Here is a 72089-nt window from a genome sequence, read left to right on the forward strand (position 1 = left end):
GGATAGTACCACAGGACAGTACCACACGACTTGTCCTGTGGTATTTTGGGACGTACCACATGGCAGCACACAGGATAGTACCACAGGACAGTACCACAGGACAATACCACAGGGCAGTACCACAGGAAAGTACCACAGGATAGTACCACAAGACAGTACCACAGGAATTGTCCTGTGGTATTTTGGGACGTACCACAGGACAGTACCACAGGAAAGTACCACAGGATAGTATCACATTTGGGACGTACCACAGGGTAGTACCACAGGACAGTACCACACGACTAGTCCTGTGGTATTTTGGGACATACCACAGGACAGTACCACAGGACAGTACCACAGGACAGTAGCACAGGAATTATCCTGTGGTATTTTGGGACGTACCACAGGACAGTACCACAGGGCAGTACCACAGGACAGTACCACAGGATAGTACCACAGGACAGTACCACACGACTTGTCCTGTGGTATTTTGGGACGTACCACAGGACAGTACCACAGGGCAGTACCACAGGAAAGTACCACAGGATAGTACCACAGGACAGTACCACACGACTTGTCCTGTGGTATTTTGGGACGTTCCACAGGACAGTACCACACGAATTGTCCTGTGGAATTTTGGGACGTACCACAGGACAGTACGACAGGAATTCCTGTGGTAATTTTCGATGTTTACCACAGGAGAGTACCACAGGAACTGTCCAAAATCCCACAGGAAGATCATAATATGGTGCTATTCCACACAGAAGTACCACACAGCAAATTAAATGCGTAAGTACCACAGAAAAATGCTACAGGATATTCTTTTTTCTTTCTTAACTTTTTATACCAGAGGACTATCACATCAGGAGAACATCAAACAGCAGTACCACACAGGAGTACCACACAGGAAAATTGTAAGGCAGAATCAACTGAAATTTATAACAAAAATATAAACAATTAATATAACACGTATTAATATTCCTCAATTAATTGATAGATGAGTTATGCTGTGAATTGTAGCAATTGATTTGCCCTTACTCACATTGTCCTATACTCCTACAGTACTACCTATTTAGTGAAAGTGCTGATGTAAAGCATGAGAAATTTCATAAGGACTTCTGTGGTACTCCTGTGGTACTCCTGTGGTACTCCTGTGGTACAAATTTTTACATAGCTCATGAATATTCATAAAAAGCACTCTAGATTTTAGAAAATATATATATGACTTAAAAAGTCAAAGGATTAATGATGGGACTTACTTTGAACTTTATGAAAGATTGTCTAATTATGTTATGTTATTCCCAATATCATAGATATTGTTATGAAAGTGTAATTTCATAACTTGATAATAAAGTATAATCGAGTTAGTAACCATGCCTTAATGCTTTACGGATAGACGGCCATATATATATGTACTGATACGGTTGATGGCTACCTAGGAATAGAATATGACTAGGAAGTCTATTTAGATCTATTATAGGACTAGAATGGCACTTGGCCATTAGACTCTCGTTTGAGGTTATATGTTAGGAGTAGGACAGGGTATTAAGCAGGGCCATGTTTGTCCTGAAATCCATGACTAACCTATCAGGAATATTCCTTGATATGAGGCTAAAATTCTCCCAGATTTTTTTTTCAATCTATCCTGTGTGGTACTCTCCTGTGGTACCATGGAAATGCTGTGTGGTACTGCCCTGTGGTAATGCTGTGTGGTAATGATCGACCTGTGGTACTGTCGTGTGGTACTGTCCCAAAATACCACAGGACAGTTCCTGTGGTACTGTTCTGTGGTACTGGTCCTGTGGTACTGCCCTGTGGTACGTCCCAAAATACCACAGGAATTCCTGTGGTACTGTCCTGTGGTACTGCTCTGTGGTACCGGTCCTGTGGTACTTTCCTGTGGTACTGCCCTGTGGTACGTCCCAAAATACCACAGGAATTCCTGTGGTACTGTCCTGTGGTATGTCCCAAAATACCACAGGACAATTCCTGTGGTACTGTCCTGTGGTACTTTCCTGTGGTACTGTCCTGTGGTACTGTCCTGTGGTACCGTCCTGTGGTAATTACCACAGGAGTACCACAGGACTTTTTCGTAAGGGTAATTGATCGAGTTGATCTGATCGGCAGTGGGAACGGGGTATAAGGGAGTTCGGTTGGCCAAATTCCTAGCATTCCCACGATATTAAACATGCATTGTACCGACTCATAATTTTTTTTATTTCATCGTGGTATATATACCTTTAAAAATCGTTCTGAGCTCTGTTTTATGAAGAATTTACCGATGATATAGCTGATTTGTATGGTAAGTCTATGGCAGCCTGTGTGGTAAGGAAATTCATAATCATTCATTCGTTTCATTTATTTCCAAATTCTCAACAAAAAAACAAAGAACAAAGTGAGCAATAGATATGGATTTCTTCACTCTTCTTGCTATGGTCTGAAGACTTTTGGGCTTGTGCATTCCAGTTTTGTTCTCCCCGGTTTTGGTTCTTGAATAAACTTGCCTATAACAGATTACACTTTAAATGATTTTACAAAATCATAAACATATTTGGGCAGGCAAACTGTATACTCAACACCATTGGTCTTACTGGATACATACATGCCCGAATTCACAGGGAATTTCAGCGCAAAACTAACGCTCGAAATCCCTGTGTATTTCTGCGCTCAACTAACGCTCGAATTCACAGGGATTTATTACTGCACTGAACTAACGCTCGAATTCCCTGTGTATTTCTGCGCTCAACTAACGCTCGAATTCACAGTTGAATTTCAGCGCATAACTAATTTCCTGTGAATTCGAATTTGTGGTATCAATAATTCAAGTTGTGATATCACAAAATGAAATTTGTGATATCACAAATTCGCATTTTTGATATCAATACATTTTGTGGTTGTTGTGGTACGGGGCATTCGATGCTTGTTTACATGTTTCAATCTACACGTCGGTATCAAAATGACCTGCCCGTGCCCGTCACTCGTGAGTCTACGTAAATACTGTTTACATGTATGAGAAGAGTATAGCCACTAAATAAGCACCATCTTCATAGATCTAAACTTTACATCTACTTTACATCCAAACTTTTAGCATCATCTTCATAGATCTTTACTGAACTACATGCTTGTTGCATCACAGTCAGCACTCGCAGTGTTGTTAACACAGAACTTCTTGTACGGTTTCCAATATGTTCCGGCCAGCCAAATAGACTGGGTCATCGCTGGGAACTTGGGAATTGGTTGTCCACATATTGTGTACTCGACTCAGTGTTCACACAGGGAACAATACGCGCTTATTTGATTAGGTGTATAAGAATTATTTTGTCGCACCGCACAAAGTCATACTGGCTTGACTAAATTACGGTTTATACCATAGGCAGAAACTTTCGTCTATTTGGACCAGTGTTCGCCATTATGATTATAATTATAGTTAGGTTGTATCAAGTGGCGTTCCATACTCTGATCGGTTTCCACGTGTTGTGCACGCAACGTGTTACACCCGACGTGTGTACCTGTACCGTACCGCTGACTCGGTCACGGCCAATAAACTCTTGAACTTCGTATACCAAGATCGTCTGATGTTTCTCCTTATTTACTGGCGTGGTGACAGCGCTGATTCGAATCCATGAATTCATCAATAGACGCTACCAGGATCCTAGATTAAGGTGAATCAAGCCCAATCAATAGGGGTCAGACGCTCACCAAATAATTTGGTGTGACAATCGAGGTTAAAGACACTAGAGTTCGAGTTTATTGAGTTGCCGCAGCTTTACGCACTGCAATGCCCGCAGCATCGTCGACGCAGCGATGCGCGGCTGTGGCCGAGCCCACTCGTAGCGGCACGGCATTCGAGCGCGAGCGGCGTTGCGCTGCTGCCTCCGCGAAGCTGGAGGTGGAGAAAGCCCAACCCTGGCGCCCGGTTGGCAATGCCGCTTCGGACTTTGAAGCGACACGCAAGCCTGACGATAAGGTCCCTCATTTCCCTGCTATCCTTTGGGGAGGTTATGAAGAGATTTTACAGGTTGAATTGCACTCTGGTTCTCCCATTAATTTGGTGAGTGAATCGACTGCTGAAGCGTGTGGTTTGGATATCGTCGTTGACGATTTTGGCTATGACGATTACAGTGATTGTGATAAATCGTTTACCCTCCCATCATGCATTGTAGGTCCCCTCACTTCTTTCCGACTGGTCCACAGTGCTAGTGGTTATGAGATGCGGTTTGACGGCTTTGTCGTTGAGGATGGGTATAGATGCTGCAGTCGCAGCAGGTGCTCCATTCATGGAACACAACGATTTGTCTATTAGGCCCTTCAAACACAAGATCATGTTTGGTGACGAGGTTGTGTTCACTTACACTGATTCGACGGTTACCGCAGGCTGTGTCGATATGCCTGTGCACACAGTGATGAGTGATGCTGTCCGTGTAGTGAAGATGGAGACAGTGTGAGTGTGTGTGTGAGCCTACACCTGAACATACAGTTTATGGGCAGTGTGATGTCCCTGTGCAGATGACTAAGACTGCAACAAGTACTAGTGCATGTGGGTATGAGCGTTCACATGAGCCTGAATCAATCGAGTCTGAACATGACAATGCTCAGATTAGTACTATGTCTGCCCAGAAGTGCAAAGAGAGTGTGACACATGAGCAATGTGTTGGGGATCAGCTCGATTGTAGTCGTGAGTGGTTTCTCGAGAGTATGGAGAAAGAAAGTGACACTGGTGGTCAGTCTGAAGTATGTCAGTCTGTTACATGTGAATGCTTTCCTGAGAATGAGAGGGAAGATGAATGTGGCATTAGTACCCAGTCTGAAGGTGACAATCCTGGCGTTGACCTTGTTGATAAGGGTGATGGGTTGGACAATTTTCCAGTTACACATAGACATAGGAGTAAGTCCTCTGGTACTCTGACCATTCCATGTAGTGGATCTGAGGTTGACCATCCCACTGCTACTCCTGTCACTGAGCCCAGCTCTGCTTTTCCCTCTACGGAGGTCAGTAGTGTTACCATGGTTACTGAGCGTAGCTCTGAGTGTGACTCTCATGGGACTGGTGCTGCTCCCTCTTCTAGTAAACATAGCATCCGCTCCTTAGTTTCCATGGATAATTCTGGGTCCTCCCTAAATGAATGTACACACACTAAATCCCCAGTCGTTGATATCACGTGTGATACTTCCATCCCTGAGCCTAGCTCTGATCCCCCTGCATGTACATCTGAGTGTAGTCCTGATATGCTTGTGTTCATCACTGAGCCTCGCTCTGGGAGTCCCATAGGTCATACACTGATGGGACTCCACCCATCTCCTGAGAGTGTTGGTCTTCCCAGTGCTGGCGAGACATTTCCCTCCTTGTATCCCAAGTACACCATCCCTCCTGATGATCATCAGAAGTGGCCCATCATCAGCTCTGATGGAGAGACGCCAGGTGTTCCCCACAACAGTGATGGTGTGGCTATTTCGCCTCCGCTACATCACAACGCCAATCGTGACATGGCAGCATTTAGCTACCAGTGTCGGTCTGCCCTTGACCGGAGTGACCAGCAGTCAGCCCTGGTTGTTGCTGGAGAGCCTCGTGATCCTGTCCATCAGCTGGATTGCCGTACTCCATCACCAAACGTGTGCCCATCAACCAGTCAGACTGCGGTTTCTGTCCTCGCTGCTGACCAGTCACGAACCCCCAATGCCGATGATGACACCCTGGGCCTCCACCTGTCCGTGGATAGTGCTGACCCTGCCTGCTTTGACGCTAGCCCAAAACTGCACTAAGTTAATACCATGTAGTTGTTTTGTTTATACATTGCTACATTGTTCAGAGTTGGGCCCTATGTGATGTGAAGGATAGTGTGTATGATTGTCGTTTTGCTCATGCATATAGCCTGACACCATGTTGTTGATCAAGGCTATTTCAGAAACAGCAGTTTCGAGTAGATGCGTACAGTATGTTGTTGATCAAGGTTATTTCAGAAAGAGTAGTCTTGAGTAGATTGTATGTACAGGGTAGTACCATCATTTTAATAACAAAAGGAATGAAGAAAGGGATCACGCCATTATGATTATAATTATAGTTAGGTTGTATCAAGTGGCGTTCCATACTCTGATCGGTTTCCACGTGTTGTGCGCGCAACGTGTTACACTGTACCGCTGACTCGGTCACGGCCAATAAACTCTTGAACATCATATACCAAGATCGTCTGATGTTTCTCCTTATTTACTGGCGGTTGCTTGTTACAATTTGTGTTTTTAACTTTGACGATTCTTGGGGTCCTAAATTATAGGACAGAGATTCCATAAAGCCAGACGTAGTCCCCACAGAGCAATATCCCCAAGGATACTGATTTTTCGCCGTAAGTAATAATCACACTTTCCTCTTTCACCAAATTCTGAGGAGCCTATCAAACAATCAATTGTGTGTCTATTCCGTTAGCAGCTGTTGTGTATTTTTTCTTATCAAATATGCAAAAAAACCCCTCTTAGTTTCCATCTACATGTTGTTAACAACGTTGTTTGTAATGTGTCATATCTCAATTCGGTGACTGTCTTGCAAAAAATTACAGTTGTACCTTTGATAGTAATTTTCATTCTCAACACCAATTGATGTAGATATCAGTCGGTTTGAACCTCTAGAACTAAAGTCATATTTTAGGTTTTTTTTTCATATGTTGTACTCAGACAACACATCCAAGTCAGTTCATTACTTTTCGTCTAGGACCCATTGCAAGACATCTTAGTCATGCCAAGGCATAAAGTAGCAGTGGTAGGAGCCGGCATCATTGGCGTTGCCACGGCAGTCAACATCCAGACTCTCTGCCCAGATACTGATGTTACAGTCCTTGCTGAGAAGTTCTCGCCGGACACAACGTCTGATGGGGCAGCAGGTTTCTTACAGCCTTACCAGGTTGTTGGTACACCAGATGAAGACGTGATGTGAGTATGGAAATGGAAATCTCTGTCTTGAAAGAAGTATTTCTGTTTTCTTCTTCTGCTTAAGGTAGGTAGTCAGCCTTCTTTGATCCTATATAGACTATTGCAAACATCATTTTTTTAAATATATTTTATTTGTGTGTGAGGGTGTGTTTGACAATTTCAATGGGATTTAACTCTGCTCTTTACTAGAGAAGTAAATTTGCTCTGTTATGTGCATAGATGACTCTCCAACACATAGGCCTGATGGCTTTTTAAAGGTAGGCCTATCGTTGAACAGTGGGAGCAGTGATTAAAAAATGTTCAAGATATCACGTTTGATACATGATTATGTGTAGGTCGGTTTTATCACAAAAAAATCCTACCATATATTTTGTATTATACAAATTTTGTAATTAGTTCTACAATATGATGAGATACGGTGACCACTATTTTTCTCAATAAACCATAACTGTAGACAGTTTATTTTAGAAACGATTTTATTTTAACTATTGTTCTCATTTTGTATCATTAAACAATACTTGACATTGATTATACGGATTAACAATTTTACATTGGTTATTTCTATCCCGAACTCACATTTCAAAACTATGTTAAAGCAGGAAAGCTGGGTTTTTGTTTCATCTGCAAATAGTTCAAAGAAAAAAAAATGGCCTTTACATGTAAGTCGCTTCAACTGCCACTCTAAAGGGCACTATAATTGCCATTCTTGGACACCGAGATTACCGTCACTAGCCCGGATATTGTCCTTTCCACAGGAGTATCAGACAAACAACTGACTGCCAGTAGCATGTGACCTATATACCAGTATGTTGTTTTGAGGACACTGATTCATAGAGAGGAGTTAAAGAGAATATAGAGCATGAAGGTTTCTGTTAATATTTACTTTACAATCAAAGCTTTTAAAGGCCAAATTTACCATTTTCAGATGAAATCCAGCTTCAAGGTTTAGTGCTTCAAAATAGTTCTAAAACGCGAGATTGGGGATGGAAACAACCAATGTAAGAATTTGCACCAGTGTAATCGATGTTAAGTATTGTTCACTATACAAAACGTGAACAATAGTTATTTTGAAAATGTTTCCCGACTAAACCTTCTACATTTATGGTTTAATTAGAACAATAGTGATATCTCCTTATATTTTAGGTTTTATTGCAAACTCTTCATATTGTAGAATGTTTTGTGTTTCAACTGATCTACACATATTATGCATCAAAAGTGATATCTTGAACATTTTTAAATCACTGCTCCCAAAAGTAAACAGTAACACTCTGCTTTCCATATTCGACTCTGGGAATATTCTGAGGAAACTTTTATTACCTATTCCTTATTCCTTTTCACACAAAAGCTAAATTTTATAACAGGGCCTACAGGCATGCTTTATATATTTTCAAATGTCTTGGCTATCTCAAGGGTACTTAGACAACAAGAAGAGTGGGTGAGATGTTATGCAAATACACCAAAGACAGGAAAAATACTGTTGCTCACGTTTTGTATAATGTACTGACTGTATCTAAGCATGTTAACATGTTCCCGCAGGAGATGGTTTTCTTCCACCTTCGAACATCTGCGGAGAATTGTTCTCTCCACAAATGCTGGGAATTCTGGTGTACACTTCACTTCCGGTTACAACATCTACAAGCACAAAAGGGTGAGCTAAATACATTTAGTTGCTTTCTGGAGACTACCACACAATACATGCTTCCTTTATTTGCATGCCATGCTCACAGACTGTAACCCATTGATTGCATTTTCTTTGTGTTTTACCTAGTGTTATACTTATTATGAAATGCAAAGTGAAAACATTTTGGGAGAACATAATGGTGTGTAGTGAATTTACAAGGCATACTCCATCGAACTGAAATATCACATTGATATTTCTTATGCTGCATTTACACCAAGCACGGTATGATTAGCAATGGGCCGGGTTTTTGCTATGATACGCCAAATGGAACGATGTCTGGTTCTGTTACAAAAGAAGCAGTAACTCGATACAAAATCACCCAGAATGTTATTCATATATCAAAATCAAGAGCAACAAAATCAACTGGTTATACAGTAGAGGAACAATTTTGTAGCGAAATTATTAGCTGGTAAGTGGTATTGTAACAGAACCAGCCATGGCTCCTTTTTGCGCACCTACATTTATAGCAAAAACTCTGTTCCTTGACTTGTGCCGGACTTGGTGTAAAAACGACCATAAAGTTCCGTGTATACAGCAAGACACACTTTTTTTCGTCAGAAAATATGAAAAATCGGGGGTGCGTCTTATACAGGGGTACAGTCGAATCACGGAAAAAAATCTGTCAGTTACACCCAATTTTATAAGGTCAACTTGAGGCCATGTATGCTCATTGATGTCCGGATGGTAAGCAATCATTAAAACTTACCGATAAACGAGCAGTGTACATGTATCAACCTGGACACACACAACAGCTGTAAATACGGGATAAACTTACATCAGCCTAGTGTAGTAACGATGTATCAATCTGGCCATAGACAACAGCTGTAAATACGCGATGTACCTACAGATGTAGAACCTATATCAGTTTACCAAGCTACCAACAGCCAGCCTAGTAGCAGTAGATACGCAATGTACAGGTACTCTGTATCATTACTAAATTACCGATACCGTAAAACTTTTCGGGGATGTCTACATTGTGATTACACCACTGCTTCAGACAATGCACTTCAAACCTCAGTATCTCTTAGGTGGTTTGAAACCATAGGGAAAACCCTGAAAATTGTAGAACACACCCCAAGAGAACTGCAAAGAAGAAAACAACAACAACAAAGAAACTAAACAGCCTTTATGGATGGTGTTTTAAAATCCATATGTGGTGTCATCCCAGGTGTGTATCAAAATCATGCAGCCCAGAAATAAGTCATAAAGCAAATGGCAGAGTGAGAATAACAATTATTAGAGTGATGACGATAACAATAATAATGATTAGTTTGATTGGGACTGACAATAATGTAGTTCAGGTATTCATGTTTGTTTGGTGTTGTTTTTTTTTTTACTATTTACACTATATATAGCCTGAGCCGTACTGGAAGAATGACGTGATTGGCTTCCACATTGTTCCCAGGAAAGAGCTGCAACTTCTGTTTCCATCCTTCAAGTGAGATTTTTTTTTTCAAAGTCTGTCTTTCCTTTGCTCTCTATCCTTAACCAGTTGAAGACTAGTCCTGAGTAAACTCAGACAAGGGCAGAGACTCCAACCCCAAGCACCTTCTGATCTGGAGATTCTCCCGCCCGAAACCCCTAGCAAACGGGAGACTCTAAGTTGATGTGTGCGAAGCGCGAAGTTCCTAGGGTTCTAGATGTTCTCTGGTGCTATCTAAGGCTTATTTTTTCAACATACGATAGCAATAAGTAAGAAATCCTTTCCACCGGGAGACACAGAGCCAGGGCGGGAGAAATCAAATCTCCAAGGGGAGAACGAGAGATTTTGCAAAAATTGGCTTTCGACGGGAGATCTCCCGTCGAAAACGGGAGAGTTAGAGTCTCTGCAAGGGTCTAAGATTGGAAATGCATATTTCAACAAGATAAGCTGTCCTTATTCGGTAATATATACACTCACTTATATTTCTTTTTTTATATGATGGAGATTCGTGTGTTTTGCTGACAGCGTTACTTTTATACTTATATCAAAATTTATAGGTTGCAAGGATAATTCTATATTCAAGATGTGTTTAAGTTTTGTTCATTGGGATAACATTTTTTTTTTTTTTTTGTCTAGAGTTGAGTTTCTTTGTTTGCCATGTACAGGTGTATAAAGAAACTTTTAAAGCAGTCTACAGTACATTATATATCAAAGTATTCAATAATACATTAAGGTACCGTATAATAAATGTAGATGAGGTATTGTTTCAGAGTGTACCACGTGCAAAAGGTATATGTGAATCCTTCAATTCTATTTCACTTCCCCAGATTTGGCTGGTTCTACACCACCCTCATGTGCGAGAGCCACAGATATATTCCATTCCTGACAGAGAGGTATTCAAACTGAAGTGCATCACACATGACTGATCATATGCTATTTGTAGCAGAACGTACAGCTCAATGGAGTCATTTTTAGGCCTACGGGAATAATACCATTTCACAGGGTGTTTGTGGGAAATGGCTGCCCAATAGTAACTTTGGCACAATTGGAAACAGACAAAGCAAGACTGCGTGTGCTCTCAACTGCTTCAAATTTACATTGGTTGGTAACTCTACTATTTATTGCCCTGCAAAGTAATGCGCATTGTGATTTAAAGTCTGTGTCAACCATTTTTGCAAGTTCCCCAGGCCAGCAAAGATACATGTAACTGAATTGAGCACCCAAACAAGTGCAACGTGTTTGTAATACAAAGCCCATGCAGCCGGGTGCAGAAAAGGAGTTACTGATACTCTTCATGACTAGGGCCTTTTGAAAAGAAAAGTTTGTCTTTTTAATATGCAAATTAAAAGACTTTTCATGTGATATCTCTCAGCCAATCATTTGATTACAATCCATGTCGCTATTTCATGATATGATTTTGAAGGAATGCACTGTTGTTATCAATTCTGTTCATGTCTCCAGTCAGATAATATTATTGTATTGCAAAGATTGAATGGAAGTGGTTACAATAATAAAATCTCCATGTCATAGAAACATACAGAAATCTACAAGAATTGGCCCATTGGCACATTGGAGAATTAGGAACCAAACTTTCTTTAAATTTATTGGTAAATTTAGAATTAATCACAAAGCTTTGCAATGAAGAGGCTTTTGAAATTCTGCAAGCAAAATTTACAATGATGCATGGAAAATGACAGTCTTAAATGGCAGAAAAGATATTTACTCTGCTGTACGTATGGCTTCTGCCTCTGCATCTATGTTGAATTTGGATGGATTATTTGATGCCGACGAAATATAAGCTACAAGTGTACATGTCTGGGTACCAAAAGGTTTAATAAATCACTTCTTATTAAATTATTTTCCTTTCATAAATACTGCAATGAACTATGACTATAAGCTGAATGATACCAGAATAATCCATGCAGCTGGCATTTAAAAAAGTGCATGTCCTTGACACTATTGTTGTTTTCTCGACAGATTCCAGAAGAATGGCGGTATTTTGATGCAGCGGAGAATATCCAGTTTTGCTGAGGTACACTGAGTAGAGTATACATTTGTGAAGCTTAGCAACAGAAACATAATTTCTACACCTTAGAACAATGTTTCAAGATGCTGAACATTGGAGGCAATACAATGTATGGATTGGTTTTAAGAAGTGTATGATAATGTCTACACACTGTACATGTATATTATATTGTATATCATTATTTTTGTCTATTCTTGTTGGTTCTCTTGTCTAGACTCTTTTGTATGAGCTATTGAAGCCGAGGCAGAAAATGAAGAAATTATTTTGTTCTACAGTGCAAATATAACTCCTTTGTTGTTTTGTATTTTTTTAGAGACAAGACCAAAATTCAATCTCAAATTTGCTCCACGAGAAATATTACATAAATGTGATAAAACCTAAAGTGGCATTAAACGTTTTATCACATTAAAAAATGTAATCTTTCTCGTGGAATAGTGCGATGATGCTGATAGTCGTACCGTACGCCTCTGTCATCTTAGGAAGAATTATAGTCGAGACAATGTAATGATGACAAAAGATGTTGCAGGAAGCCGGCTGGTGGGAAGCTTTCATTGCTCCATTATGATCTGTCATGCTCAAAACATCTACTCTTAGTGTTTCATTTCATAAACAGACAATAAAGCTGAAGAAGACCGAAGATCGAAAACTTCCCACCAGCCGGCTTCCTGCAAATCTTTTGTCATCATTACATTGTCTCCACTGTGACTATATATATATATATATATATATATATATATATATATATATATATATATATATATATATATATCAGGAGGCGCTAGACGTTGCTTAATTGAATCCTCACAAGTGATTTTACATCAAGCTTTCGGGCATTCTGCCCTTTGTCAACAGGTGTGAGATACACTTCATATTTGGCCCGGTTACAAGCCGGCAGTCAATTGAGCTCAGTGAGGTTGTCAGCTGCCCTCCTAGCCCACACACAACACCTCACCTTAGCAGGCATAACTCCAACCACGACCACAAATGTTTCGGTTCCCCACAACCGGCTGCCAATTGACTGCCGGCTTGTAACCAGGCCAAATGTAAAGTGTATCTCACACCTCTTGACAAAGGGCAGAAGGCCCGAAAGCTTGAAATAAAATCACTTGTGAGGATTCAATTAAGCAACGTCTACCGCCTCCCTACTCTTGTTATACACACTCCAAGAATATGCGACGGCCCAGGGGTTCAGTAGCTGAAGACACACGACTCACACTTTATACCTATATATATCCCTAGTTGGCACCTTAGGGAGACATATTGGGGGGAAGTGTCTTCATTAGGGAGACAACTGGTTATTAAAGAGACAATTTTCGTGTCTCCATTGCGTAAATTGCCATTGAACATGTATTTTAAAATTTGCATATAAAACAAATGGAAATGTCTTCCAAATGACCCATCTAGGAGTATATTATATATATATATATGAAAGAAGGCAGACTTAATCAGAAGAAGAAGAAGAAAGTGAAGCTTTACACAATTTGACCTAATATACACTAACAACATCATCAACTAGTTGTCAACTAACTAAGAAAACTAATAAAGAAAAATCAGACAAGTCTTCTTGTCTTCTCCATGTTCTTTGTTTGAAATTAATTTCTGCTCTTTTGTCCAATGTCCATTTAGCCCTCGATTTTTGTTTTTCTTTTGTCCATTTTCCCTCTGTGCAGTTTTCTTCTTGTCTAGTTTGTTACATTCGCTCTTCTTGGGTGTTGCTTTGTCGGCTTCCTCTCTGTTTGTGGAGTGCTGTGGATGTGTCCTTTTCACTCTTTCATGTAGTTTAACATGTAGCGGTGGTAGAGGAGGAGCCATGGCAGATTCATCAACAAACTGAACAAAAGGTGTAAAGAGAAATAGAATAAAAAAAAATAAAAGAAAATTTTTGTCGGGGTTGACTATATATTCCTGTTGATGTATCTGTGTGTTTATGAATGGAATTAAGTAATTTTAACAATTTTGCTTACATTTCTACCTCTTGGCATACCCATTAGCTAGAGTTCCATGTGTACCTCCCACCAAAATTGAAAAAAAAATGGGTTATGCTTAAAATGATGTAAATATTAATAATAATAATATAGCATGTAAAACATAGGAAAATATCATTTTCATACTCTATGCTAAAAACTTGTTTTCAGATGCAAGCTACACTGTAGGAAGGGCAGGTCGCTGCCCCCAGTGTCCTACCTAAGGTTAGGGCTAGGGTCAGGGTTACGGTTACGGTTATGGTCCTTAATAGACTCCTAAAATAATACTAGGCCCTATTTTATATTCATCCCCCATCGAAATTGTCGCCCTCTTTTTGAATGATAGTGTAGAGCAATAATAGTCCAATTTTGATTGGGGTTCATAATTTTATTGAAGCCTTTCCTACCCACTACCCACCCAAACTGATTTAGGACACTGGCATTTTAGCTTTGAGACTTCACACTTGGGTGAACATGGTGAATGGAAATGGTGAATCTTTGTGTGAAATGTTAACAACTTCATCAGAGCATCTAACAGGTCAGTGAAATCTTGGAAGGAAAACATTGACATTTTCGAAGTAAATCTGTTAAAGAGAAAGAATTTCACAGCTCCTAGTTCCCTCAATATCACCAGCAAAATAGGGCAAACTCTATTTCTCTAGTTCAGATGCAGTCTGGACATCTACGTTTTCCAACTAGTATATAGTGATTAATACTAACTCTATCACGTCTACCTTGGTAGATACCTAATGACAAAAGGGTCCAAAAATTCACAATAATCGGGAGGTAAAACAATTTTATATTGCAGTGAAGATACACTGATATACTTTTGTATGGTTTTCTAAGAGAGGAATATATGCTCCTTTTGCAGAGACCGGCATGGACGGAAAATTTGGCAATCAAAATTATGAACATGAACGTGTAACAAATATCTCAGTAGGTGGGACTACAGTATCATCGTCCACAGTATTTTTGGCCAGTTCAGAGGTTTAGATGTCGTTTTTTTCCTCTAATAGACTTACAGAATATGACAAATGTTATTATTTTCATAAAATAGCGTAAAAGCTTACCAATTGACATCAGAAACATTAAAACTCCTGTACCTACGTTACATGGACAACGGCAGAAAAACAGATCTTGCGCTGTCCAGGTAGGTGTATATTGGCTGTGAGTAGTTTTTCTGCCATTGGGGGAGGACTGCCAGTGACATGAATACGATTGCTGAAGTTAGTAGCTCTTCTTTTTATCGCGAGAGCATCTTTCCTTACCTACGTTACACGCAGAGGCCGGACGTCGCGCTGAAGTACAGTGATATGTTTCGTATTTTCTCGTTTATTTGGAGGATTTTGATGCTAATTTTTGGATAAGAATACTCCTGAAATATAAATCTCATTATAGAAATAAAGTTTCTAATCATATTATGATTGGAAGTGTATGTAAAACCATGCTATACCTATGTTACAACAAAAATTGCCATGGACATCGTTTGTAACATAGGTATGAGGTTGCTTGAAGATGCTCTGGTGTTCTTATTTTGTTACAAATGTTTATGTGCCTTATAGTCTTTGTAGAAGTCACCTTGCCTCTCTTAATTATGATAGGCATAATGCTGAAAGGTTGTATATTCCTGTTTTACATTGCCATGAAAATGGCATATTTTTATGTCACAACATAAACCACAAAAAACCATGGGACATCATTAGTGAAACAGTCATAGACAAAATACATTTGTACACAGGCTTGTTTTTTTTTTCATCAAATAATTCTTCACACATTTCTCTCCAAGAATAACTGCAAACCACGGACAATTATTTGATAAATTTTTCAGAATATGACTTTTATTCCCTACACAACATGAAAATCTAGAGAAGACCCAACCCCATGGAATGACCCATCAGAGTTACAAAGAATTGAAGTCTGTGTAACATAGGCATTGTTCCACAGGTGTGCAGTAGATATAATTCCAAAGAACTGTTACAATAGTGTTATTTGTGGGAACATACAATGTACATAAAGTCTATATGTGTAGGTTTTAACATCTCACACCACAATAAAGGAAATCAGTTGATATGTCGTAGTGTACCTATGTTACAAAGACATACAACATGTACTGTCTGTGTAACATAGGTAGTACACCGTGGGCGAGGTTGTTGTCTGAAAACCCCTGATTATAACAATAAAATCATGTTTTCACTTGAATACCCATACAAATCACTTGCTTCAATTGTGGTGCTTTTAAGAATATTGTCATTGTGTCACTCTTGATGAAAAAGTTAAACCTTTGATTGAAATTGTTAATGGTTTGTAGAAAAAAACATGTTAATAAAAGTGGCTTGCAGTTGACATCAGAACATACAATCTTATTAATAATGATCTCATGCGCCTGTTAAATAACTTGTTGATGTGCTATGGACGAAAAAAACGTGGATGTGTTCATTGTTATCATTTCAGAACACAAAATGATGAAGGATATCAACAAATGAAGTCCGTGTAACATAGGTATTTTGCCATACCTGTTTACCCATGCTGACTGAAAGTGTGCGAAGTAATAAACAGATTTCTAGTGGAATATGTTGAAGAATGGGAGTAACAAATCAGGGGGAAAAAGGAAATTTCAATTTACCCAACTTGAATTTTCAACTTGTATGTCACAATTTCAGTCCCAACCCCATGGAATTACCCATATATATATATATATATATTTATATATATATTGCCCTTTCGAAAACAAAAATTCACCTGCAGATACATGTAGGTCGTTTCAAGACGTATAGGCCCTGTATATTCTCTCTAACTCCAGTCTTATACACGACTCATAGTTTTAAAAGCGTGGTATACAACAAACGGATGTAACAAACTCGATCACGAATTCATAAATATTATAATATTATACATGTACCTGGTGCACAGTATTATTACTGGATATGGTGGATAGTTCTTCATGTAGTTTCGAAAGCCTGCAGCAGAAATGAAAAAAAAAAAACCAACAACAACAACAGACCAACGAACTTGATCTTAAATTTTGAAAATCATTGTGTGCAGAAGGTTGATGCTTAGTGTCATTCAGTCACTATTTAATGAAGTCAGTCCCCTATCCCAGGCATTTCATAGCTTGATGTTCTCTCCTCGGTATCCATGGTAACCCCTCCAGCTCTCTGGCCAGTATGATGTAGTGGTGAATTGCACTGGGTTGTGGTCGAGGTTTCTGGCCAACGATGACTCTGTGAGACCGGTCCGTGGCCAAGTCATGATGGTAAGTTGCGAATCACAGCAGGAATTGTCACATATTCCTGTAAAATTTATTTAAAATGGCTATAACAATGAAAGCATATAGTGCAGATAGAATGAATGAAAGTTCATGATTTTTGTTTAAAAATCATTATCTTCTCTCTCTTTCTGTATATGTTTCCACCACTAAGTGTCGCTGCCATGGCTGAAGGCATTCATATTTGATGTTTTCGGGCTGTCCGTCCTTCTGCCCCTCCCGAATCAATTTTGTAGATGACGTATTCAGGAACAGCCCTATGTAGCCAAATGAAACTGTGCACATGTACAATGTAGAAAATATAATATGAGTGGGCGAAGCTACACCTTACCTGTGAGTGTACAGTGCGCTCCTGTTATACAACGAGCAAGGTAATGCCGGAATTCTGAATGCAACTAAGCAAAAAGTCAGCTCCTAAAGTTATCACCTGCACACCTTTACACACTCTATTATTACACCATAACAAAATTTCGATATTACAAATTTAAGGGAATTTGTAGGTTTCACTAGATTAATGAAAAAGGAGGAATCTACAATGTTTAAAGACTATTAAACCCGATTGTACTTTGGGTGAGTGTATTTGAGTGTAGGTGTGTGCTTGGAGGTGAGACGTCTCACCTCCCTGGTGTGTGTGTGTGTGCATGAGCGTTTGTCTGACCAGGGAGATGGGGTCTGACTATGTGAGGATATAAGTGATATGATAGTGTGTGAGTGTCAGTTATTATATGTGTGTTTATCCTCAATACAGTGAAAATGAATTTTCTATACCATTCTGCTTTTCCAACTATGCTAAAGTCACACATGGTGAGTAACATATTCATAAGGCTCTGCAGAGTGCTAGGACTTGGACAAAATTTTTCTTGACGTTATCCATCACAAATGTAAATTATCTGTCAACTAAAGTTGGAAATGCCTCTCGCCGGGCACATTGTGTGTCTTGCAGGGGGAGGCTGTTAACAAACCACATTGTGTTTTTGATTACTCACTGATGAATAAAAAGTCATGTGCCCTCAAGTGTCACTATTCCTATCACAACATTCAATATCAAAATCTTCTCTAAGGCAGAGAAAAGTCATGTGTGAATGTACAGTGCAATTATTGCTCATTTGCATGTTTTGACATGCTCTTCATTGCATTACATACAGTTTTAGCCACACTTTACACCAGATTTGTATGCATGTTATAGTTATAAATGCTATATCATCTCTTGCTGTGCATCTCATGACATTGTTGCCAATTTTGTATTTCATTTTGGTGTACATTTGTATTCCATCGGAGAGTCCACTCAATCCTTTGATATCACAATACACACTCTGTCACGCTATCCTGTATTACCTACAACTGTACAATGTACACATGTATGCATGTACTTTGAAAAAAAAATCACACAACAAGGCAAATCAAAAACTTGCAGTCTTAGAAGCAAAAACTCATCGCATATTGCAGTGAGAGAAAATAAGGTATTCCTGATTTGAAAATTTAGATCACTTTAATAGAATTAATGGTCGTTGCCCCCCCCCCCCCAAAAAAAAAAAAAACACTCAAAAACCTCCCTCTGCGCCAGACTCTGATACATGTATCAGTGTTGGGAATCGTAGAATTGCGACAAATTCATCTCTACCTGTTAGGACGAAGAAATATCAATAAAAGTAAACAAAGTGCCAGGGGGATCATCCTCAATTTGAATAAATAATGTACCTTTGAAGTCTCAAATATTGATTTCTGTCTAAGCAAATAGTGGTTCCTTTGTGTTAATGTGATGGTGAAATATATCTTTGCAGAACGACAGTAAGAGAACAGATATACGTCTATCTATCCTTGACATAAGTGACAGTCTAAATGCTGAATGACCTCATTGCCTGTTCTCTTTCCCATCTGTTTACAAATAAATGTTTCCTGTCCAGTTGTCCAAACAATCCACAAATGACTTTGTAGGTCATTCCTCAAAGAGCGAGGGAGCATTTTACTATATACCAAGGTGAGATGTTGTAGGGAACAGTCCCCCCCCCCCCTCTCTCTCTCTCTCTCTCTTGTGCGCATGATGGTTGCCATAGTGACTTTGCCTTTTGCTCTTCGTTCCACACATACCCATAATTGAGAACATCATGGTACATGAAGTTTCTTTTTCTTCTTTGTATTGAACTGCCATCTATGCACAGCGATGCCGCTCCAATCTAACAATTTATTCACATGTGAGGTTGACATGGGGTGGTTCCGAATTTTTCAAATACTCTCACGCTGTTAGCTGCTGCAGTTGTGAACAGAAAAAGTTAAAGGGGAAATCCATTCCAAAATACATGTAATATAAGTTAGTCTGATAAAAAAGAGTAAAATCTTAGTAGTTATCTTACCAGACTAACTTACTAGTATATTTGGACTGGATTCCCCCTTCAAAGCATGTAGAACTGGTGTGCATGATGTCCTCTTGAAATCTGTGAATGCATATCTGTATACATGTAGGGGTTGGTTTCATGAAGTCATCAAATAAACGTGTTTTTATCTATGTAGCTGTGAGAGAATTTCAAAGAGAAGTAAAATCCATTTTATGCAGTCTCTCACAGGCATGTTCGCCTGAGCACTGCACTCTTTGATGCATTTACTTTGAACACCTGATTCGACGAGTGACAGTGTATAAACATTAACCAACTGACAGATGTATTAAGTTAAAGGTCCCCTGAAACACAAATGCATGCTGATTTGTGTTGATTTATGATACCCTCAACATCACTTTTGCGGTGAAAAGAATATCTAGAAACATTTCATATATTTTATCTTATTCTTCCTCTATTTTTCTTTAGATTACTTGGATACGCCCATGAAAAAAAATAAATTCAAAACCTATATTCTGTTGACTGTGATCTCACCTGTCAATCATTGCTAAAGTACTAATATGATTAACAAAAGACATTGGAATGCATCCTCCCCGAGACCAAGCATAACCTGCATGTTCCCTCGCCATGTCTTTTGTTTAATAGTCACATTAATATCACAGAAGGAGCTTACTGGATGGAGAAGGTATGAGAAACAAAATGATTAAAACTCGGCAATGCATCATTTTGATCAAACGAAATTTAGAAAATAGCATTTGTAATTTGTAGGTATCTATTCACATCAACAGAAGTAACATGTAATGGATGTCATGAACCTGTTACTGTAGGGGACATCATTAGGTGGCTCAAACAGGTGGCAAGAAGAGAAAGGAAAAGAGACAGAGAGAAGTAATGTGTGAAAGAGAGGGAGGGGGATCAAGAGAAAAGTGTACCAACAAGAAAATGAGAGCGCACTAATGTAAATCATAAACTTATATACAATAATTTGTTACTGCTTTTATTTGATATGTGATGACGAGCGAAACTGGTGACTACTGAAATAACGAAGTCCTCGGGACCAGCATTTTTTTTTTTTTTTTTGGGGGGGGGGGGGTTACAATGTACAAATATATCAATATATCAATACTCCATTATAGCTGATCAGTAAAGCATGATGTAAAGATATAGAGATGATAATTTTCTGACCTGAACTTTTACTTGGTTTCAATGAGAATTTTGTTATAACCGTGTTAGTTATGATGGGAGTGCGTTGTGTCTGTAACAAATTTAATGTTGCTAATATTGCAGTACTAATCAGTAGTTTGAAACAGCACACTCTCTTGTAATAACAACGCATCACGATGCTGTGGCTATTCAGCAAGTTTGTTTTGTCCCATTTATGTTTAGGCTATAGCGCAATCTTTATACATGAGAACATGGAAAAACTGCGTGCCTACCCAGCAAACGCAAAATATTTTTAAAACATTTTCTAACCTTTTCACCCCTTCTTGTTAAGGTTCCATACGTCTTCGTTTAAAATGGACATTTTTTCAAGCGTACATACAACGTCAAGGTTGGGACTTCGAATTTATTGCAAAGTACAAGTTTTGTGGAAAAGGTTTTAAAAACGTGAATGGATGTTTTTATCATGTCTGCTACGTCTTCGTCATTTATAAACGTCCACAAAACGTTTTCATTAGGTCTCCTATTAAAGTCAACTTCGTCTTGTAATGAGCGTTTAAAATACGTTTTCATTTGGTCCATTTCGTTTTAATCATTGATTTCTTTATCATGAATATCTAAATTTAAATGTAAAATGTGAGAACTAGTGGAAATAGATAAAAGATATTGAAATCTAAAATGTTTATGCTTGGTTCAAACTTTCTGTGTTAAAAATTGTACCTACGCTACTGTTCAGTTATTCACAATGTCAAATTGTGTAATTTTTCATAATTAAGATGTGTGATTTGATTCTAGTAACCATGGCTTCATGCATTACAACATTTCTGCAGGTACATCAAGGCTGTGATACAAGTACTTGAGTACATCAACTGGGAAAAGGATGTCGTAGGCATAGGTGTTAGGACATTAGGATCAGATAAGGATAGGATTGTTTAGGATTAGGGTACATTAATCCCATATTGTGCCTGTATAATCTCATAACTATACTTTTTTAAGTCAAGTAGAAAATAAACATTAGATGTTCTTAAAAGGGTTTCTGGACGTAGGCATAATAGACGGATATAAAAGGTTCTCTAAACGTCCTGGAAAGGGTCATAAGACTGTTTTTAGACTTTCTTAAAACGTCTTTTATACGTTGTAGACAGTTTTCAAAGGTTTCCTGGACATGTGAAGAATGTGCACATAACTTATTGAATATTAGTAAAAGGTTTTCTGATGTCTGTAACGTCCAAAAGTATTTTCTGCAGGTCCTTAAAAATTCAAAAAGGTTTTTTTTTTTTAGTTGGTCTTTAAACGTTTTTATAGCTTCCATTTGAAACTTTTCAAATACAATGTACGTTGAAAACCTGAAAATGTTTTGACAAAACGTCCAAATAACAAAACTTGGAACGTTTCAGAAACGTCCTAATATTAGCTGGGTAATATTCCGAAAGACAGGTTGGACCAACAGAAAAAAAAAAATGATAATGGGATAGTGGGCAGCCCTGATTCATGTATGTTTGTCATCTGCATATAAATATATATATATATATATATTTTTTTTTTGAATACCGTTACTTTGCTATGCTTGAATGTGTCAATGTTGAACTAGAGCATACCATGTATGATAATGCTATCATGCGCAATGATGGAGGGGTTTCCCAGGGTGTTTGATGGTAGGGAGCTTTGGATTTGCGGCGCGGACTTTCGAGACAATGATGCCGTTTCACGTTCTCCCTCCCTGCGTCGTGCTGAAAAGCGCTTTAGATTATGTGGAGACGCAACCCATAGTTATATAAAATGATGCCCCCATAAGATTGCTGCATGAAGTAGCTCTCTACATCGTGAGCTGAACAGACATAAAGAATGTCCAGAACACGTAGTGAAAACTCAGACAACACGAGCGATAAATAGATCAACTTTGATATGCGACCTTGCGCGTGCTCAAAACAGGGTTTTTCTCACTCTCTATGAACGTTCCAGTCGCAAAAATCTGAAGCTCCTAATCATCATGTTCACGGGCTTTCTGACTTGTAAAGCCTGGGGTTATTCTTCCCATTTTGAATGGGCTTTTACCATTCAATTCCATCAACAGCTTTCCAATGAATCTGGTGAATACAAATTTATCCTCAAAATCAATCCTTTGGGAACATCAGATTTTCACTCTCTAAAGTAAACTAACTCTAAGTAAACTATACATCTGTGTTGAAAATGCAGATAACTCTGGAATGTGGTCACATAAATTCCACAAATCAGCTTTTAAGTCTTTGATTTTATGTCTTTTTTCCTTAGAGCAAACACCCACAAACAAATAATGATCCCCCCCCCCCCCCATAAACTGACATCTCATTGAATAATGATAATGGTGATAAAGGGATTATCTAAAAAACAACTCACAATTAGCTACATGAAACTTACTCCCCGGCCCCGGTCGCTTCATATGTCTCCAGATGTGTGTGTGTGTGTGTGTGTGTGTGTTTGTATATGTTTGTGTTAATGTATATGTTAAATATAATATGTCTACATCTATGTACATAATTATATAGATATGTTATATAAATTTAATATATATGTATATATATACTATGTATTATATATATGATGTATATATATATGATACACTGAGGGGCCCACATCCACAAGCTTAGTCGGTCCCTCCATTTTTAGAATTTTGCGACTGTTTGCTTCCCTCTTATCACTTCAGTTTCCATGACAATTATCAAAAGGTTCCACAATTATTAGACACTCTTTTATCCCATATAGTTTTATGCACCTTATTTTCTGTTACAAAAAAAAAAGTGATGTCTATATATGTTTTTGGCAAAAAATGAAATAAAGAATTGAATTTAGTTATATGTATGCATACATATATATAGTGTGTGTGTGTTGTCCTATGACAAAGTCCTGTAAAATGTCCTTTCTTTAAAATGATTTTACTCATTAGGATTGAATATTACCCACCTAACAATAATAGGAAATGGAAAATCAGTTAATAACAATGTTGTGTATGTGAGGAAATGAGGTTTTTAACTTGAAAGAAAAATTAAATGAGTCTTTATACAAACTTTTCAAAATACTACTTAATTCTAGATGCTTTTAGAACTTCATTGAAATAGGGTAGCACTGTGAAAAGAAAAAAACTCCCCTGAACTCATAGTTGATATAGGTAGAGTTATCGAAAAAAAAGTAAAGTTTTTAAGCCTTTTGTTCAAATTTTTATTGTAGTTAATTATTTAGAGTTTGATATTTTATCATCTATCAATTTGTGAAGAAATGCTGTGATATAAAAATGTGTTTGACTTCACAAAGACAGTGTATGTTCCATTTACATGATGGTTTGAATTGAATCATTATGCATTGAGGAAAAAAAAAAACTATTTTTTCAAACCAGTGTGATTTTGCCTATCAACTTTTGGGTGCACATGCTCAAGGTCAAAGGTCAAAAGGTCAAGGTCAAATACATAAAATTTCACTATTTCCACCATATCTATTGAATGCCTGAAGATATTTTCTTGAAACTTAGTGTATACATGTATTACCCAATTAAAATTCTCTGGTGAAAGTTTGGGTCATGAGGTCAAAGGTCAAAGGTCAAAAGGTCAATTAAAAATATTAAAACTTTTTTTTTTCTCCGTACCTTGGAAAATTGTTCAAGGTATCTTCATGGAACATAGTATATACATGTACTGACTGGAATTGATTATCTAGAGAATGTAGGGTTCATGGGGTCAAAGGTCAGGGGTCAAAGGTCAAGTGCAACACTTCAAAATTTTACTATTTCCCTCATATTTATGTAATGCCAGCAGGGTTATTTTTTTTAACACTTGGTGTATGCATGTGTAACCTAATAGAAATTCTCTGGAAAGATTTTTTTTTTCTTCTTTCTTTGCCTCAAAGGTTCGTATCTTGAAACGCTTTCTGTCGAGTGTCAGGAGAATTTAAAATTTGAATTCAGAAACTAAATGTTTGCAAGGTGTATCATGTTTTTGTTTGGATTGGTTGATTTGTTTCATTATAATTTGTAAGTTTTGGTGTCTGCCAAAGACGAGAAAGCAAAGCAAAGCAAAACAAAACAAAACAAATCCCCCTTAGAAAGTGAGCAAAAAAAAAAAAAACCCCAAAACAAAAGAAAAACAATAAGTCAATAAAACAGGCAAACCAAAATACAAAAACAAAACCACCAGCGCCGTGTAATCACTTTGTGTGGCATCAATATGTTCAACCATATTAGTTCACTGCAATGACTGTTCATCCAGCTCCGACGTCCTCTGCGGGTTTAGAAGTAAAGCAAAAATTTCATGTGTTTACACTACAGCTTAGGATCAGTTTGTGAAATATTCTATGCTACGGTGTAGTACAAGCAAATGGATATACAAATTTCAGCCAGCAAGTATAACCAAATCATCAGATTGCATGATCTGTAATACACTTTCCTGACATACTTCGTCTTTTGTTTCTTTAATACTTTCTGTGATTCCCGGACCTCGGATGGAACGAGAACTTGCTTCTTGAGGCGTTTCTTTTACATCAATATCATGTTGGATTGTTGTTTTTTAAGATATTTTTTCCACCACATAGCTGTATATTATTTATCTTGGCTCCATTAAGTCTAAAGAGCTACAATTTTGCATTATTGCTTGATTTACAAATTTTGGTCTATCCACGGCACTTGGTACAATGCTTTCAGGGATTTTATGTAGTAAGGAGTGGAATAAAGTGTTTATGATACTATGAAAAGCTCTTTCTTTCTTGTAGCTGTTCTGTTTTCATATTTTTTCCATTTGTTTTAGATCTTTAAAAGCATCAAATAATGATATGTGTTTCTACACTTAAAACATGAGTCATACGATATAATCATTTACCTTGGGTGGATGGAGACCACACTTTGCACTCCCATACAACTTGTATATGTTGTTGTTGTTGTTTTTGTTCATTTTTCAAATTGTATATGGTGTAGTGGTGTAATTTAACCAAGCATTACCTATTAAAGATAATTCCTGATATAATTGTGCTCTACTTTGTATATACCATATGATTACACTGTATGTAGCATGTAAGGTTTTAAACAACATATCAAATTCGGATTTGTGCACTACAAAGTAGAGCACAATTATATCAGGAATTATCTTTAATAGGTAATGCTTGGTTAAATTACACCACTACACCATATACAATTTGAAAAATGAATTAAGCCATTGTGGCAAATTCATAACCATAATATGAATTGTGTTTCATAGCTTTAACGTTGTAGTTGACTGCTAAGACAGTGCATCGCTTCATTATTGGGAATATAAGAAAGAAAATCAAACATTGAATGTTTTATTCTTCTTTGTCAGCATGTAGCATGCTTGTGGATGCAGATGACGATACATTACACCATTACACTGGTGTTGGGAGAGTGCAGTCTTTCTTTTCGCTTTAATCGCGGGTGTACGAAGTGCTGAATCTTTCCTTTTTGCTTTATTTTACCATGCAACCATATCCATTATGTTTATTCAGCTTCTGACTCAAATCTTTATTTATTCATTTGCTTCTTATCGCCATCACTATTGCCACCTGTATGGTATATGGTAGATTTTGCAAGTTGTTTATAAATTAGCATTTAAAAGCTGGTGTAACTGAAAGTCTGCAATAGCTTGGTGTTAAATCAACTGGTACAACTGGATGGAGGCGATACACAATGTACTCACATCTCTTTGCTGAGGCCTGAATATATCTTACTTTGCATTTACTTTGCTCTCACACGCATTTGCGCTTGCTTTCTGTTTGTTTGTCTGTCTGTCTGTCTCTCTCTCTCTCTCTCTCTCTTTTAAAGTACTAGCATATTGTGGTATATAGTGGGCTGTGACTGATGCAAAGCAGTGTATTACTGGTTATCATGAAAATGAAATTACCAATGATAATGTAGAGGTACAGTGTAAGCACATGGTTATACTTTCTTTTTCCATACCTATGTGGTATTTATAAAATTTCCAGTTATGTCAGAGCTACCAAGTCTCAAGCATTGTGAGTGAGACTCAAGCATTTAGGAGTCGTCTCACGATCTCACGCATGGCACCCATTTTTCTCACACATCGGGCAAAGTCTGCAATTTGGGCCCACTATAAGGAACATAGCTCAAAGAATTAAAGTGATAGTTACAATTGAAGGTATATTTTCCTTTTGTCTTTCAAAATACAATTGTAAGTAAAAAATAGTCACTTAAGTATGCACCTGATCGCAACATTAAGAGCTAAAAATTGAAAAAGCTCCCTACCGTGGGGGGGGGGGGGTGACCCCTCCCACACCCTCGCTTGCGAGTCATGAAAATCTCACTCATAAGAATTTTTTGAACTTGGCATCCCTGTTATGTTGTAGTCAGAATTACAAATTTATCACTCATGATGATACTCCTATTTCATAATTGAGAGTGGTATAATGCACTGAAAACCTGTATGTGATGTCAGTCATTTTCAGTCCACTTTGTGCATCTTAGTGTAGGCTAATTGATTGCTGGTAGTCAACATTTCATTGATTCTTTTTCATGCGAATACAAACGTGAAGTAAACTTTGAGTTAAAATCTAATAATTATAACTATCTAAAGTCAGGAAAGACATCATAATATTTATGGAAACTTCAAATCATTTATAATTTCATTATCTTCCTCAAAATCTTTGTGTTGCACGTGTTAATACGGAGTAATTTGTATTGTTTCCCCAAACACTGATGATTGGTTTGTGACCTGTTCAGGTTGGTTTCTATGTAAGACACTTTTCCTATATCACCTTGATCATGACACACATAATGCTTCATATTACAAAACATCGTAAGCATCCTGAAAGTTTGCCTACAAGTTCTGAAGTGTGCACGTGTGCCAGTGAAAACATGGGCAATACACCCAAGCAAGAACAAATTGCGGTCACTACAGGCTACAACTGTCATCCCTTTCACTGCTTTCAGTGCATTTTGCAATTGATTGCAGCATGTTTGTCGATTATCTAAAAGTTTACAGTTTAACATGATCATTATAAATATTCCTGCTGGAAACTATTTTGTGTGTGTGCCACACGAATATGTTTTGATCAAGTCGAAGACATCAGCGTAGAGAATTCATTAAATCAAAGAATAGTTTGATTAAAAACCATTGATAAGAAATCAGGTGATTGTTGGAATATTATAGGAAGTGTGACATATGGACTCTTTGAATTCTTTCTTTTCTTTTCTTATGTACTGAAATGCATTCTTTATTTAAAGATGATTGTATTTTGTAAAGCACGCTGATGCATGGTGATACCCAGTACCACACGAATCCCCTACATTTTCATCAGCATCTGCTTGAATCTTGAGATGCTTGCCCCAAAAGTTTGTTTATCAGGCGACAGAATTTTGTGCATATATTGCTGGTTTTGAAAAATGGTAGATTTGACGAGACGTGTAGCATTCTAATCCAAGGTTTGAGAATTTGAAAATAAGAAGAATGAAAAGGAAATCCATAATGGTGGGCCACACTAAAGACTCAGAAAAGAGAAAAGAGAATGGCAAAGCGTTTCAGTAACAGTTTATCTCCAACTTTTACTTCATTCAGATTAAAATCATATATTAATTCATATTTTGAAATTATTGAATATATTAAAATTATGAAAAAACAGTTTGAAATTAATATATTCAAATGCACAAACACAATTTATTTTCATTTCAACAGTTTGAATGACAATGTGATACATATGTATTACAAGTTGATTTTCAAAAATCTGTGTCTGAGCTGATGTGATCTGTTTTTGCAATGATATTATCCTGTGACAGGCAAGATGACGTAACACTAGGTGGGACAGCCCAGGTTGACCGATGGGACACAGAAGTTGACCCGAAAGACTCCAAAGAGATTTGGGAAAGAGCTGTCGGCATTCTACCAAGTCTGAAGGTTTGACTTGCGACTGCTCTCCATAGCTATCCATAATTCGTAACCCACATTGTTCCAGTCCTTGTGGGATTCATTTAAGAGTACATTATATATCTGTTGTTGTGTGAAAATTATTTGCTTCAGAATGGTCTCATATTCAAGTAATGTGCAATTTAATGTTTACGATTGCCCCGTCACTGTACAGGCATGCTAACCTGGAAACATTAAACTGCACATTACTTCAATATGAGTCCATTCTGAAGCAAATAATTTTCACACAATAGACATAACCAATGTACTCTTTAAATGAATCCCACAAGGACAATCATCTTCCAGCATTCCCACTAATTCCCACTGATTAGTTACTAGCCATCCCCTTTAAGTCATTTTCTGTAGATGACTTTAAAGGGGATGGCTAGTAACTAATCAGTGGGAATCAGTGGGAATGCTGGAAGATGATTGTTCCAATCCTTGTGGGATTCATTTAAGAGTACATTATATGTCTATTGTTGTGTGAAAAATATTTGCTTCAGAATGGTCTCATATTGAAGTAATGTGCAGTTTAATGTTTCCAGGTTAGCATGCCTGTACAGTGACGTGGCTATCGTAAACATTAAATTGCACCTTACTTGAATATGAGACCATTCTGAAGCAAATAATTTTCACACAACAATAGATATATAATGTACTCTTAAATGAATCCCACAAGGATTGGAACAATCATCCCCCAGCATTCGCACTGATTCCCACTGATCAGTTACTAGCCATCCCCTTTAAACTTGGAAGTGGACTTTGAAAGTTCTTTATACCAAAGGTTTGTTATTCTATTGTTTCATTATTCCAAGGTTTCATGATACTGAATAGGATAATCAAATGAAAATGAGCTGGTGTACCATTATCTGAAAGCTTCTAGTCAGAAAATAAGATGTGGTCCAATATTCCAAAGGTTCATTTCTATGCGTTTTTTTTTTTCTGTTTCTTTTTCGGATTCCTGAACCTTATTTCATTATCAGATTAACAAACCTTTGGAATAACATACTTTATTGAATATCAGGAAATGTAGATCTTCGGAGTAATGAACCTCCTGAATAATTCCACTATTGTTTGCATTAATGAACCCTGTTTCATTCATTTCTGATGAACGAACATCTAGCTTAGTATATGGAATTTATGTGTTTCGGAATAATGAAACTTCGGTATACACGTATACAACCTGATTTCATTTTCAGATTAATGTACCTGTTGCACTGAATAACGATCCTTACCTCAGAGGCCTCGTTGTAGAATATCCCATGGGTAAAAAGCAGCAACGCAACCTCTCAGAACTTTGTTGAATGCTATAGTCGGTTAAAAAATTGAATGCCAGCTATTTCATGTAAAGTAAATAAAGATAAGTTTCCCCTTTTTGAATTTACGAAACTAGGCATGTTGTATTTTTGTTGGCCAATTGAGAATGCCACTAGTAAGATGTACAACTGATGGAAATGTTTTTTGAGAGCTGTTACATTCTAAGAACGAAATGGTAAATTTGTAACATTTTGAATGTTTTCACTCCTTCAACTTTTTTGTATGTTAAAGATTTAACACTCAAAATGTTGGATTCACAATTTCCCAAAAGGTAATTCAACATTTTGAGAGTTAATCTAACATTTTGAATGTTGAAATGAACATTTATACAAAGTTGGAGGAGTGACAACATGTAAACTGTTGATTTTCCATTTATTCATTTTTTTTTTAGAGTGTAATTTGAATGGGATGCGCTCACCTGAAAAAGTGGCTGGCTCCCTTAGGTGTTTGTGCGCATGTTTGCACTGTCCTTAAAGAAGGTTTTTACATGATTACATTTGCCGTGGGCACATGCTATGAATCTGACAATTCTTTTCCACACACTGTTTTTAGGGCATCAATGTATTATGAGCAGAGAACAGACCATTTTCTAACTCTTTCCAAGCATTATGTAATTTCTTGTACTGGCTTTGGGGGGGGGGGGGGGGGGAGGGGGAGGAAGGAAGGTTACATCTGACAGAAGCTGCGCAGAAATTGTTCAAAATTCGCAATCTCAACCTCATTTCCAGACAAAAATTGATCTGTTTACGTTACACACGTTCCCCCACTTTAAAGTCTAGAAATTGTATAATTGTTCAATAGAGTTTTAGTTCCTTTATTGTCAAAGTACTCATCTTTTTTCAACACAGTAATCAGGCCATCAGTTGAAAACAAACACATTTTTAATGGTCATTTATCATTTTGACCTTCAAAATATATGAAGGCATAGATTTCTGTCCATGCATAACATACACCCAACCCAACCCCCCCCCCCCCCCAAAAAAAAAAAAAAGATAGATAAATAAATAAATAAATGAAAATAGAGGATTGCTTGTTTGAATTACTGGGCAAAATTTATAAGTTCATTCTACTCATTTCAGTGTCAAGTGAAATATTGTGTTGTATATAGGGGGAGAGGTATGCACATGGGAAACATGAAATTTCCCCGGATCCCTGAAAAGTAGGCCCGTATGCTTTTTGTGGAAGTATTCATATCTTTCCAGACTACATAAGAAGGTGATACATTAATGTCATGAGGTATAGGGCACCAATGGAAGGCTCAAAAAATTATAGTAATATGTATGCTTAAGATAAACATTTGACTCTTTGAGTACATGCTTGAAAATTGTAATAGGGCAGTTGCTGTATTTCATCCTTAACAGGAAGCCAAGATCTTGAAAGAGTGGGTTGGACTGAGACCCCAGCGCAGTAAGGGCATTCGAGTTGAGGCAGAGACTATGACCTTTGGAACAGAAAAAGTTACGGTAAGAAGTTATTCTTGTATAGTTGTCTGTGTGTACGTCTTTTTCCTCCCCCCCCCCCCCCCCCCCCTCCCCTCCCTCAAAGGGGATCTAGGCATTCCTTCATTGTTTACCACTGTATACAACTTGAGTATAGGATGCCCAAAATTGCCCACCCAAATTTTCCCAGCATTTGATGTAGAATACAGTTAGTATGCAGGCCTATGTACTGGACTTAGAGGGAGATTGTGTGCGTCTTTGTCCCCCCCCCCCCCCCCTCAAAAAAGAAAGAAAAGAAATAAATAGATAAGATGAAATGAAATGAAATGAAATAAGATAAAGTTGTTTCTCATCATTTTAGATATCTGATTGGCATGAACATTACAGTGTTTGCGCTAATCAGCAAGCAAAACTCAGTGAAGGCTTATACATCTAAATATACAATTTGTATGGGTTTCAATAATGAAACAACCTTTTCTGAGTATAGTTGCCTTGGAATTATAAATCCCTTTTGAATCCCCCACACAATAAATAGTCACTATTTGCATTTAAACATCTTCACTCAATGTTCTGGAAAGAAACGTTCTTAACTTCATGTTCATGTATTTCACGGTGGGGAAGGAGCGTCCACTTATGATTTATAGTTTAGCATGCGGTAAATCGTAAGGCTGAGAATCTCCTTGTACCAGATTTAACAGTTTGGTCAAGAATCTGTACATGGAAACTTCATTGCGGCTTCATGATGCAAGATCACGTATTTATCGTCCGTTATATCAGGTCTCTTCATATCACATTTGCTCTAAAAGTTTCTGAAAGGTGTTGTTAATGTACCTCTGTTTCTGTCTTGTTTGTGGCAGGTGGTGCACAACTACGGTCATGGTGGAGCTGGTATCACCCTCCACTGGGGCTGTGCAGAGGATGCTGCAAAGCTGGTGCAGAAAGAACTCTCCACCCCACCACAAGCAAAGCTCTAATCCAATTGGAAAATTCATTTGGGCTTTCGTTCTCTTGCTCTCTCTATCTCTCTCTCTCTCTCTCTGTAATAAATATATTTTCATCGTATATTTTTCCGATAATCAAGATATTTTAGTATGTTGGGCATTTTTAATATGGTAAGTGGCTTTACAGATAACATCAATGAATAATTGCTGTACTTCATCACCGAGGAATATAAGCATTGAATTGTGGAGTCTAGATCTGTGCTTGCATTTTCCTCTTCCTCTTGAAACTCTTTCTCAGGGAGTTATAATTCTTTTATTTGACATCGCACAAATATATCAGGGCTTATATAAATGGTATGATAAATGTTTTGATCAATGACAGAACAGATATTTTGCATTTATTGATGTGCGTAATTTGAAGCGTTAAATTTACATACTGAAAATGTGCTTCATATATTACAAAAGCAATGTGATACAGTGCACTCCCGTTATAGCAAACACAGTTATAACGAAAATCCGGCTACAGCAAAGTAAAATTCGGGCCGCAATTGTTGTCTGCTCTCTGTTTTTTATTGTTTATTTGTTGGGTTATAACGAAATATCGATATAACGAAAGAAAACTGCCGGTCCCGAGGACTGCATCATGAGGGAATTCCACTGTATAAGCAGTGTCTGCCAACTATTCTCATTTAAATAATTTTTATAGTATCTCCATTCAACCTTGTACATGGTATTACTGTTTTTGTGAGCACCGGCTAATAGTGATGTATGGAAGATGGGTGAAAAGTTGTAGATTTGTGCTGTTTCTCCCATATTTTGCATTTTTATTGAGTATCATGGTGGCAATGATACTAATGTGATTTTACAGCAACAAGGAAATAAAAAAATATGTGTTGATTTTGTCGAAGAAATATTGAATACATTTGAATGGCAAGAAAAACATGACGAACAAGAACAACATTTCTGCCACAAGCACTGAATTTCGTTATAGAGAACAAACAGTGGAGAGTTTGTCTGAAGTGAGAAGAAAATATTATGTTTTTGTTGGTGTATGATCCATACTCTACAAGCCATAATAAGAGATTATAACATAAATAAACCTCAACATTCACTTGGATTGAAAGAAAAAGGAATTTCCGTTACTATAATGAATGCGACATTCTTGCCTCTGGCAATTGATTCATAAGCACGGAAGGAAAGATGATGAGGTTTGAAAAGAATAGCAGTTAACTTGTGTTTTTGTTGATAAAGAATTTATTCCAACATTACAGAAAAATTCTTTTGTAATCTCTATCTCTTTCTCTCTCTCTCTCTCTCAAAAAAAGGACCAAAATAGACCAACTCCGAAACTTGATTTCGGTTTGGAAAAAAAAGTGTATTTTTCATAGATTTAATATTCCTGCTATCTTCGACGGAATTTATATAAGCAAATATTCTAAGAATAGAAAATACATGTATATGTGCAATTATATATATATATATATATATATATATATATATATATATACATATATATATATATATATATATATATATATGCAATTATATATATATATATATACATATATATATATATATATATATATATATATATATATATATATATGTATATATATGTATATATATATATCCCTAGTTGGCACCTTAGGGAGACATATTGGGGGGAAGTGTCTTCATTAGGGAGACAACTGGTCATTAAGGAGACAATTTTCGTGTCTCCATTGCGTAAATTGCCATTGAACATGTATTTTAAAATTTGCATATAAAACAAATGGAAATGTCTTCCAAATGACCCATCTAGGAGTATATATATATATATATATATATATATATATTTGTATTTACCCTACTTAGAATATCAAATGGCCGGGCAAACAGGCAAAGGTCCACTTCTTTTACTGGCAAATGCCACTAGTATTGCTTGTCTGATTGAATTTTACTTTTCTTTGGCAAGTGGGCACATGGGTTTGCATCACACGGTCATGTACTGCAGTATTCTATCTTCAGAGTCTGCAGTCACTTCTATCTTATTTGTAAACACAGTGTATCAACCTAGTTATGAAGAGGTCAATTATGTGTATCAAAATCTTGTTGATACAGCAAGGTGATTCTGCAGGTCAACAAAGGGGGGGTTTCGGGGCTGGCCCTCTATATAATGAGGATCCCCTCTGTTCCCGCACTCCTCTATGGAGGAGCGATTCATATACATAATTCATTATTCAGAAAATGTCTTCACTATATGAATCCTGAAGAGAATATCGCCATTTTCCCAGCAATGATCACGTGACGGTATTTGTATTTGCTGTGTATCTTGTTCACATTATTACTGTAGTGTGTAAATGCAATAAAATTGGCACAGTGTGTTTCCTTAAAAATAGTCACACAACACCTGACTAAAAACAAAACTTGTCTGAGGTGGAAAAAAAAAGATGACTTTGATACTTGGTATTTCTTGAAATATTCAACCCGTTGAGATCTGAAATCTGAAACGTATATAATGAAATAAAGATTTTTGTTGTTTTGTCTTGCTATGTTTTGTTGTTTCATGCTCGTGTTGCACAACGTTCCTGCATGTGCAGAGTCTTAGATACAGGTTCTCCATTTTCCAGTACAACGCACATGAAAGGGTGAAAAGGCGTGTGAAAATCTTATGAAGGCTTTTGAGAGTAGTCTCCTGAGGTAGTAATGATTAAAATCACATGTAAAATGTCCTTAAGAAGCATAATGTACAATTTCAGTTAACGTGATAATGCGATGGTCTCTTCCTAGACGGTTACTTAAAGGCCATTGTTGTGTTTCATTTCATTTTATTTACTTTGTGTGATACTATCGATAGAAATTACAGAGGAAGTTAGGCCTACTCAGACCCTGGGCTCAGACTTTTTGTTTGCAAAGTGAAATTACTATTGATTGGAGATTTTATCACGTATATCAAGCTTTGGTGGAATGTCACGTTCTGATGAAATGTAACAATTTGATGACTTATTATAAAAGCCAAACTGTCTTTTATATTCGTCTTGACATTTTAATTGGGATTTTTCTTTCTTTGTTCAGTTTGTGATGCATTTGTTATAATATAGCATTGTACATGATTGTATTGAATGTATAAATGAAGCAGTGAAAAAAAAAAGAAGAGAATGATATCAAAGATATAAAGATATACAATGAAATAAATGTCACTGACACTATTGTGATTATTCATATGAATATAATACAGATTATCTTAAAAATGCATTAGTTTCCACAACCCCATCCCCCTTCGGTCTACCTGCCATAAACACATGCAGATCAAGAGGTGACAAGATACCACAATTTAGCTACTTCACATTGTCCCTATATACAGTTGTACTCATTTTCCCTATATCTTTCATGGAGAATTGCAAATATTTCATCAATGTGTGTACTTAATATTTCGCCAAAGTGTGTACCAAATCGCCTATGCCGATTGTAATCTTAATTGTTATATCTTATTAAAGATTATATTTTGTACACGTATCAGGATTATAGAATATGCTTGTATCTTAATGTAATTATACCTTATATCAAGATAAGGTAATAAATGATATCTGTTACATAATATGATAATATATAATTTATATATCATTAAGATTATGTAACAGATATCATTGACGTGCCCTTTGTGTCCCCCCCCCCTTTCCCCGTAAACGTACTGAGAATCGTCGCCACTGCCATACATTCGAATACCATTATTCAATAATGTTCAATTGTACCGTCAATGTACTTTGGAGTCGTCTACTATATGATTTAGTGGATATTTGAAGGAAAAGGAATCCGGACAGAAAACAATATACACGTACAGTACTTTCAAGCGAAAGAACCCAGTAGTACAAACCCGTTTAGATTACTGGTTTGTATCAGACCATCTAGAGAGATTGGTGAGGACTAGTGAAATTTTGACATTAATCACTCACAGATCCGTAGTGCATTAGCTAAAAAAAAATACAATTTTGCAGAAGATTGTGAACAATACAGTGGTAAATCATATTGGAAATTTGATATGTTTATATTTATTTTTTAAAAGAGTTTGTAGATGGCATGATAACTGAAAGAAATTGTTACGATAGATTGGGAAGGAGAATTTGATGATAAATTGGTATATTGTAATATTTTAAAGATGAAAATGAGTCAATATGTTAGAAAATATAAAGATAAAGCTAAAGAAAGGAGAATAAAGAGGGACAAATTAGAAAAGGAAAAGGCAAGGAAAGTGCCATCATTTGAAGACTGTCATTACTTGATCCAGGAACAAACTTAGATTCTAAGAGAAATCTCTAACAAGCTGGACATTGTCATTTCAAAACTGAAATAGAGACATGTTAGACTTGCCATTTTGTCAACTGTGTGATTCTGAAATGCTGAAATTTTTAATGTGAGGAATGACTGCAGTTTTGTTAATGACATGTGATAAGACTTAATATATTTTCTAACAACCATGCTGTAAATATGTAACATAAGCAAGGAAACAAAACCATTACTGGCTGATTTAGCTTCAAGGAACTACCAAAGCATTAGTATTCTGGTAATTTTGTAGTTCAGTTAGAACTGTTTATGTCTGTGGGAGCTCATTTGTACCTATGTCCTCTTGTGAGAAGTTGTTGTTCTTGCAACTTCTTACTGCAATACATGTACATGGACCAGCATCATCGTCTTTACCCCTTCTCTGCAGGAAGTCAGGATGACTTCAACTTCTGACAGATTTGCTGGTTTTGATGATTTTAGCTAACAATCTTCACAGGAAAGAAAGATGATTCAGGGAGTTATGATTAATTTTTACAATAATGTTTCATGCATTAGCTTATTGAATGCAACATCAATGTTTTGGGAATGTTACAACAATCAAAATTAAGTAAGGATCAGTAAACTGCTCATTCCATACACCAACAACACTTTGAACAGATAGCAATGCTTTTGTTTAGTCATCTCCTTAGAAAATGATATCAGCTCAAGAGAGTTTGTATTTTAGTCTTGGATTTATTTTTCTAAATCTTAGAATATTTACTGATTTTTCTTTTCATGTTATGAGAGTGCAGGCTTTTAACATAGAAATTGTACAATACAGATGGTGAATGCTTGTAATACAGTTGACAAATCTAACTTTGCTTGCTGGTATGCATTATCCAACAAGCACAAAATTATTTCATTCATTGTTGGTAGTTTTCATTGTATGGATTTTTTGATAAAACCCTTCTTGCTCTCAGCAGAAAATATCATGTGTTGTATCAAGTCTCATCATATTTCTGCTTTACAAGCTTCTCAAAGGTGTTGTTATAGTATGTACCTCTGTTTCTATCTGTTTCCAGTAAATGGTGCACAACTCTGGTCATGGTGGAGCAAGCAACACTTTGATCCACTGAGAAATTTTATTCAGGCACTCTCTCCTTCTCTTTCTCTTTCTCTCTCTCTCTCTCTCTCTCTCTCTCTCTCTCACTCTCTTTCTCTCTAATAGACAGACTTTCTTTCTTCTCCGAAATGAAGATACCGTATGGGCATATTGCATGTTGATACATATACAATGTATGTATATACATATATATATATATATATATATATATATATATATATATATATACACAGTATGTCCCAAAAAAAAATTACAACGGGACCCCCCGCAATGATATCTTTAAAAATATAGAATCAATCTATATACAAATTCAGTGTATGAAACTGTCACTCATTGCCCACATCTTACAGAAAACCCCATTTGATTTGCTTCTGTGGTCAAAGAGAAATGAGGAATTTTGTAGAGGATGTCGGGAATCTCTTTCGTCCAAGTTCTGTCTATTGTTCACGCACTAGAGCATTGAATTGCTAAAATTGGAAAAATCAGACTCATGATATGCTTTATCACAATCTACATTTCTCTGTGACCGCTTAACCAAATTGAATGGGGTTTTCTGCAAAACAGAGCTAAGATGTTATATTTTAAGACCCTGAAGTAGCACTTCGACAATTTGATCATTTTGGATGTTATCAATTCGAAAATTTGATTGTAATTTTAAAGGTACATACTGCAGTACGTCCCACAAAAATTACAATCAGATTTTCGCATTGATTACAGCCAACGTGATTATTTTTTTTACAATGCTACTTCAGGGTCTTAAAATATAACATCTTAGCTCTATTTTGCAGAAATCCCCATTCGATTTGGTTGAGCGGTCACAGAGAAATGTGGATTGTAGTAAAGCATGTCATGAATTGGATTCTTCCGAGTTTAGCACTTCGATGATTTTGTGTGTGAACAATAGACAGAACTTGGACAAAAGAGATTCCCGACATCCTCTACAAAATTCCTCATTTCTCTTTGACCACTGAAGCAAATCGAATGGGGTTTTCTGTAAGATGTGGGCAATGAGTTATTGTTTCATACCCTGAATTTGTATTTAGATTGATGCGATATCTTTTAAGATATCATTGCGTAGGGCCCCGTTGTAATTTTTTTGGGGGACATACGGTATATATATATGTATATATATATATATATATATATATATATATATATATATATATATATATATATTGTATTCTATTATACATGTATGTATATACACATGTATATTGATTATATCTCTATATGTGTATATATACTGTATAATATGATATATATGTGACCGTGCACCTCAAAACGAACATAAAGTCGCACACACTGATTTTGCGTGAGGACTGAAAATAAGTGAAATGGGTCAACCCAGCCGAATGTGACTTTTTCATATTTTCTGAAAGAGCGGGTCTTTTTTTACATTATGCTAAAATTTGATATCATAAAACGGAGAGGAAAGTGTGTTTTTTTAGCAGTTTATCTCGAACATTTTTTTTTTTTGGTAGAATAGTGTGATTAGGTGTGTCTTTAGAATCCCTTTTTCATTTCTGTAAAACCTTGTCCACACTCTTCACTTTCAACTCTAATAACTTTTGAAAGGATAGTGCTACTGCTTTGATAATTGGCATTAATCATGGATAGAATGTGTTAATGAGGCATGCTTAATTTCAGTTTAATCTGATAATCCCGTCATTGTTGTTACTCTAGTGGTTTACTTCCTGGTTTTTTGTCCCATTCATCGCACAGCCAGCACGGTTTGGTAAAGATTAAGCGCTTGAATAGACACTGTACTTCAGAGCCCCTTTTCTCAGTTCATACTTTTCCTGAGTTTTTGCTTTCTTTCCTATATTTAGATAGGTTAGGAGAGACCATTTGATTTGAGTTATACATCATTTTAAAGCTTAAAGTCTGTTCTTTCAGAATATGGTCTTAACTAAAAATTCATGTCTGGCGACTTTTTGTTTGTTTTGAGGTGCAGGGTCACATATATATATATATATATATATATATATATATATCCCTAGTTGGCACCTTAGGGAGACATATTGGGGGGAAGTGTCTTCATTAGGGAGACAACTGGTCATTAAGGAGACAATTTTCGTGTCTCCATTGCGTAAATTGCCATTGAACATGTATTTTAAAATTTGCATATAAAACAAATGGAAATGTCTTCCAAATGACCCATCTAGGAGTATATATATATATATATATATATATATATATATGTCACTGTTTTTTTTTCGAAATCTTTGCTACTTTCTGTCTATTCCTTTTGTTTACCACTCTTTGCATTATCATAGTCTTCTCTATCACACCACATGATACACCTCTCACGTCAAGGAATAATACCAAATAGAGAGCTTCGTGATCACAACGGTATGTCAAAATACAAAAAAAAAATCATATAATATAATTCTAACGTTGAGATAACAATTCACTTTCAAAAGTTAAATTGATTAGATAAGATAATAAATATGAAAGAACACGATATCAAGAATATTTATATCATTCTTTTCTTTTGCCTCAGAATACACTGTATTTATAATATCACTAGGTTATATAAGCGTGCTATACACATAGGTATTCAGAATACAAATATATAGCCCTTGTCGGCATACCTTCTGAAAACTGCTAAAGGTAATAACTCTTCGCATGTATAATCGCAAAGCACTACCAACACGTGGACATAGTAATGTTTGAAATGATCGTCATGAAATCATTTAAATAAATTCCCAAATATGTTATATACGCACACTCTATATAGCGCTACAGATCTGAAAGCATACATTCCATCCTTATTCACGTTGGATGTCACATTATAAATGTACACGTATATCATAATATATTATGCAAGGAACATTCTCTGTGGAGTGTATTTTGTGTATGCGTGTGGGTATTCAATGAAAAGACGCTTAGACCAAGATACCCATTATGATATGACATTGCGCAATCGATACATTTGAAACTCAAAACAATAAAGAATTGATAAAATGTCCTCGTCAATCAAAGGCACCTGGTGAGGGGTAAACTTATGCGCGAAATGCCTCGAAAAAAAGGTAACTAGAGATGTGCCGTTACGGACTTAAAAAAAGAGAGAAGAAATCTGCCATAAATTTCCCACGCCCTCCCACTTATTCATGAATTATAAACTACAGTGCGCTCCCATTACAACGAACACGGTTATAACGAAATTTCGTTATAACGAAGTAAAACTTCTGGTCCCAAAATTATCGCCATTAAAGTCTATAGTACAAAATTCGCTTATAACTAACACGGTTATAGCAAACTTTTCGGTATAACGAAGTCTTTTCCGAGCGCCACTGACAAAGAAAAACAAAAGAAATGTGTTCCGTCAGCGTCCGTTATAATGAAATGCGAATTGCTTTCGAAACCACTTTAATAGCGGAACAAGCATCTATAGCGTCTCTGCAAAGGTGAACGCTTCACATCACTGTGTGTTCGCTCCGTGTGTCACGCACAGTTTCCGAAGGGAACTTGTTGTTATTGTTATACAATCGAATAATCTGAAATTGAATGATATTCGTTGTATTGTTCGAAGGTTCTTTCTTACAAAACAAACAGATTCTGATACACCTAAAAGGTCCGTTGGTTTGGAAATGAAATAGGGTTTGTTATTACGAACATTTTGACATTATTCCAAAGGTTCGTTATTAATGAGGACGCTGAGGTTCATTAATCCGACAATGAAATAATTATGGTTCTTATTGCAATGATTCGTTAGTCCGAAAATGATAGGAATTCGAAACGTTCGTTAATCGGAACATTAAAAAAAAGTCTCGTTAAACCAAAAGTGAAAAAGGTGAGTCCACTTACAAAATTTAGGAATTCCAAATCTTATAATCATGTTAAGATAACCGAACCTTCGAAATAGCAAACCTTTCTCAGTTTGATTAACAAATCTTCTTCCGAATTACGAACGTTATTATTTCATTTTCGGATTAAACCACCGTTGGAATAAGAAAACTTCGGAATAGAGAACCTTTCTCAGTTTTTGATTTGTGAACCTTTGGAATGACGAACCTCATTTCTTTTTCCGATCAACGAACCTTCGGAAAACAAACAATATGTTTCTATTCAAATTATGAACTTTCGGAACAATGAATCAGTGGAAGCTTCAGACAAACGTTGGTCATATGAACAAACATTCGGAATCCAGGGAATGGCAAAACTTCGGAATAAGTGACTATACAACTTTAGTAAGAAACGAACCTTTTGAATAGCGAACTTAACCGAATTCTGAACCATTATTTTATATACATATGTGACCAAACAAACAACTCTATGCCCTCTTTTGTATGTAATATTTAAACGAAATTAAAAAAGGTACCATCCCATTTCACATAACTTTCCAGTGTATGATGAGTATTCAACAAACAATATTATTATGATATATGCGTGATTTCCTTGTTTTCGTTATATATAGGTTTTCCCGGCCAATTTCGCACTTTTGTCAGTCCATTTGATAAAAGGTTCATTCAATTTAGCGAAAATCCTCGTCACTGCACATTCTGTCATTCAAAATTGCAAGTTGGTCGTTCAATTTAGCATTTCGATCAATGAAATTTGCACATGTGCTATTCGAATTCGTAAAACGTGCATTCAAATTGGCACGTGCTCTTCAGTCATTCAAATTCGCCAACACTGGCCAAAAGGCCGGGGTATTTCAGTCATTCAATTTCGCGTATGGGCAGTCAAATTCCTAACATGTTCATTCAAATTAACGTCATGTTATTTCTATTTTGAAAAGGTGATAAAATTTAAACACGTATTTTTATGTGACTTTTTGTTTTATTCACGCACTGTTAAGCAGTAAAAGTAGCATATTTTTTACCATATATAACTCGAATTTGTTGTTCTGTAACGCCCCTTTTCTTTCATACATGTCATTTTAGGCCTACATGTACCAGTACTACAGATTAACTTCATCTTCTTACAGTCATGACAGCACAAGTTAGATACAGACGTATTTCTCAAGAAGGCAGAAAAAGAATTATAGAAACATTTGAGATCATAACCTTGACTTCCTAGAACTGGCCGACACACTCGGAATAAAGCACTCAACGGCCAGATAAGTTGTGGCCACATGATGCACTATATCTTCGGACTGGAAGAATCACTAAGCACATTGAAGAAAAAAAAAATGTTGCCAAAATCTCTAAAATAAGTACTAAAATATGAAATGTATGACGCTTGTAAAACATTAATTATGTTGACCCCCCCCCCCAAAAAAAAAAAAGAACCAAAGTATAAACATGCGTGCTAAATTGACTGCAAAAGATGTTAAATTGGATGCCCAATGAATTTGAACGAACGAGTGCGGCATGTCCGTGATCACGTGACTATATCATTCTAAATTGAATGAACGAATAACGAAATGGTGCTTGTTTTACGTATCTCAATTGAAAAAGTGTTAATTAGAATGAGGCTAAAGGCAATTTGAATGCTCCAAAATGAATTTGAATGAAGAGATCACAAAATTGAACTACCGAACATGTCATCTACGCTAAATTTTGCTAAATTGAATGCAGCAATTAGGAATTGGACTGACAAAAGTGCGAAATTGGCCGGGAAAACCTATATTATATTTGTTCGGTTATAACGAAATTTCGCTATAACGAAGGAAAACTGCCGGTCCCGAGCACTTCGTTATAACGGGAGTGCACTGTATACCACTTCGCATTGTGAGAAGGTCAGAGCCAATGGTACGTCAGCTTTATCCATATTACATGTATTTGCCTATTTTAATTTGGCACGGAAGTTATGATATGTAGACAATCATGTCGTGATGTCAAGTTATTTTCCTTAGCCCCGCCCCTTCCTCCCCTCCCACCCCGAATCAGGGATCGCATTGGACGGCTAATCCATGACTGTGCCAGGGGGTGTGGCCACCCGTTCCTCCTCCTCCAAAGAGCTGAATCCTTCAACCGGTGTAGCTGGTGGACCCTCTTCGCGGTCCTCGGGGATAGCTGTCATATTGGCTGAACCCTGCTGAGGGTTCATGCTATTTCGACTCTCCGAGCGGGGGAGAATGTTTTTGGTGTCAGACGCATCGATGGCACTGCATTGTGGGTGAGAGAAACACAACAAGACACAGATGTTAATGGTATTATAAAAAGCTATACAAAACAAAACAGAAAAATACGGCAAAGCCTACTTTTGCCATGATGACCATAGGAAAAAAAACCCGAAAAAATCAAACCCACCTAAAAAAAGTGCTTGTTATTGATTACACATTTGTTGGAAGTCTAAAATGTATACGTTTTAATTTCAGCGTTATGGATCTCTGGTTTCTATATCTCTTCCTTTTCCATCGGTATAACTTAGCCAATTGAAAATCCACATGAGAAATGGCGTGAAATGGTGGAAATCATAAACATCCAACGGTGTATAGACTATATCGGTGTCACAAAGTCACTAAAAACATAGATTTCGTGTAAATGATCTCCCACAATAACTTCTCTCAGCCACTGCTACCTAATATATATCATCCCCAAACCCATCCAAATATCCAATTATCCAATTATCCAATTAGCATCTAAGAATATGATATCTCACGTGCGGTCACGAAACATTATATATGTTCCTGGTAAACAAGTCCATTACTGGTTTCCTCCAAATGGATTCCTCAAGTATAGGTTTCCTTTTAGGCTGTAGGAGTTTTACCTGGCCGACATGACGGTTGTCAAGTCACTTCATTGTGATTAGAGTCTGCACGATGTCATGATCCATCCCAACCAAATCTAAATGTATGAAGTGATAAATATATATATATATATGTACACACATATATATTTCAATCAATAGTAGCTCAATTCAGAACCTTAACAGCCGATGTTTTGAAAATAGAGCTACATGTATTAGTATGCTCCCAAATTACCAATCTTTTAGCAGTCAACGTACGCAAGCTATACACACTTCATTATCATTAATGCAAAACGCTTAAGCTTTTTATGCAGATTGTTTAGTCAACTAGGGTGATTTGTCCAGTCTGTTTTTTTTTTCTATTCAGAATGGCATCTACAAAGGGTGCTATCTGAACTGAATACAGTATCAGCCGAGTGTTATATTCTTCTCCACTCATGCAGTGGACCGGCTGTCTGTACAATGTATTTATAATATGTTAACCTGTATTTTGTTGGAATTTGGTGTGTGCTTTGTTCGCTATAGAGTTTTACTTGGCAACCGTGTACTTGCACCATATAGTGATGGTTGGCGGTACCAGGGTGTTGGTCTTCTTGGGGCATAGGGATGGGGTGATCTTTTGCTCCGTAGTTATGGAACAGGAGAAATCCGTATAAGTGATAAAAACGGTTTATTCATAGATGTTCCTTGTGAACAAGCCCGTTGCTGGTTCTTTCCAAATTGATTCCTCGGGCAAGGATTCCCTTACGCTGTAGCTGCCTGAGATCTGTACCCTGCAGGCATGATGGTTGTCAGATCAATTTATTGTAATCTAGAGCCTGCACGGGATTAAGATTCCTTGTAGTTGAATTTATGGTTATATCATAGTGTATGTGATAAATATATTGATATGATTGCCGGAATTTTATTGCGATTAGATCCAGCACGGGATATGGTCCGTGACAACCAAATCCACGCCTACCGCATTATCCATGTGAGAGATATTTGTTATGATTCTCAATATTCATCAAACCCACCTGCAATTAAAGTTTTTTTTTTGTTGTTGTTGATAAATACCCTTATGATATAATGATAGTAAGTTATATCCTTTTGTTGAGATATAGTTTGGTTTTTTTTTCTGATTAATTGACATCAGCCGAATGCTATATTTTTCTCCACTCACGCAGTGGACAGGCTGCACAGTGTATTATAATACAATTGGCGTGACAATAGGCCCTACATAATTCCCTGCATTTCGTTCGATTTTGGCGTGTGCCTTGCGCTTTAGAGTTGCCCTTGGCAACCGTGTACCTGCCCTATGTAGTAACTGTTGGCGGTCCCAGCGTGTGGATCTTGTTGTTGTTGTTGTTGATATATACCCTTTACGATAACGACAATAAGTTAATAAAATGTGTTTGGGTGTTTTCTTTTTCTCTCTCACTCTCTCTTGGTCGAAATATTTTTCTGATTAATTGGCATACCAATTCAGAACTCAATCAGCTGATGTTTTAAATATCTAGGTATGCTCCCAAATTACTCAACCTTTTAGCAGTCAACGTACACAAGCTAAATTTCATTATCATTATTGAAACACGCTTAAGCATCTTATACAGGTTGTATAGTTATCCAGGGTGAATTGTTCAGTTTGTTCGTCTTGTTCAGGGTGGCATCTGCCAACGGGAGCCGACAGTATCAGCCGAGTATTGTATTCTTCTCCACTCACGCAGTGGACCGGCTGCACAGTTTAATACAATTTATTACAACATACTATGTCAATTTGTAACTTGTTCGAATTTGGTGTGTGCTTTGTTCGCTATAGAGTTGCTCTTGGCAACCGTGTATTTGCCCTACATGTTCTTTTTGTCCAGGATGGCATCTGCCAACGGGTGCCATCAGAACTGACAGTATCAGCCGAGTATTGTATTCTTCTCCACTCACGCAGTGGACCGGCTGCACAGTTTAATACAGTTTATTACAATATATTATGTCAACTTGTAACTTGCTCGAATTTGGTGTGTGCCTTGTTCGCTACAGAGTTGCCCTTGGCAACCATGTATTTGCCCTATATAATATACTGGCCGTCGGCGGTCCCAGCGTGTTTGTCTTTTTGGGGCATAGGGACGGGTGATCTTTTGCGCTGCAGTTATGGGAGAGGAGGAATCCGTATAGAATTAATGATAAAAACGGTTATTTTTTTTTTTTTCATTTCTTGTAAAATTGATTCTTCGGGTAAGGATTTCCTTCCTAGAGTTGCCCTTGGGAACCTAGTATTTGCTCTATATACTGGCGGTTGGCGGTCCCTATAAGACTTGAGATGTCTTCTCTTCTGTCATAACACAATACGTATTACATACATGTGTTCCCTCTATTGATCGGATATAGAACAATTACCGGAGTTTTATTATAACTTATTTTGAATATTAGTATTCATGCTTATGACAAACTGTTCTCTTTATGTTTGTGCCTACTTAGATCGTATTAATGTTATGTAAAGGACGATCCTATTTTCCTTTGTAGACAACGTTATATTAAGAGACAACGATAAAATGTGTAACTGCAATATTGCAACAATCTCCACAGTCAAATTGTTCTATACTGCCCTCTACAGGTGCCCTCGTGGACTCAAGCAACGGACAACACGCTCACCCTTTAATACGCAATTCTATAGACACAGCATTCAATTCAATTAATGATGATGACTTTTTTGATTTGGCAGGACCTTCTTTTGAACAAAACGAATCAAATATCAATCAAATGACAATTTTTTTGATAATTATGTTTCTGACAGTTTTAATTCATCGCCGCAAGAATTAGACTATGATTTTGACACAGAGAACCAATTGCAAAGTCCGTCTTCTGAATATCTTACTCAATCCCAATTTACCAATGTTGTCAAGGAATATGATAGTACTACTTTTTCTCTTTTACATTTTAATATTAGAAGTATTAATAAGCATTTTGAAGAATTGAGGTTATTTTTAAATAGTCCCATCATGCATAATATCTCGGCGGTAGGTTTAACCGAAACCTGGCTCTCTCATGACTCCAGTCTTCCCTTCGCTCTCGACGGGTACGATTTAGTGGTTAATAACAGACAAAATAGGGTAGGTGGAGGCGTTGCCATATATGTTAAACAAAATTATGATTATGTAGTCCGCGATGAGTTCACCAGTATGACTGATTTTTTTGAGTCTTTATTTATTGAAATCACAGTTCCAGGCAGCAAAAATATAATCATAGGTGTAGTATATAGACCACCAAACGCGAATACTAAATCATTTTTAGATTATTTTTCGGATCTGGTTAAAAACCCACTTTTTATCAACAAAAATTGTTTTATAATGGGTGATTTTAATATAGATTTGCTAAAACAGAATAATATGTCGCAAGATTTTTTGGAAATATTTTTGTCTGCCTCTTTTTTACCCTTAATATCTAAACCCACACATATAGTTAATGAATCTGTTTCTTTAATTGATAACATTTTTTGTAACATTCTTCCTCCTCCTGATTCTTTTGTAGTACTCTCAGATATCACCGATCATTTCCCCATCTCGACTGGTTTTTCTTTAAATGGAGCAGTTAATAATAAAAACAACAATATATTTAAACGAAGAATTACTCATGAAAGTATAGCCAGGCTAGGTGCTAGCTTAGACACCGCAGACTGGTCGTGTATCTTTGATACAGATGATGTTAATTTGTCTTATGAATATTTTATGAAGATTTTTATCCAACATTTGGACATTTGTATTCCAAAACGTAGAGAAAAATCAGCTAATTACAAAAAAATACCCAGGCTCCCATGGATTTCAAAATCGCTCCTGCGTTCAATAAATAGAAAGAATAATTTATATTACAGATTTAAAATGAAACGTACTGAGCAATCAAAGTTGAAATACACTAGTTACAAAAATACTTTGACGAAAATTATACGAATAGAAAAGAAAAAATATTATACTAATCAGTTACAATTTTATAGGCATGATATGCAAAATACATGGAAAGTTTTAAAGCAAGCCATTAATATATCAAATGTTAAGTCAAATATTACAAAAATTAGATTTGATGGTGAAATTCTTGAAGATTCTCAACAAATTTGTGATGTTTTGAATAACCATTTTTCTTCAATTGGGGAAAGCCTGGCAAGTAATATTCCTCCCTCCACAAAACATTTTTCCGAATTTTTGGGTCCCCCAAATTCTAGTTCAATATTTTTTAATCCAACATACACTCAGGAGATAATTAATATTGTCTCTGATTTCAGTTCCAAAAAAAGTGCTGGACACGATGACATCAGCAATTTTCTTTTAAAGGGGGTAATATCGTCAATTGCGGATCCCTTAGCTCATATATTTAATCTATCCCTTTTTAATGGCACCTTCCCCGAAAGTATGAAAATAGCAAAAGTCATCCCCTTGTTTAAAAAAGGTGACAAATTAGATGTAAATAATTACCGACCAATTTCTTTGTTAAGTGCATTGTCAAAAATTCTTGAAAAAATTATTTATAAAAGAACTATTAATTTCTTTAAATTTAATCATATATTTACGAATTTTCAATTTGGATTTAGGGAGAAACATAGCACCACACATGCATTATTGAGTTTTATAGAAAAAGTGGCACATGCTATCGATAAATCTTCTCATTTGATAGGTTTGTTCCTGGACTTCTCCAAGGCCTTCGACACCATCAATCATGATATTTTACTTAACAAATTACACCATTATGGAGTGCGTGGGAAGGCCTTGGAGTGGTTCAGGAGCTACCTCATGAACAGGAAACAATATGTTTCTTTAAATGGTTGTAATTCACAAATATTAAATATTAAATGTGGGGTGCCACAGGGAAGTTTATTAGGTCCACTGTTGTTTACTGTTTACATAAATGATTTTTGTAGATCATCAGATGTTCTTTCTTTTATTCTTTTTGCAGACGACTCAAATCTATTTTTTTCACACAATAATCTTTTTACCCTTGTTAATACAATAAATTTAGAATTAGAAAATGTTGCCCAGTGGATAAAAGCAAATAAGCTATCTCTTAACCTTCAAAAAACAAAATATATGCTCTTTAGTAATTCTACTGAGGCATTACCTGTTGATATTGTTTTAGATGGTACTCCACTCGAAAATGTCTCCCATATAAAATTTCTTGGAGTAACAGTTGACAATAAGCTGTCCTGGAAATTTCATATTGACAGTATATGTAAAATTATTTCACGTAATATTGGTATAATTAATAAGCTTAAGTTTTGTTTTCCTTTGTCGTCCCTGCTCGTATTATATTCATCCTTAATATTGCCATATTTAAGTTACGGTATTCTCGCGTGGGGAAATACATATAAAACATTCTTAGATAAATTACTTTTATTGCAAAAGAAATCACTCCGTGTTATATGTCATACTGCATTTTTGTCCCATACTGACCCACTATTTTATGAGCATAAAATATTGAAAATTAATGATTTGTATCTGTTTAATCTAGGACAATTTATGTATAATTATAATAAAAATAATCTCCCAAATATATTTCAAACAATGTTTCAAAGAAATCAATCCATTCATAATTATCCAACACGGCGATCAAATGATTTCCATTTGCCATTTCTGAGAACTTTGTTGGCTCAAAACACATTTATTTACGACGGGCCAAAGTACTGGAATTCACTTCCCAGTAACATTACTACTGCTCAATCTCTGAATTCCTTTAAGAATAAATTAAAACCATTTTTATTGAAACTTTACAACATCCAACAGAGTTAGTTTCCCTTTATCATCTCAGTCAAGTCATCATTTTTTTTGCATAAGTCCTCCTATTAAACTATGTCCCTCTCTGTGTTCTAAATATAACGATGTGTTTTTTTTTCTCCTGCATTCTTACCAACATAACTACGTATAAAAAATGTTTTGCATTACATTCAATCCAGCTTGTATTTTATCACTTATTTTACATTATGAAATCCAGATTGCTTGCGTCCACGATGGCACATGCTGTAGTTCCCTCTTTTTTCTCCCTTTTTTTCCTCTCTTTTTTTCCTCTTCTTTTTCCTTTCCTTTTCTCTCTTTTTCCTCTTCCCAATCATTTTGATGTCAGTTGACATCGGTTCGTTTATTGTGTTTTATATTGATGTTTTGTGTATTTTTCTGAGGGTCCCATATCGTACAAGCTTTGCTTCTTAGTGGGACCCTCCACTTCCATCCTCATCCTTAGTTGACTTGTATTATACGCTTTATGTATTTAACAAAGATGTAATCACATCTACTTTTCACTTTCATAATTTTCTTATGTACCTTTTCAAGTTTTGTTCTGTATCACAAATATCCCGTGTATACGCAATGTACATAAAGTTCTTTGTTCATTTTGATGGAGGTGAAAATAAAGTTGAAAGTTGAAAGTTGAAAGTTGAACATTGGAATAAATCCTCTCAACCGTCAACGAGGATCACGAATTTACATAATTGGATGAATAATAACTCGTATGATAAATGTAACCATGATGATCATGATAATTGAGTGCTACAAACCCTCCACTTAGAATAGTATCAGCAACTTATCTGGTTATCACAAGGCAACAGCAGTGACTGGTACATTGTCAAGTTTTTGTTTGTGTTTGAGCTGTTAATGATGTCGTCAGATTTGATGTCAGTATTTTCTGGTGCAAATCATCTTTTATAGGGCCTCATTTTTTTATAAACACAACAACAACATTGTGAAGTTTGTCTTCATTATAATATCATTAAGAAAGGGGAATGGCGTTAAGATTTGTGAACAGGCCATTAGGAAACTTGGAAGAAGATAAAATCATATACCATTATATCATAGCATCATTGGTCCATATCAATATATATACACATTGGCTATAAACAGTCACATACCTATTGGCGAAGTCGGCGTCCCCGTCAAGTCTTTGAATGCCACCCGCAGCGGACTTGGCTCGCTTCTTCTTCTTCCCCTGTCGACTCGATGTGGGTCTAATCTGAACCGATAGCCCGCCCTCTAAGTCAGGCGCCGTCTTAGGTCTCTTCTTCTCCTCGCCGTCAAACTCTCCTTTCTTTACGTCGAGCTCGCCCTTCTCAGCATCGGCCTTTGCCTTCTTCTTCTCCCTTCGTGTCTCCCTCATCTTGGCGTGCCGAAGACGTACGTACGCCACGATGACGAGGAAGACAACGACGCCGACACCAACGCATATGAGGGCGATGCCGGCCGTACCGGCGTTGCTCGTTGTCCAGTGTCCAGTCACTCCGACCAGAACGCCGACACCGACTAAGGCTACGGCCATGATGCCGAAGCACGTATTCAGGTATTTCCAGGACTTGGACGTCAGAGTGTCCGGTGGCTTCTCAGGCGGCGGCACCTGGCTTCGCAGAGCTTCCATGTTACGGAGTGCGATGACCCCGCTGTGAGGGCGTGGTGTTGAGGGTCGAGAGAGCTCGTTGTCGTAGCCCATCGACTCGGCGTGGGCGTCATTGAAGGCGTACCGCATCTCACGAATCCGTTGCTTTCGCTCGCGCCTCGCGGCTGCCTTGGCAGCGGCCCGCTTCATCCTCACGCCCTGGTGCTCGTGCTTTCCCATGCTTGATTGTTTCGTTTAGATTCTTCACTGAGACAAGCTGTCTTCTGAATTCACTCTTTTCAACCCAAAAGCTGTATTTGTGCAGCTGCAACTTTTTCCTGCAGTAAACATGTGGTAAACGTTTCAGTATAGTGCCAGGCCTGTGCGTTGAACATCGAACAGTCAATTGAACAAGGTATCTGTAAAGAGCACATAGGGATCTGAATTAGTTGATAACTGAACGACGTAGTGAGTACTTTCCCCTTCAACGATTCGTAACTATGGCAACGATGCGAAAATAAATCCCATCGTTATTACCGCCTATAAATCATTCAAGATGAGCAGTGCAGTGATGAGTGAGAAGCCTAGTACAAGAAGTAACAAAATTTATCCCTTCCCCTTCTCTGCGAACCCGCGACACTGAAATCATGTGCAACACTACAACTAGCCATTGGCATGAAATTAATCAAAACGTTATTAGCAATGCATATCGATTGAACACAAGCAAGGGGAAAAAATCCAGTGACAATGCAAGCAATGTGTTGTTTATTAAAAGCAATATATCAAATATCATGGCATGCGGGCTTAGCAGATATGAGAGCATGCAACGTGCAAGGATGACAGAATATTGATTATTTTGTGTCAAAGCAGTTGCATGATATTTTAGTAGTCACAGACTAGCTTGTGATTATATTTGCCCAAGGGGGTAAAATGTCATATTTCAACGCCCCAAACTTAAAACAAAGCGTCATGGTGTCGAAAGGTGCACCTGTGTGCTATACAAAGAGCAATTATTATTATTATTATTATTATTATTATTGTTATTATTATTATTATTATTATTATTATCATTATTATCATTATTATTATTATTAATATTATTATTATTATTGTCATTATTATTATTATTATTACAATTATTATTATTATTATTATTATTATTATTATTATTATTATTATTATTATCATTATTATTATTATCATTATTATCATTATTATCATATGAGTGTGTTTTTTTTTTCATTCCATTGTATATACATGTACTTTTTCCCAATGGTTACAGTTACTAGTATTCTGAAATTGAGTTATCTTTAATTTTATGTATAACATTTCTGTTCATATGATTTACTGGACCCATCGGCAGAACAGCAGTGTCCTGCAGGCACTGCTGAGCAGGGCAAATCCCGCAATATCTCAATTAACATGTATGATTATTATTTGTGTATTCTTTATGTTGATTTTATGCGGAAATAAATGCAAGACAATACAATACGATACAATACAATCGTTATTACTATCATTGTCATCATCATCATCATCATCATTTTTATTATCATGTAACCATTGTTATTGTTAGCATAGTAGCAGTAGTAGTGTAATTCATTATCATAAACAACAGTGCATTTACTTTATGACATATCAGGGATCTAATTGCAATGACATCTTTAACACAGCCCAGTAATATCAAAGCCTCGCAAGGATAATAAGGGGTGTCTGCAACACCAGCAATTGACGAGAAAAATTTAATCCAGGCTTTGGGGGTTTTGTAGAAACACGATATAATTATACTGATTTGATGTTGTGGCTTTTTTTTTCATTCATTTTTCAGTTTCCGCCGGTCTTATAATCCTTTTGAGATGAAATCGGGTTTTATTTCAGTAGATCATGTGGCATTCATTGGATATTCACTTCCATGCTTCCAATGTGTTGACTGACACAATGCTTTAGAATGATCAACTCTGCCTCTTGCATTTTTAGACGAAAATAAACTCAATTTACTGATTATAACATGCAGGCAACATAACTAGAACGAGTGATGCAGAACGAGTATTGCATCTATCTCTTTCAGCGTGGTGATTGCCATGGAGACGAGTGAGTCACAAAATTCCGTGCACACACCGTGGTTGCTGTCAGTCTATAAATATTATTACCGCTTAATATTGCATGGCTTTATCGCCACCGTAGTCTATACGCTCTTATTTCTCACAGCATATTAACCTGTTCCTAAAGAGATTTCGAATTTCTCTTACAGTTTGTACACGACCTACTAGATTCCCATAAGCAATGGCTAAATTTACCGAATGCATTGCAATAAGTTTGTCTCCTCTACTGCCATCAATCACACTGCGTATGACATTGTGATAATAACACGTTGCTTCAAGTATACGTACCGCGCGAGTAATTGTGAAATGTTCCCAACTCATTGGCATGTCGTGTGGACGAAATGCAGTCGGGTTTTCGAAGAGGTAGTACGTGTTTCACTTCCCTCGATGACAGACGAATGGATGATAGCCTAAACTCTTTGAGATAATCGGCAAGTCAGCGTAAAGGTGTTGAAGCTCAAAGATGGCGATCAAAAAGTGCGGGTGATTTTGCTGAATGTGAATCTGGCTTGTTCAGTTAATGATGACGCATGATCCTTCAGTTGTCAGTGGTCCTGATGTGTTTTCTACCTATACGTACCACTTCACTATTTCTGGAGATCTGGAGGACGATCCCGAAATGTTTTGCGCATCTTAGAAAAAGAGAAATCAATAGACGCTATTATCGAGCAGCTTCGTAGGTAAAACCAGATAACAAAGAATTACACCCTGGCAATCGATATTTGCAAAGATATCGAAAGAGGGCGTTCTTCACTCTAATCCATTAGTGCCCACATACGGCACTGTAATCAAGGAGTACACCGTCATTGACGATCCGATGTCTGTGCACCGACCTCGAAGTTCTGTGTGTCTGTGGCAGCTACTATGTCTTCGATTTCAGCTGATTTCTGCATCCTTTATGTGTCACAATGTCAGAAACGTTCAGTTGTAATTATGCAAGTATCTTAATGACTGGAATGTCAGGTCTATTGTATCTAATAAAATCCGACATATCTTATTATTTACAAGCTGATGTCTTTGATAAGAAGGGATAAGATGCCGATATGAAGAGAGAAAGAGAGGGAGAGGGAGGATGAGAATGAGCTAAAGTGCCGTCCGAGAGTGGGATCTTGAGAGCTTGCTGCAATGTCGCTCAATTGTAAGACAATGACTTAGTCAGAGGACACCCTCTATAGGACAAATGTCGACATATTTGAAACTGCGAGAGCTGAACTTGGGCACTGCTTTAATTAAGCAGTATTATATCGCATAAGGAAGTTGTTTCATGTATAGAAAATAAAATGAAAATTGTGTTTAGCAAATGAAAACTGAAACAGCAAACATGATTTACATAATAAACATCATGCAAATGGCCCACTACTCATATCTCTTATCCTTGTTTTCAAGGAACTTGAACCGAAGGCAATCGTTCAGATAATAGTTCTGGACCTCGTTGAATAAAACTATAGTAATTTTAGAATTAATGGTGCCTCTGCAATCAACGGTAATCATCGCTTTCTTGGCTTTGATTGGTTGTAATATATAGTTGCTGTCATAGTGGTTAGGATTGATTGCAGTGTTATCATCATTAATTTTGTAAAGTTGAAAGAAAGATTTTATTCAGAGGGGGTGAAGGTTCAGGTGTGAGTTTCTTCAATTTGTCTCCCTCTACAAATTAAATTTGTTAAATACCGCAACTGCTGATCTGTAAATCACAAACATGTCGGAAAACAGGAACCAGTGGGACTCGAACCTGCCATCTACAGGAGATGACAGGTTCGACTTATCACAGTTTTATGCAACGTGGCCTGATATTTATCTTATTTAATGAGTCATACAAATTCCATTCCCCACCCCCTCCCCGACTTCGTTTGCTGATTAAGTAAACAGAAAAAAAACAACAAACAAAAGTTTGTATGCATTGGTTATGTGCGAATTCTTATAATGGAATTATCTGTGTACGTCTGGCAATGGGTTCGAAGAACATACTTTTTTACATGTGTAAAATGAAATATTGGCACTGGAAAAGATTACTGTTTTATAAGCAAAAATGAGAGATAAATGCCATGGCACTCTCAATACTGATCTGATGTGTAATGCTCTCTGCTTCACTCATAAACAACAAACCATGTCTCATCAAAGTCTACACGATCACATAACTACATTGCCTTATCGTCGAATTTGGCTGACAGTAATAGTTGGTCTTCTAACTAAGAATTATTCTCTACATTGTAAAATGAATACAACTACCTGAAATTATAAGAACAACCCAAGTCCAAATATGGCTGTCATCTTTCGGGGCCCCTTGCGAAGTAATACACACACCACCAGGTGATTATTCAAATTACCGTTTTACATCTCATTAATGTATACATAAAATTTCCACTGACTGAAAAAAAAATATGAGACATATTTTTTTTTCTTTTTTTTTCTTCAAAGTTCTATTTAATTGACTAGGGTTTTTTTTCTTATTCAGGTATTTTATTGTCTCAAAACGTGCTAAGGTATTTTCACCCCTCTCCTTCCATTACCCCTTCATCTAAAGTGAATGCATTCAACGCCAATTCTTTTTTTTTTTCTGCTTCATTACCGACTATCAGACCTGCTTTGGCAAACTACCGGCCGACATTCACCGCATCCTGCCATCCTCAGGAGTGGAACCAGAGAGCTAAGGCAATCTTAAGGTAATCCCACATAATCTGAGGGGATATTTAACCCCCGGGCAGCTGCTGTTTGGGAAGAGGGGGGGGGGGGGGAGGAGAAGTGTCCCCGGACAACCTTATGGTATCTCCCTCCACTCTCAGCCGTGTCATACCTCTAGCATCACCTTCAGCGACTAGGAGCATCTTGGGGATGGTATGACATAGTTTGAGGAAAGAAAATAGTTTTATTTTTCAAATGTAGGAGCCCTCATGACAATAATAATCGCCACTGAAGGAGTTGAAAAGCAAGGGCGGTAAATTTGTACATTCTGATGCTTAATGCGATCATAACACCGAGATTCCAAGCTCGCGTCCAAATCGATGATCGCTTTATGAAATCATAACACCGAAATCCTAAACTCGGACGCGTCCCCGGGCAGTGGTATAATAATTTATAGTGGATGCGATTCTCCCATCTCGAAATGTGAACCATGAGTTCGAATGCTAGACTGCCCGCAGTGAGCGTTCGTTAGCATGACGTCCTCTTACAATATTCATTTTGACCTGGTTGTTCAGAAGGAAAAAAAATGTAGGCCTACGTGGCAATGTTGGGGTAAGTGCAAGTCCAGGGTCTTCTGAAAGAGTGGTTAAAAACGAAAAAAAAATCCTTTGCATAGATTACATTGATTGTCATCGTTATAGTCATCAAAATATAATGTATTTCAAGAGAGAGAGAGAGAGAGAGAGAGAGAGTAAAAAGAAGATAAATATAGACACAATGGGAGAGCTGAGAGAGTTAGCAGAAAGATAGAAAGGAAAAAAGAAGGAGGAAAGAATAATTCTTATACATAACTTATTTTCCTCATGTCCGGTTTTGTTCTGATAAAAAAAGAAGAACATAAATCTTGCGAAGAGGACTTCAATACCAGAACATAAGCTGTGAGACACACGATCTCCTCTGAGATATCAACGCTCTTCAGTCTCGAACCAATCACGCGAACAACTCGGAAATCAGGCATGCTCGAGCCTCGATACACTTTCCAATAATATTAAGTTGGCCACCCTTAACACAGCGAATTCTGACGATAACTCAACTTGTCCGAGTATATTCGGCACCGACACCGGCTTTCCGCGTCGCGTGTCGAGAAAAACAGGCAAATAGAGACGTCTAATGGGAGGGAAATTAAGACTTCGAAATTCGATTTCGAGTTGGGGAACGGTGGGCAGTCATCGGGGTAATTCGTTACGATCTCAGCCTCTTGTTACCCCGTCACGACAGCGTCGGTCGATACTGACGCAGCGGCCGCGCCTACCCGATGCTGACTGGCTAGACGCCGAGACCCTGCGCGCATTGATTTTTGTCTATGATACAAAAAATGTGATGGTCTGAGGATAAGTTTCACGCTCCAAAACTCGTGCGAAAACTATGGAGTACGAAATACTTTTACGTGACATTTTTTTTTTCATGTAATGTACAACGGGTCCCCAGGGAAAATGTGATCGAAATTCGCATGTATCTTGTCAAAATTCAGACGTGTGTGCTAAGAATTGATTTCTGCATTTGATTTCAAGTCTCCATATGGTATAATTTTTGTTTCTCTTTTTTTTTCGTTTCGTTTGTTTTGTTTTATAAGTTAGTTACTTCGTTAGCTCATTTGTTTGTTTGTTTGTTTGTTTGTTTGTTTGTTGTTTTTGTTTTGTTTTTGTTTTGTTTTTTTGGTTATGTGTGTGAGGGCGGGGATGTTTCGGTGTGGTTGGCCGGAAGAGACTTCTCCCCTACTGGGATATTTATTATTCTAGATCAAACCAGGCTGGTGTCACCTCCCTGATCAAACGTACAATATTCGTCGAAACACCACTTTAAAAAAATAGGCAGTCATTTTGTTCTGTTCTCTTTGATTCATACACTTGTTACAAGTGAATTTATCCACTTTTTGGTTGAGCATTTTCGGTAAAAGAAAATGACGCTTTTCGGTCACATCTTTTTAACTTATTAACGTTTTAAATTAACTTATTGTTGCACTTATTATTATGTTCGTTGTGTCGCATGGCTGATTTGAAGAACCAGAAATAAAGATGTGTGTAGAATTCAATACGACAAAATGGGATTCAAATGAAAAGAGGGAAAATAAAACGGAACGCTGGTGCCTCTGGGAGAAAGGAAGCTGTGGGCATGCTGGGAAAAATAATTGATGCAAACAAAGTCGCCATGAACATAATGAACGAAAATGAATTTGTTGTTATGCAGAGTCATTAGGCAATAATTATGATTATGTGACTTATCTCCGACACAAAGCAAAGAAAAGAAATTAATGAGAGATGAAATCTGATACATATACTTGAAATTCGGAACATGATTACAAACTAAAAGCTCGATCAAGAAATATGCTCATTTTATGATAATGATAATGATTATGTTACAATATATTGACAAAGCAATAACATATATCTACAACAACTACCACTACTACCGCTACTACAGCTACTACTAGTTCTAATGATGATAATGATGACCAGAGTAATAATCATAGTAATGGTAATACTGCTGATGGTAATTATTATCATGATGCTGATTTCTTGCTGTTATTGTTGTAGTTCTTGCTGTTCTCGTTCTTGTTTTTTGTTTTCACAGAGAATAAAAGCACTATCGAGAGATGTGTATGCATATGCGTGAATGTGTGTGTGTGTGTGTGTGCGTGTGTGCGCGCGCGCGTGTATGTGAAGGGAAGGGAAGGCTACGGGGAAGGCTACTGGGGAAGGCCACGGGGGGGGGGGGGTATGTTAGTGGGGAAATAGGTGGGGATGGTTAGGGTTAGGTAGATGTAGTTAGGTAATAGTAGAGTAATGGTTAGTGGGGAAATAAGTGGGGATAGTTAGGGCTAGGTATGTAGTTAGGTAAAAGTAGAGTAAAGGTTAAGGGGCTAGGCAGGATTATGGTTTGTTTTGATGATATACACATATGGTTATTTTGTTTTGTACGGGAGGGAGGGGTAGGTTGATAGGTTAGATAAAAAATGATGAGTTTTGTTCGGTTAAGTAAAGAATGCTTTTTTTTATGATACGTTTCAGGAAATGCTGTATTCTCAAGAGAGTGTAAGAGAATGTATGTAATGAAGTGGATTTTGAGCAATCTGATCAAGTTGATCAAGAATTTTTTTTCCTTTTAAGAGTTACACTTTATCTGATATATTTATGTATATAGCGTGTGCTCTGCATAAAAAAAGGAAAGAAAAAAAAGAAGTTACATAAAAAAGTGATTTAGTAGCACAAATTTCTTTGTGGGTGTGTGAGTGATAAGGCACATTCGAATTGGCTTGATTAAGCTGATCAAAATACCTTTTTTTGAGAATTATGCAGAATTTCATGTCATTTCTCTTATAAAAACAGGGTATGATTTGGTAAAAAGACCCAAATATATCGTACTGTATGTTTGAAAAATGATTTAGCAGCACAAAAAAGAAGAATACAGCTGCTTTTTTTTTTTTTTGGTGAACATATAAATCTTATTATTAATATGGATTTGAGAATGAATGAAACTCAAATAAAGAATATTATAAAACAAAACAAAAATATATGTGTGTGTGTGTGTGTGTGTGTGTGTGTGTGTGTGTGTGTGTGTGTGTGTGTGTGGGTGTGGGTGCGTGTGTGTATATGTGTATTATTTGTAAAGCATCTTGATGATAAAAGAGCCAGTGGGATGGAATGTTCTTCGTTTGCCTGGTGTGTGCATGAACATGACTCGTGCGGATAACAGCTGCACAAGCGGGATATGTCGAAAGAAGACGCGACTTAACCCGTCAGTCCCCACGCGGGTAAACCTGACCTTCCCACCTCGATTGATTTTAATCTCTGAGCCAAAGGGGAAAAAACTGATAGCATTTCCTGAACTTATTCAATTACACGGACCACTTGTCCACGCGATCATATTTGTCCGACCTTATTCCGAGGAACATACCGGATTATTTGAATCCCGGCTCTTCTCCCTCTTGGGTAGTCAATCAATACAACCAATATTAGTTCGGATTTGTATTTGAGATACGTTTGCTCTCCGCCCCCCCCCCCTTCCAAAGGGAAAAAAGACAACAAAAACTGCTCGAGGAAGAATTTTGTAAAAGCTCTGAAAGGAAGATATAATGTTCTGAAATCACAGCCAAAATGTTGCGTGTTGATTGTCTCTTGCCAATGGAAGCAATACCGGTGCATTGGAATGCGACTCTTTGCTCCGATTAATTTGCCGTTAATTTGTATACCTTAAGGGGAGATGTGGGCACAGTTTTTGGTGTAACAGTTGGTAGAGGTGCATGCTGATAGGTAGGGGAATGCGTTATGTCTTCTCATTCACTATATAAACCACAGGAAGAGCTAACACATTTCCGGTTGATGGTTTTGTTTTGTTTTGTTTGATGTTTTCCTCATTTTTGTCTGCGGATTAAGGACCCCTTGCTCTCCTTACCCTGCTTATTTTCCAAGCTCCAACATTGTCATTCTTTTGGCAATGTTTGGGAATCCTTCACATTAATGCTACCACGTTCCATCATGAAAATTATCCGACAGCACTCCAAGCGTAGAATGAATTCATTCCTGGGACAAATCTATTCAGAGTCTTGAGATAAAAATGAACTCGACACCGAAAAAAAAAAACAAGCAGCATCCGCGGCTGTCCCGATATCATCAGTAATGATTACATCTTCCGCCGATTAAGCAAGTACAGATGATACGAAAAAGTTCATCGGAGATTGAACCAAGTCAGAGAAACCAATTGAAAGATGAATTGAATGAAAGATATATGAACAGTTGATAAAAAAGCTCTTCTTTAAGATGGCATTAGCTGAGTATATGATTGACGAAGGAGTGTGAAGAAATATTGTCCAAATCCACCGTATACATGCAAACGAGAAGGAAAAACGGAACAAATACACGGATCTAATTTTTCTTGTAGGATTTATAAACTTCAAAAAATGTTTCTCTCAAAATTCTTTTACACAAGATTGCCTTTTCAATTCAAAAGCATGGTCCACTCTTTGAAAAATAAAATCAAAATCACAGGCCCAAATAGATGCACTTTTGCATATGAGAAGATGATAATATTAATATATACGCATTATATACCTACATTTGCTTTCTGTTTCATTGATATTTCCATGACCTGGCAATTGTTGTTGCCAGTCAACTGAAAGACCGTTTCTATTTCCAACCGTTGATAAGTTTTAAATCATTTGACTTCGTTGTCAATGAAGCTGCAAAGTTTTCCGAGCGCGCTGTTGAATGCTGAGTTTATTCATACACATAGATGTATATCCCCCAGAGAAAAAAAATCAATGGGCTCCAGACGGAATTGGCTGCAGAAGCAAAATGCACCATTCCCAATTTCTCATGCAAATGCAAACGGCGGGTACTTTGTGGGTATCCACAAAACGTGACAAGCCTGCTGTACGAACACTTTGCTTGATTCAACAGAGAGGGAGAGAACGGACAGTCTTATCAACAGAGAATTTCGATAGTAGATCTCTCCTGAAAAAGGGGGAGGATAAAGGAGACTTATTTACTGTTCGGAACAAAGCCATAAACGAATCAAGAAGAGGTCTATAGGATGGCATACTTGAATACGAAACCATTCTGCTCCCTCGCGGACGAAAATTCTTGATTATTTATTTCAAGTTTTAAGGCATAGTTGCGTTTGTTTCTTCTTCTTCTTTTCTTTCGCTTTCTTTTCTTTTTTTTTTTTTTTGCTTCTTGGCACGGTTGAAAACTTTGTGTCTATAACAAAAAGAGAGGGTGGACATATTTGCCGATGATGACGAGAGAAACGCAGTTTATGTTTCTCAATTCCATCGATAAAACCTTCACTAAAACAATCTATTCTGAAATAGATAGTGCCATGAAGGAAGACGTAATAGAGTTATGGTATCGATGTGTTGTCATTGTGGAGAATGAAATATCCAACATTTCCGAGAAAGCGTGTATACTGTGGGACAATCCAATTTGGTGTAAAGAGAATGAGGTATAATATATATATATATATATATATATATATATATATATATATATATACATACATACATATATATATATATATACATGTATATATATATACATATATATATATATATACATACATACATATATATATATACATGTATATATATATACATATATATATATATATATATATATATATATATATATATATATATATCATCATCATCATCATGCGTGTGTGTATGTGGGTGTGTGTGTTTGTACACCTGCTTATGAAGTGCCACTTGTAATGTGAAAGCGGAGACAAACTCAATTTCTAGTGCATATACAGCAAGTTCATACATCGCAAGTCCACAATAAATTCTGTTTGTAAAGATTACGACTGAAATTAGACAGGATTGGCAAAGAGCGAATAATATCTATGTAAGCCGAATTAAAAAACAAACAAACAAACAAACAAAAGCAAAAACACCAAGACTATGCACAATGTTAGCACGATCTAAGTACTAAACTTATACATACCCGTATGCAAACACAACATAAAGAGACACAAGAAAAGTGCAAATTTGAAGCGTTTCAATAGTTTTCTTTTTTTTTTGCGACTTAATTATTTCAAAAACAAAAATGCGTGACAAATACATTATGTAAGGTGTGACATATATTCTCTGATCGCATACATTATTCATCACATCTACAAACCCCATATTTCTCAAATCACACCAGAAAGTCTAAAACGCATAATCATACTGTTTGCGAAAAAAAAAAGATGATAGTACATAGAATGAAGATGCTGACTCTTGCAGGAGTAGACCTATACTCACGATCAGTTTCATAGACGTTCAGTCACACTTTAGCACCTATTGATCACTGCTCTTTGAAACCTCTCGTTTTCAAACGTTTCGCGGGAGGTCATTACTGTATATGAGCTTGGTCGCAAAACGACTTTACTCCATTCTTGTCAATTTGAGATATTTGCGATAAGACCTGCTTAAAAGCAAAAAAAAAATATATATAAGAAAATATGGCATATTTTGTTGTCATAACTTCAGAAATATTCCTTGTTATTTAACAAGTGGGGTATGTATCTTTAGAAAGGTTTTAATTTGCGCAATCTGATGATGGACTTACCTAAAAAAAAAAAAATATGTTTAAATATGGCGCTTATCGCTTTCTGCGACCAAACTTTTCATAATTACGTTTCAATGAAATCAAGTACAATTTTACACACACTATAATTTATGTGCAATGGGATGGTCTGGTCGTTCTTGCACAGCAAACACACACTGGTATGGAATGCAGAAATCCATAACCGCTGCTGCTGTCGGTTGGCGGTAAAAACCAAGAATAAACTCACAGCAATTAAGCACAATGAAATCCATCGGCATCGCAGTCACTTGCCACCAACCCATCCGAAACAAAGAAAAAACTGATTTGTCAAAATCAACGTGCTGCGCATTGAGAAACAGTATCGGATAAGTCATCGTATATTGTGCTTCGGATTCGAGGAAACACCATGGTGCGTCATTAGTAGTTGTGCAACTCCCGCGTTGTTCGCATAATATCGTCGAAATTTAGAGGTATTATAGGCAATGATAGGGAAGATATAGTTTGGTTTGAGATGGGGGGATTCAGATTTCAACTTTTTGCAAGGCAATTAGAAAACACTTGTGAAATATCAAAGGCATTATTTACCATTTGCAGATGAAGCAAAAACCCAGCTTTATTCAATAGAACCAACACTTGCTGTCGGGCGGAAGCTCGTTGGTCTAGTGGAGATGATGCCTGTCCGGAGATCAGGAGGTCGTAGGTTCGAATCCTGCTCGAGTATGTACGCCCATGATCAATTCAGTGTATATTTACGTCGATGTAGGGCATTTGTCAATCAGTTGCAAACCAAGCTTTAGTGCTTCAAAACAGTTCTAAAATGTGAGTTAGGGATAGAAACAACCAATCAGTATAACCAATGTTAAGTATTGTCAAATTATACAAAATGTGAACAATAGTTATAACAAAATCGTTTCTAGAAAAAAAAAAAACCGTCTTCAGTTATGGTTAATAAACTGAAACTTGAAACTTGAACTTGAACAATTCTAGAGGAATTCAAAGTTTTATTTGATAAAAATCGCTTTTGAAATGGCTGAGATATCCGAAAACTAAGTAAAACAAAGTCCTCCTAATAAAAGGTGGGTCGCACCTTTAGGATCTCTTTGTTTTTGGATATCTCAGCCATGTCAAAACCAATTTTCATCAAATAAACTTTGAATTCTTCTTCAATATTATAATGCTCTTTCTTACAGTCCAACCTCTCCTATTCTGCATCCCTTTATCCGGATCTCTCTATTATCCGGACGAGATCTCGCCGTGATTTGTTGTTGTTGGTGTTATGATTACAGGGAAACGGGGATTACAAACTCAGACAAAATTCCTGCACAAACTCACATGAATTAAATTATTATTCCCAACATAATTTCATAATTTACATATATGCATATCAAATTTTCAGCTATAAAACATGCATTCAGACATTCACTACCCCCAAATCGCAGCAAGGACATGGAGAGAAAACTTTTCATTAAATCACACCAAATGAAGCGGGGCAAGACAGGCGATCGTTCATTGAGCAACTTATCAGAAAATTCTGAACGCAGACCAGCTGACGATAGAGGACGCGACTTGTTCACGCAAAATAGATACATGCATATCACAGCTACCATTGGGTAGGCAGCTTCGTGCATAAAACGTCGAGTCTCCCATATCAGGCCAAATCCCTTATCCGGACGGGCACCGGCCACGACATGTCCGGATAGGAGAGGTCGGACTGTGCTTCATAAGAGGTTTCTCGTCTCGTAAAGAAGTTAGGAACCGGGAAGGCCCATCTCATCCGAAACTATACCATCCCTTTGTTAACCGTTTTGTGTGGCACGTTTTATTTCCTGTCCACAGAAGGGTGGTTTACACAGAAGGGTGGAAGGTCCGACAACATATACAATAACCACATCGCAAATATACAACACACATAATCATAACATGAATCTTAATAATTGTTAAATCATTATGTGTGGTTTTTTAACATTTTCTGACAAAAATATGGTTCATACTCTTTGATAACATGTCAACATTCAATGCAACTGCACATCAAATGAGTCTTTGAAATACGATTCAAAATAATATGTGCGTGTATCAATAACGATTGAAAGTAGTTTGAGATGATGCATACTTATGTGAAATGAAACGAGTGCAATCCATCAATCTCAACGACAAAGGGAACAAAACGAAGAAATCAATCAAAATGACGGACAATAGTGGAGCGAAATGAGGTGGAAGCCACTAGAAAGTTCTTAGGCGTTCTTAAGACGTGATACTTATCATGCCCAACAAGAGGGCTAGGGTGTCAGGTATAATGTTTCACGTCATAATTATGTACATGGTCATACAATTTAATTTAGAATATTGCCCTGATTATACCGTGGATATCAGTACGGTTTATAATAAGAAATATGTTCAATTGTAAGACCACACACCGTGTGATTTGGGGACAGAAAATAGACGAAGAAGCAGAAAACGCGTAATCCGAGGGGAAATGTTTTGCGTATTATCACAAGAACCCACACAGGACAACAATTCCCTTCCAACAACATGGCCAAGTATACGGATTCAATCGAATTTCCAAGGAAAACATTATGGCAATTGGTTTGGATGATATGCATTTTTCAACACGGGATATGTTCACAACATATGCTGACCTTTTACTTGCTTAATAAACTAATTGGCTTTAGATTTTGACCTTTCATATTCATGCTAATTAAGGTAATCTCCACTCAATTTAACATAAGAGTAAGTGTGTTAAAAACCGATTTCCTCACAAGTGAAGTATAGCTGTGAATAGAAGCAGATAAGTATATAGAGAAAAAGAGAGAAGGACATATGGAGAGAAGAGAGGGAGAAAGAGGGGGGGGGATAGAGTGAGAGAGGGAGATATGGAGAGCGAGAGGGAGAGAGACTTGGCGGTGAAAAGCATCTGCACCATGTACGTGCTTGCGTCAAATTGAAACACAACACGGAAATCTGCCCGCCAAATCAGATACAAGGTAAGGCAACAGTTTTCCCCGGAGCATTCAGCTTTCTACTTTTGTTCTCTTTTTAATATTCCTGTAAGAAAGCTTGACTGTGGCATAGGTCTTGAGGATTGCGTCTGAGAGTGGGTTCTAGATAAAATTGCGTTTAAAAAGGGTATTATCGTTAAAAAATAAAAGTCGGATATTTTCTTCAGTGTCAATTTAGATGGCAGACTCCTGCTTTTTTTTTCTTTCCTCTCTCAAACTCTCTCAAAAGTGTATTGTTGACTTTTTTATATCATTGCATATGTTCAAATATCTTACAGGTTATCGTGATCATCTTTTATACTGTGAATTTATTACGTAGATCTTTGTACAGATATATGTACAGTTAATCCATGTATGATTTTCATGGAAAAAAAAGAAGCAGAAATAGTATGAAACTGAACTAAAATTAACTGACAACGCAGAGTGGGGGTGGTGAGGGTGATGGTAAAGATGATGCGAACAGTCTGATATGTCTCAACAATCCTTGGGAAAGAATCTATGTGAGAATCACTCCTGATCATTTCAAATTTAATGTATAATACCAACCCATCGTCCATACAAACAATGATGGCAATCCTGAAAGTGTCATACGCCCTGGAGCCACTCACGGTGACTTTGATTCGCGGTTTACAGAGGGGAGTTTCAATTTCACGCGCCCTGAGCCGCGCACCAGTAATCAATTGAACGGTTGAAGCGGGAACAAGTTTACCGCAGAGCAGAAGATTGCCTCAGTCGCAGATGCAGAATAAATTTGATATGTAACATTGTATTCTACAAAGCCACATTTCTATCTTTTCTTCACTCCCCGGCGGTTAGCTGGGATCTACAGGCTGTTGACAATTTTTGACAAAGTTGCTAAGAGGCTCTTTCGTCAGGTATTGTTTTCTCTCTGTATTAACTTTACATCATAGCATATTAATCAGCAGGATATCGAACTCTTTATCCGAATTCCTACTAGCTTATTGTAGCGACGTGAATATATGAAACACATACACAATTATTCTTTCATGACATTTACGAAACTATAAGATCTCTGAAATTATCGAATTTTCTTTCAATTCACCGCCTACATGTACATCATACATACAGAATATGACAAACTGTCCATAAAGTACAGTTTCAACCGCTTCGATTCAAATATAAGTCGTTCGTTATCGAACCGGAAAGCCTTACAGGTCAATCGTCCTTTCGCGTAGATGCCTCTTACTGTGATGTCATTTGTTCGACTCTCAGTTAGTGAGTAATCACTGTGTAGTCACGAACATCTGTTCGTCGAGGACCTCGGCAGGGAGGGAAAAACTCTTCCAGAGTTTCGTTGCTCTTTTCAAGAAGGGCTGTTCAAGGGATGGTAGACGGCACATGAACGATCTGGTGGCTGTTCGATTAAGACGATCACCGATCGGCAGCTCGTGGTGGCGGCGGTGGTGGTCGTCGACGTCGCGTTGATGAGATCGCAATCATCACCATCGTTCGATCGGTGACCACTCGTATGTCATACACTGGCCTCAGCACAGTTCTGGCCCCGTCGGTCACTGCCTCGTAGGGGTGACATCTTATGGTAAATCCGCCTAATCGAGTCCCGCTTTTTCAGCTTTGCTTCCTGCTCAGCTCGGTCGAGTTCTTGGATCATCTTCATCTGCACCGATGGCGTGATGATCGGCTCTTTGAGCCAGCATCGGCACCCGAGGCCGACGATCAGGGCCCCGACAATGAACACGATGACGCAGACGGCGCCGTAGGGCCACCAGCGAAAAACCTTGTAGAGGTCGGTGAAGACCCCGATACTGATGAGGGAGGCGAGGATGAAGGCGACACCGAGGAGGATCAGTGACAGGCGGGCGCACTCGGGCAGAAAGACGGGAACTTTCCCGTTCGGGACTGCGTGTTCGGGACTCCCCGTGTGTCCCGAAGCTTTCATCTTAACTCCCATTGTTGGTCAAACACAGAATGAAATTTCTCTGAAATGGAACGATTAGAACAGGTAGTAACAATGTTATCTGCATTCACCGCTCAAGCATTATCCTTTTCTTAAGAGGCACAAAATCGCGGTTTTTTCCCGTGAATACTCCGCGAAAGGACATGTAACCTATATTGGTGAACAGGTTAGGATTTTTTTTTCTTTTTAATTTCAAAGTTCCTGTCTGCCTATCCTCAAATATGATTCGTGAATTTCCCAACGTTAGTGACAGCACCTGTCTCCGGTCGATAAACGGGGCCGAACTCGCATCAAAGCACCACAAGATTGCCGTTAAGTAGCAGCCTTGACAAAATGAGAGATGACAGCTTTTGTTATCTCCGCTCCTTATTCTCCAGAGGACATTTACTCCTCTCCTGCAGGTGCAGAAATCGAGCTTCTGCTGTTGTTGCTGTTGTTGTTGGTCAATCGAGCATTGTCTTATCGTGCCAGACACGCTCGAGCTGATGACGTAATAATGTAAACTGTAGATTTTTCGCTAATCCAGGGTGGAGAACTCATGTTTTCAGCTACTCATTCCAGCCTCTCCTCGCGAGTCACGAACGCCCAAGAACCTCAAACGGTAATCACTTAGACACCATCCCTCCTCCACTCCAGACACAAACTCAGCGATGCAGGTCTTATTCCTTGATGACGTTTGCACATGCGCAGTACTTATATTTTATATTCTCCCGCCAGTTTTTGAGCTCCCTGAGAGCGAAAGCTGAATTTGCTCTTAAAAACAATGTCAAACGGTATCAAAAACTAGAATGTAGTTTATCCATAGCGTCAGTTTAAAGCCCAGTTTTCAGACGGGAAGATATTTCAACTCATGTCCCGTTTAGCAAGCTATGTTCCATAAGAGTTTTGTCGTGACGACAATAAATATATCCCAGTGTGAAGTACTGAACGGCGGGGGAAATAATAGCTCGCTCCAACTTGAGATGATCGGGCTACAGTGCTGTGATCGAGGAAGCCTTATAGAAATTCCAAACTCAGCGACCACTCGAGAACACCTTCAGATTGGCACTCTGTTTCCCAATGTGCAGCGCTCACAAATTGTGCAGACGAGCAAAGCGAATCCACGAAAGCGGGAACAACTCCACATCTGCGCCTGATGACACTTCGCTCGCACCAGACCGGAAAACATTGATTGATAAACAAAAACCGCACCTGCGACATGCGTGCAGTACACAAGAGTGTGTTCACGCTCCACGAATGTATTAATGTTGTTGTTATCTTTGTAAGTTGCCTCCTTTTCTCACTCTCAATGTGTTGTTACGCATAAACGTCCATTAAATATAGTAGCAGGAAATGAAGATGACGGAAGAACGCTTCCACCCCATGCGAGTCAATCTGATGTAATTTCCCTTCCATGAGATTGGTGAATGCGAGGGTTTGAGAGAGAAGGAGAGTGACTGAGAGAGGGAATCAGAGCGTGGCCTCGGTTCTTGTCAAAACTGTAGTCCTGTAGCCAGATGAAGATGTGTGCACGTTCGGCATTGATTGGCGCAGTCCGCGCGGGGTGAACTCGACTAACGACATGGGCGTACTTCCTCCTGTGTGGAATTCGCTGAATTCGTGGCGGGGCTCGCAGAAATGAGATAATGAGGCACAAATGCGATTGGCTCGATGAGGTAAGCCGACGCCGAGGTGGCCCCGTGGTGGCTCTCGGACCGTCCCCCCGCCGAGGGGTTGGAAGACGCGAGAGCTATTTCAGCTTAAATCTAATCAAATCAAGAGCTGACGGAGCTGCTCAGACTCTGCATGGGCTGTCATCCAAGATCCCATTACGAAAACAGACCTGGAGATGAAAAAGAGAGAAAAAGAAAAGAGAAAATGAGAAGGAGAATCGAACAAGACGACGTGCACAACTTCGTTTCTCTTTCTCCTATCGTTGCGTGTTGGGATTTGTCTTTTTACACTTGTCAATTTCGGAATGAGAGCTGAGCTTACATGAACATGGGGGTTGTTTTGATAAAAGGCTGGTTAATGTGGATCCTCACGGTGCATTGTTGACAATATCCCGGGATAATACACGCATTCCCATGCAGCTGGTGAAGGAGAGAACTGACAGGCGAGCGAGTACGATGGTTTAGGGGAGGGAGGGGGAGAACATGTGCACCTGTGTTTAGATAACTTTTCTGCGCTTTTCTCGTGGAAAAGGGGGATGGGGGCCTTGCGTTGGTTCGAAGTGCAACGTGTGATATTTTGTGTCATGTTTGCAGGAACAATAATCATGAACTTAATCATACTAATGAATTGAAGATGTGGAGACGAAAAGAACAAAGACAATCGGTTAAACTTTGGATTTCACTTTCCTCGAGTTACTTTGGTGAAAGTTTTCATCGTGTTATTCTCAACTGGATTCACTTTGAAGTCGCGTTTACAAGTGGAATTCCCTATATTTAATGGCGAAACGTGGTATTGCATATTCATTCGCAGAACGTCTAAACAAGGGTATGCAACCTCCTATATAAGAAGTGGCGTGTTGACTCACGCTTGGCAGTTGCTCGGTTATTTCTTCTCCAATCGTTGTCAATATTTGACCAACTCATTCCTGGACTAACATCTCGGACGCTCTTTACAGAGCAAAGTGGTGAGATGTCTGTTTTTCCCTATTCAGTGGGATGGGAACTTGAATGTGAGTGCTAGTTTGGCACGATTGCACACACTGCGATAAAATCCACCCCCCCCCCCCCCGCTCATCATAGTCTTCTGACGTAGTTCACACTTTGAGGAGAAATTCACAGCTTATCAAACTTGACCTTGAAGAAAGTTGAATAATAAAATAACAGCGGCTTTCACAAAAATGAAACTTTATAGTACAATATAGAGAAAGTTCTAGAATATTAAAGTTTCGCACGTTTCACCTTATAGGAGAAACGGACACGACCGAATGTGTTGCTCATACAGATGGAATTATGTTATCAGTATTTAGTTCACGACATTTCAATTTAATGTAATTATTATACATTCATTTATTCTTGTGAATGGTTGAACAGACTCCGTCCTTTAAGTTAAAAGTCATGATATCTAAATCACTACACCTCACGAATATAGCTTGATGCAAAATATTAACATTTCCTCCTCTGAATGCTGAATGTTCTGTCAAATGGGACATTTTTGTGAATATTTTTGGACAAGAATAAAGTCCGAGATTCACAGGCAATGACATCAACACCTGATGTAATTTGCATACATGCGAGCATTTGGGGCTGATATGACCGATGCACATAGGACTCTGCAGGTCTCAATAACCTCTCGTCTTCCCAATTTCGATGAAACTTTCATTGTTTTGTTTCACCGGTTTACGTGCGTTACCATGGAGAGAAGTTTCACTGTATATTATAACTGATCCCTGCGATGTATCAAGCATTCACATAGCATAATAATTTCAGGTGTAATGATTATATCCATTTATTTAATTTCTCACTGCTGGAGGGAAGGAGAGTTTAGCGGCCGTGCTCGTAAAAATGCCTTCTCGTCTTTAAGCGATGGAGAAGGGGAAAAAAAAGATGTAGGCCATGTTCCCCTAGTATGTCCTGTCTCTAATTTTCAGCTGATTATGACGTGTAAATATCAATTAAGACGGGTTTAATATTTTGGATAACTATGTCAATTGTTGATTTTGTTGATGATTGAACATTAGAGTGGCTTTCTAATGAACGTACATCAAATA

General features: G+C 37.5%; 2 protein-coding genes across 2 annotated transcripts; one reads left to right on the forward strand and one right to left on the reverse strand.

Moving 5' to 3' along the window:
- Positions 1–6499: 6499 nt before the first annotated feature.
- On the forward strand, positions 6500–32412 carry LOC139718520 (D-aspartate oxidase-like). The gene is made up of 10 exons (XM_071629993.1): positions 6500–6897; positions 8434–8545; positions 9934–10016; positions 10829–10894; positions 11979–12033; positions 17143–17244; positions 19161–19234; positions 28510–28627; positions 31315–31416; positions 32250–32412. Exons 1-10 carry the CDS (start codon positions 6704–6706, stop codon positions 32364–32366), a joined length of 1023 nt encoding a protein of 340 aa, XP_071486094.1. The 5' UTR covers positions 6500–6703; the 3' UTR covers positions 32367–32412.
- Positions 32413–43548: 11136 nt separating this feature from the next.
- On the reverse strand, positions 43549–51888 carry LOC139718521 (uncharacterized). Its single transcript, XM_071629994.1, has 2 exons — positions 51191–51888; positions 43549–43750 (listed from the first exon to the last, which is right to left on the reverse strand). The coding sequence occupies exons 1-2, from the start codon at positions 51886–51888 to the stop codon at positions 43549–43551; spliced, it is 900 nt and encodes a 299-aa protein (XP_071486095.1).
- Positions 51889–72089: the final 20201 nt, after the last annotated feature.

The sequence above is a fragment of the Diadema antillarum genome, unplaced genomic scaffold (genome assembly GCF_040938485.1).
Source record: "Diadema antillarum isolate AM-2024a unplaced genomic scaffold, OU_Dant_1.0 scf00000095, whole genome shotgun sequence".
NCBI classification, from domain to species: domain Eukaryota; kingdom Metazoa; phylum Echinodermata; class Echinoidea; order Diadematoida; family Diadematidae; genus Diadema; species Diadema antillarum.

Excerpts from the sequence above, each read along its gene's own strand:
- LOC139718520 (XM_071629993.1), top strand. The coding sequence starts at position 6,704 with ATGCCAAGGCATAAAGTAGCAGTGGTAGGAGCCGGCATCATTGGCGTT. Across the intron at positions 10,895-11,978 it reads ATTCCATTCCTGACAGAGAG|ATTCCAGAAGAATGGCGGTA; the intron begins GTATTCAAACTG and ends TTTTCTCGACAG. Across the intron at positions 19,235-28,509 it reads GCATTTTACTATATACCAAG|GCAAGATGACGTAACACTAG; the intron begins GTGAGATGTTGT and ends ATCCTGTGACAG.
- LOC139718521 (XM_071629994.1), bottom strand. The coding sequence starts at position 51,888 with ATGGGAAAGCACGAGCACCAGGGCGTGAGGATGAAGCGGGCCGCTGCC. Across the intron at positions 43,751-51,190 it reads GACGCCGACTTCGCCAATAG|TGCCATCGATGCGTCTGACA; the intron begins GTATGTGACTGT and ends CCCACAATGCAG.